The following is a 71,110-nucleotide window of genomic DNA, read 5'->3' on the forward strand; positions in this document are numbered from 1 at the left end:
GATAAATTAATTATATTTGGATCGGGTGTCACGTTCTGACACGGTATATTGGGATTGGGTGTCACGTTCCGACACGGTATATTTGGATCGGATGTCACGTTTCGGCACAATATATTTGGATCGGGTGCCATGTTCTGACACGATATATTTGAATTGGGTGTCATGTTCCGACAGAATATATTTGGATCGGGTGTCACGAGCCAACACGATATTATTAGATCCGGTTCCACGTTTCGGCACGGTAATATTAAAGGAAAATCGATTAAAATGACTTAATGCTACCCAATCTCAAATAACTCATTTCTCAAAAAAGCGTAGTGTGGAGGCCTGAGTCCTCATGTATACTTTGGATATTGTTGACTGATTACGTAACTATTTTATTGTGTTGTCACTTGATCTTGATCTTGTTGTTTGCCACATGTTAAGTGTTATAGTTGATTTCCTGCTTACTTTATGCATATTGATTTCTATTTTGAGTCGGCCGATGATACCTACTTAGTACATGTTGTCTTCTACTTACCCCTACTTGTATTTTTCTTTGTTTTATTTTGTGGAGTGCAACGAGTGTTCCATCGACATCGACTTCAACTCAACCTCAGCTCTAGCCAGTGTCCAGCACATCAGGTTCCAGGGTGAGCTATTCCTTCTAGCTCGTGTTGCATTCTCTCGGGCATGGCATGATGTCCTTAGTTTTCAGACACATTAAGTTATTTATTTATTCTTGTGTTTAATATTTTCAGACTTAGTATTTAGAATTAAATGTCCTTGAAGTGATGACTTTCAGGTTTTGAGAAAACGTATGCAATAGACTTTAGTGATTTTATTATTTCTTACTCTCATAAATTGAGTTTTCGCATTATTGTCATATTTTATAAGTTCGAGTTTATAAAACAGGCTAATAAGGAGAGGATTGTCGAAATCATTATATAAACAAACCACTAATTCATTCTACTATAACACCCCTTTCACAGATCCAAGACTTAACTGGAACATAAATCGAGAGCACAACAGGGATAAACCTGGGTCGATGTTGCATATTTTTCTCAAACTCTAGAGATACGATAAATTTATATTCCAGATAAGCTAAACAAAACATTTGGTAATGATTGAAATCTTTCTTGCCTAAAAACAGCGTCCATCAAATGACTAAAATACCCTTTAATAGAAATGTATTCCCAAAAGCCATACATGACATCGTAGACAATATGAGTGCTCTAGACTCTTATATAATATAATAGTATGGAATAGGGAGGTACAAGAACTTGCTAACACTCATGGGTAATAGAGCATTAATCAATCGTGTATAATATATATATAATTTATAATCACATAAATATTTAAATTTCAAATCAACACATAAGTTGATGACACTTGTAAATAAGAAGACGTAAATAACACGTGTAATTACCCCTCCATCCGTACTAGTACATCTGTCACTGCCAATAGGTAGGACAACTATGTTTGGCATCAAAAGAAGAACGTATCTTTGAGTCAGCCCACCTGAGAAATGGAGCTTTCAATTTTCCACATCAATACAATATATTTATAGCTCCGTTTGACCATGAATAATTTTTATTTTTTAAAAAATTATGTTTGAATATAAAATTGTTCGTGAAGTATAACTTTAACTGTCAAATATCACTTTTTTTTAAAAAAAAAAAAATTCATATTTTTTATGATCAAATGTTCGGCGTCATACATGTTACTATCAGAAAAGAATGATGAAAGTTAAAAGACAGCAGCAACGCGGCTACGGATCTCGAATTTTTTCTTTTGTTGTAAATAGCTATGTGGATAGGCATATTATATCATGCTGACAATTTGGTGGGAATTTCATGGCATGTAATATATAATATAATCCCACTACTTTTTTTTAACCCTTTGTATATTTTTAATAATTGTGATATCCGATTCACCTTATATATACATCGGTTATTTTCATAAATATACCATTTTTCGCCAACACAAACAAGTGTTTATATGGATGGGAAGCAATTAATCGATCGTCTTAATTATAATGTGTTTTTAGGTGTGTTCGATATAAAGAAAAATATTTTTCATAAAAACAACTGAGTTACTTTTTTTTGTGGGTGTGTTTGATTTATACGTAAGCAAAATATATTATTTTATAAGTATTTGTATATACAATCTGGACAAATATTTTGAGAGGATAGGGATGTGGTGTGGTGTGGGGATGTGGGCTATGTGGAGTCGTGGATGGGATGTATATGAGGTGTGTTCATTTGTGAAACTTGTTTCCCTACATTTGTTAGAAAAATTATTTTTCTTATTTTTTTAAAAAATATTTTTCAAATAATTTGACCAATCATACATAAGATTTAGACGTAAGTTGTCATTATAAATTGTATATTGATAAGATGATCTTAGAAAAAAGAAAATTTAGTTATCAATATATTATTAAATTTAATAATCACTAATTAATTAGCTTCATTTAGCCATTACTCATTCTCAATTTATGGATTCCATCATTCCATTAATTAATTTTCTCATATATCATTAATTAGTTGGCTGGTTAATTAATTAACCTTTATTTAGAAATTAACTTTATTTTAATTGTTCTCGATAGATTATTGTAGATCCATTTTGACATAACTTAATAATGCAGCAAATTATTCTGGAAATTTTTTAAAATAGAAAATAGGACAGACAAATTTTGTAGCTAAATATGAAAAGTCATCGCTAATTTTATTTAAAAATTAATTAGCTATAAATTATCAAAAAATATTATGTTAGCTACGAATAATATATCAAAAAAATTAGGCAGGAAATTCATAACTAATTCCTTCCCTTTTTTTTAAGTGACGTACAGTTGCATATCAGATCACTCCATGTCTAAATAAGTAAATATATCCCCCCCCCAAAAAGCAGGGAAGTAAAGAGTAATTAGTGTAAAGTAGTGTCTAAAAAGATGGGGGCATTTTTGCCAATCATACCAAAATCATGCAAATATAGAGACGGATTTAGAATTTGTAATTTAATTAGAGGTTCAAATTTAATTTGAGGTTTAAAATATTTTCATTGAGTCCACTTACCCTTTTAGTTATTGCGTTCGAAACTTAATATTTATATATATTTAACATATTTTTTTAATAAATATATAAAATTTGAGTTAAAATTATTGAATTAGACCGAACATATAGCATATATTATTGTATATCAGTCCATGCTTCGCCGGAAAATATTTAGATTATGTGTTGCACTAATCTAAATTGTAGGAAATGAAGGATATATTTTTAAATCTCTATAGGAAAAATATATCGAATATGTTGTTGTAGTAGTATCAATATGGAATGCCGGATGTGTTAGTTCAAATTGCACCAAATGAAACCAACATATCAGCATGGGTTGTAGTGTAGTGGTGGAATTGCTTCACGCTTAATCAGAAATCTCGAGTTTGAGCCCTGGGGCTTCGGACACAGGGCGGAAAATCAAAAAAAATAAAAAATGCAACATTGGTAAGTAATAAATTTGGATGGCCCATTATTAGACATATAAAATGAAATAAAAAAAGATAATAGGGTCAATAAAGAGGCAGTCAAAAAAATGATTGATGAGCACTTATTGGAAAAATGGACTATAAAGTTCTAAACATTGAATGCCAACAAAAACTTTTAATACAACACAACAAAATGATCTTTAAATTTTTTGTTAGTGAAAGTGAGGAAGAGAGTTACAATGGAGTAACATTACTGAAAATAAAGTATTTTTTAAATTATATTAAATGTAAGTGGAAATCAGGCTGGTCTAATTAGAGTTAAACTATGCGTTTATGTTAATTTTATTTGACAAAATAAGCAACATTTTCAATGAGAAACTCTTGATTAATTAACATAAACTGTGTTCATGATCTTAATCAAGTTTTCCTTCCCTTATAGTCAGCGCCGAAATCAGAAATTCTAATAAGGAGATTCAAAAACACAACACTAATAGTGTGAGTGTATGTATTATAAAATTTCGAGAATTCAATTGCACATTTAATATATTATAGAAGCATAACGATTATTGATAGAACCCCTCGTTTAACTAACTAAATCGAGTTTTGTCCATCACTTATTAGATTTCTTTGTCTCTTCTTTTTTTTGTCTAACCATCTGGTATTCGAAATCCACTGACCTGATTAATAAAAATTCACGCTACGTAAGGTTTATTCTCAAAGCTTGAACCCAGTCGAGACCTGAGACCTCTAATTAAGAGTAACGTAATCACATCCATCACACCACATTTGATGATACTCATTTGATTTCTTCGTGACTAGTTAAGTGTGAATTACGTGATGTACTTCAAACGTTATGAAAAGTTGGAAAACATAAAACATAACTGAAATTACTAAAGAAAAAAAGAAAGAAATAAAGGGAAATAAAGTTAGTACCATGTTTGTTTTTACCTTAAAAATGTACTTATGATCACCACAACTTTTTCTATAAATAAAAAAAAATCCCACTTTTTTTTCTGATATAAAATGTAATATCACAAGTGGAATGAGCATAGGATAACCATTGGATATTATTTGAATTGTGCTGTTCAGAATCTTGTACCAATTTTTTTTAAAAAAAATTCCCTTTTCCCTCTCCTTAAATATTTCAATATTTTCCCTCATTCCAAACACACTTCACTACTCTTCACTTGTATTTTGCCATTTTCTTTGTACTTGTTGGGAAAAAAAATGGTGAAATTTTCTAAACAATTTGAAGGGCAATTAGTTCCTGAATGGAAAGAAGCTTTTGTTGATTATTGGCAATTGAAAAAAGATCTCAAGAAAATTCATCTTCTTAACAATAATGGAAGTACTAACAATGTCAATAACAGGAACAAAGAGAGTTCTTTTTCGTGTACCTTTTATACGTCTCTTAGGAAATTCCCTTTGTTTGGACCTCAACGTCGCAAACATGGGGTCATTCAAGTACTTGATCACCCCCTTTCCTTTCGAACGTTTTCTTTTTTCTATTTCCTAAGCTGTTTCTTGATTTTTAACGTGGAACGTGTTGGATCTTGATCGTTATTAGGTTCATACGAAGCTTGGACAAACGTTGAGTAAAGGGGATTTGTATGAGACTGAATTGTTGGAGCATTTTGCTGATACTGAGGCTGCTGCTGAGTTTTTCGCGCTTTTGGACCTTCAACTTAACAAGGTGAACCAATTTTTTCGAACGAAAGAGAAGGAGTTTGTCGAAAGAGGAGAGTCATTGAAGAAGCAAATGGAGATTCTCATTCAGCTCAAAGCTGCATTGATCAAACAACAACATGATAAAGGAACTTCTTCAGGCCAAAACACCAAAGAGGATGAGTCAATCTCAGGCACCATTTCTTGTGGTAACAGAATTTCCCCTGTTTTCTCTCTGTTTCGTGTTTTTTTTTTTGATCTCCGTCTATGTTGCTCGAGCTATTCAAAAATATTGTTGCATGTATGTTGGATCCTTCCAAAACTATGCATGTTTTAAAGATCCGACATTGGTGTGGCAACGTTTTCTAAGGGTATGAGCAACATAGGTTTTCATTCTAGTCCTTCATTCTATTTACATCTTTTTTGTTTTTTCACTCGAGAATGAAACTTGCATTGGGGTCTAGATTAATCAAGATTCCTGTTGTGTAAGTCATATTAAAGGGGAACGAGTTTCCTACTAGGAATCATACTCAGGGATTGTACACGATACCTCTAGTTAAGTATGGTGAGATCTTATCCATCTCAATACAACACTCGGAATTCTGTTTACATTTTTTTAATTGAACAAAGGGAGTAACTAGTAAGTAATACTTGTTTTCTTTTTCTTTTTTCTTGAGATTTTTTTTCTTTGCATTCAAATATTCTCAGCATTTATTCATTCTTGCTAAGTTATTACATGATTGATTTCTCATATTTAGAGGAGATCGGAATCTAGAAATCAATTTCATGATATATACTATGCTATTCCTCCAAGTTGAAGCAAAATGTTATATTTTAAAGCAAACTTATCCCACGGAGTGTCTACAGACTTTTTATTAATAAAATAAAATCCTCAAAACGGAGAAGTACAAGCAAGGGGAGCAGCTTATAACCAATCGTAACAAAGCAAAATGTTTTAACTAAAACATATTTTTTTTTGGCAATAGATGAAGAGTCCAACAAAGACAGGACAGAACAAGAACAGGACATTGAGAACTCAATAGATCAAGTGATACTAGACTCTCCAAGATTAAGTGAACTAGGAAATTCAACTAATATCAAGAGAGAAGACAACAAATCGAAGAGTTCATCAGAACGAGTGATCAATTGCCAAGGGAAAAGCTTAAAGATTCACATTCCTCTAACGAATCCAACACGAACATTCTCAGCTATAACTTATTTGCTTAGGGATGATATGATCAATCAATCCTCCAAGAAATGTGGCCCTGATGGAAGAAAAAAATTGCACATCAATAGAACAAAACTAAAACACGCGGAGAAGATGATTAGGGGAGCCTTCATTGAGCTCTACAAGGGACTAGGATACCTTAAAACTTATCGGTATGTTCCTCAAAACTAACTAGTCGTTCGATTAATAATTAACTTTCTTTGTTACAAAACAATTTGACATGTTGAATCTTTACAGGAACTTGAACATGCTTGCTTTTGTAAAGATCTTAAAGAAATTTGACAAAGTAAGTAATTTTTTTCTTCTAGCCTAACTGTTTAGCTCTCCACACTTAACTTTTACTATGGCTAAGTTAACTTTTCATTGTGTTTTTTCTCATAGGTTACAAACAAACAAGTTCTTCCTATTTATTTAAGAGTTGTGGAGAGCTCCTACTTCAACAGCTCAGACAAGGTAAATGAAACAAAATCAAATAGCCAAAGAAGTGTTCAACTTTTCCATTGTAAAAAAAAGACTTTTTGAACATGAAAATGTAGCAGCATGACATTGTTTGTAGAAGTGTTGTTGGTACTAAATTCCAAATAGATATCCCATCAAAATAACATCATAAGATTATTCTTAGACACTACTAAGTGGTCATATCTTAAAGAGGAAAAAAAAAGTGCTATTACACAAAAGCAATAGCTTTATAGTATTTGATAAGATATTGTTGTCTCATACATTATACATTTGTTACATAGGCTTTGAAGTTGGCTGATGATGTTGAGGAGATTTTTATCAAACACTTTGCTGAAGATGATAAAAAAATGGCTATGAAGTACCTAAAGCCAACTCAGAAAAAAGAATCTCATGCAGTTACATTTTTCATTGGTGAGTTTCGTCGAAAAATCACACTGTATATACAAGGTCAATATTTTATTTTATATTCATATATAGTAAATAATGAACCTCTCAATGAAAATTACGTCTCCGTTACGGATTGGAAGTATCTAGAAGGAAACATCCAAGATAATATACATAAGTGGCTTCTTTTTTAAGTTACCACTTCTTTTATTGGATAGCCAGATAAAAGCAAAGAGTCATCAACATAAAAGGGCCATGTGCTGCAAAAGTTGGCTTTGAATCAGGCCATTAACCACCTGAAGAAAAAAAAAGTAGACTTAAGGGTCCACTTTTTTTCAGCAGTGGAGGACAAAGAAAGTCCATTTTAGGTCATTATCATGTTATTGACCAAAAAAAATGTTCAAACTTTGAAGAACCCTTTAAGTGTTCAAAAGACAATAGTGCTTAGTTTTTCTAAGGCTTATACCTCTCCTATGTTGCCTGGACTCTTAAAAATGCCGAAGGGTGTGTGTCGAATCCTCAAAAAAGTTACATATTTTTGGAGGATCTGATACTGGTGTGACAACAAGTTTGGAGAGTCTGAGCAACATGGGCCAAAATCAGGACTGTTTACATAAGTATATGAAATGTTAAAAGACCAACATAACATGAAACTAGTGACACTGGCCTAATGTTGAAAGAACAATGAAAAATGAAACACGATATATTAGATATATTTTCACATTAACAAGATGATGTTGATCTAATTTGAACTACTGAATATGTCTGATATTGGCTTTCCGAAAACAGGTTTATTTGCAGGATGTTTCCTAGCACTTTTAGTTGGATATGTGATCATGGCTCATATCACAGGACTGTATAGACCTAAGTCTGATACAATCTACATGGAAACTGTCTATCCTGTTCTCAGGCAAGTGTTCAATTATGGTTCAAACAATTCAAATGTTATTTAACTCGTAAAGTCATTGGAATTTCTTCGAAACATCTAATGGAAATTACACTAATGATTGTGCAGCATGTTCAGCTTAATGTTCTTGCACTTTTTCCTGTATGGATGCAACATATTTATGTGGCGAAAGACTCGTGTAAACTATAGCTTCATCTTTGAGCTAGCACAAACAAAGGAACTCAAGTACAGAGATGTGTTCCTTATATGTACTACGTCGATGACTGCTGTTGTCGGGGTCCTGTTTCTTCATCTAACACTTGTAGCAAAAGGGTATTCCTATAATCAAATTCAAGCAATCCCTGCCCTCCTATTATTGGTAATTTTCTTAATATTGACAAAAAAAAATCGATTTTTTTTCCTATTTCGACTCAATATATGTAAAAGTATAATCACAACTGTTTTTAACAGGTCTTCATTTCGCTGCTGGTGTGTCCATTCAACATCATATACAAATCTAGCCGTTATCGATTCATTTGTGCTATAAGGAACATCATGTTTTCACCTCTGTATAAGGTTGTCATGTTAGACTTCTTCATGGCTGATCAACTTTGTAGCCAGGTTAGCAAAGAAATCAGTAAATTAAATAGGCATCATACATTAAAAAAACGATCAAACTTGACCTCAGCTGACACGTACGTATTCCAATTTTGAGAGTGCACATCTAGACACCTCAATTTGGATTCAACCGTCAACTAAACACTCCAACTCGTCCCCACTATGTCTCAGGAACATCTGATGCTGATGTGGCACCTAGATGATCATTTTGTAAGTTAGAGCGTTCAACTGACACAATGAAGATGAGTTGAGGTGTCTAGATATGCATACTCAAAGTTAGAGTGTTTACTTGTCAGTTGTGTCAGTTGAGCCCAAGTTTGAATTTCTGTTTAAGTAAGCATTCTTCAGTACTATAACAGATCGAACGTTTTCTGATGTTAATTTTGTTGTTACCTCAACAGGTTCCAATGCTAAGAAACCTTGAGTATGTAGCATGTTACTATATAACTGGAAGTTACAAAAATCAAGATTATGGTTACTGTATGAGGACAAAATACTATAGAGACCTTGCTTATGCAGTTTCTTTCTTGCCATATTACTGGAGAGCTATGCAGGTTTTTGACAACTTCCCTTTTCAAGGTTTTAAATTTTGAACTGATTTAAATAGAAAGTGAATCGAATACGATATATTTTCAGTGTGCAAGAAGATGGTTCGACGAAGGACACAAAAGCCACCTAGTGAATTTAGGGAAATATGTGTCTGCAATGTTGGCTGCTGGTGCAAAAGTTGCATATGAAAAAGAAAAGAATATGGGATGGCTTTGTTTAGTTATAGTCATGTCAAGTGTTGCAACTGTGTACCAATTATACTGGGATTTTGTTAAAGATTGGGGCTTGCTTCAATGTCATTCCAAGAATCCATGGCTAAGGAATGAATTGATGCTACGACGAAAATTTATCTACTACATCTCCATGGTATTAACTCTTAATCCTCCCTCAAAACAAAAAACTATGTTGTTCAGACTTTCCTAAATGTTGTCGCACCTATGTCAGATCTTCAAAAAATACGCTACTTTTGGAGGATCAGGCATGTACTAGTCGCCATTTTTTGAAAAGTTCGAGCAACGTAGCACTCAAACCAAGTAGAAAAATCTTTTCTTGAAAATCTAAGAAATTTTTATGTTGTTGTTGTAGGGATTGAACCTTGTACTAAGGTTAGCATGGTTACAAACAGTACTTCATTACAATTTTGGAACTGTAGACTACAGGATAACAGGGCTATTTTTAGCAGCCCTTGAAGTCATTAGAAGAGGACACTGGAATTTTTACAGGTGATTTTGAATATCCCGATTATATTGTCAGTGTATATAAGTTAAAATCGTGTTTTTGCTTAATATGGACATTGTTTTCAATTCTGAAACAGATTGGAGAATGAGCATCTAAATAATGCAGGGAAATTTAGAGCTGTTAAGACAGTGCCACTTCCTTTTCAAGAAGTAGATGAACAAGATTGAATTATTCCAATTTGCAACTCTGAAATTGCAAAAAAAAGAGAGAATGTTATCTCATTGAACAAGTTGATAAATTGTCAAATTGTTCTCTATTCTCTCTCTTTCTTTTTTGGTATTTTGGTTGGGCCTATGTAATATGTTCTACTTTCCAGGAAATAATCCACACTTGTAAACTACAAAAATTCTTCTAATGTGAATGAAAATGACGCGCTATTTTTTGTGTCGATCTGAAATTATCTTATCTTGCATTAAAAGTAGTAGTTTTGTACCCAAGTTTTGTTTTCTTTCTTGTAATATATAACCAAGTAGAAATTAGTTCCCTCTCAATTCATATACATGGAAATTCAAATATATTTTAACTTTGGAAAGAGGATGGTATTTAAGAGATGAAGTGAGAAAAATCAAAATAAAATCTATTTTTCCTTTAAACTCCTTTTCTCAATTCTTGAACTAATTGTAATTTGTAAATCACTTCAGAAAAATTTAAGAAGTAAGAATTAAAGAAATAAAAAACTACATTAAAATGTTTTAAGGCGAAATTACATCCACTTCCCAATATACATATATTATAATACATCTTTTGGCTATACTATTTAAGTTAATTTTTATATTAATAATTAAAACTATATGTGAATACTAGAAACTAAATATTTAGTAAAAAAAAGAATTTTTTTAATTTTTGAAATGGAATTTTTAATGCGAATTTGAATTAATGGATGTCTAATTAAAATATATATATATAATAAAAAAAAATACATTATTTGCATAGAGCACCCTCTCCATAATTCCAATTCAAGCCGCAGCTTCAGCTTGTGTTTCTCTGTTCTTGATTCTTCCTTCAATGGCTATATCCATAACAGGAAACAGCAGAATCTTTCATAATTTCAATTCTTGTAGCTCTTTATCTGTTACCAGAATCAAAACCCATGTGCCCATTTGTTCTCTTCAGTTCCCTCCTTCCTTCAGACCTAATTCATATCATTACTGTATCAAATCCACAAGGTAAGCTTCTATTCATCATGTTTTTTCCTAATTTCATTCTTTTCTTTCATGGGGTTTGTCTTTTTTCTTTTCTTTTTTGATCCCCAGTTTGTTGTTTGGTATAAAGATCTCAACTTTACTGGTTATCTTTGGAAAAAAAAACTGAACTTTAATATGTAGAGTTGATGAGTGGTGGAAGTCAGCGTTACGTGATGTCTGTTGTTGATGGGAGCTAATAGGCATCACGTGAAAATAGTCGAGGTGAGCGCAATCTGGGACACCACAGTTATCAAGAAAAGAAAGAGTTGAGTAGTGGAAGAAATGGATTCACATGAAGTGGAATGGATATAGAGGATTCATATAGTCGACCTCAACTAGTTTGAGATTGAGGAGTATTATCTTTTTTTTATTTCCCAGTTTGTTGTTTGTTATAAAAATCTTAACTTTACTGGTTATCCTAAAAAATAAAACTGAACTTTAATATGTAGAATTGAGTAGTGGAAGTCGAAGTTACGTGGTACTTGTTGCTGGTGTTGAGGTGAGGACAATCTGGCCCAGACACCACTATCATCAAGAAAAAGAGAGTTGAGTAGTGGAAGAAACGCCTTCACATTCAGCGGAATGGATATAGAGGATTCATATAGTTGACATGAACTAGTTTGAAATTGAGGCATATTGTCTTGTTCTCTTTTTTGATTCCCCAGTTTGTTGTTTAGTAGAAAAATCTTAACTTTACTGGTTATCCAAAAAGAAACTGAACTTTAATATGTAGAGTTGAGTAGTAGAAGTCAGAGTTACGTGATGTCTGTTGTTGGTGGGAGCTAATAGGCATCACGTGGAAATAGTCGAGGTGAGCGCAATCTAGCCCGGACACCACAGTTATCAAGAAAAGAAAGAGTTGAGTAGTGGAAGAAATGGGTTCACATTAAGCGGAATGGATATAGAGGATTCATATAACCGACCTCAACTAGTATGACATTGAAGGGGAGCCTTGGAGTAACTGGTAAAGTTGCTGCCATGTGACCAGGAGGTTACAAGTTCAAGCCTTGGAAACAGCCTCTGGCAGAAATGCAAGGTAAGGCTGCACAGCCTTGTGGTCAGGCCCTTCCCCGGACCCTGCGCATAGCGGGAGCTTTAGTGTACCGGACTGCCCTTTTAACTAGTATGAGATTGAGGCGTATTAGTTGATATGGCTGTATTATGTAGAATGCAGTAAAATTGAGGATTGGAATGCAACAGGCCCTAATGGGGTGGAATGGATATAGATGATTTGTATAGACAACCCCAAGTGTAGCTGTAGTAGTAGTATTTGAAGCTTATCGGTTCGGGATTTTAGTCCTTTTGAGTTATTGTGTTCTAAAGTAATAGTTTGTACATATTAAATGAATTTCTCAAGACAAATACAGGGTTTGAACCAAAAATACTGGGGGTTCTACCAAATCCACTTCCTACACTCTAGCTCCACCCCTGGCTGTTGTACTATGTAAAACCTAGTTAAGCTGGGTTGTGTCGATGAAACGGGTCCAACTGGAGCTAAGTGTCTATGAGGATATGAATAGATGACCACAACTAGTTTGTGCTCAAGGCCTAGTAGCTTTTTTCATACTAGGTAGAGTGCATGAGGATTGGTCGGTCAAAACACAATGTTTATGTTTTATTTTTATGTAACAGGTCAAGTACTATTTATGGGAAGAGGAGAGCATCAGAACATTTGTTCCGGCTTCCAATTATTTCTTGTGTAGTGGAAGATAGTTCTGAAAGACATCCAGAATCTGTGAATTCGTCTGCTTCAAGTTATTCTTCAAAGGTACTTTTTTGCCGTTCATTGCATGCATTGTGAACTTTTGCCTAACGATTTTGGATATCTAGACCACCAGCTAGGGGAAATCAGTGTCACCGTGAGCCTCTAGTGTCTAGACACTTAGGTACACCTTAGTAGTTGAGCACCAATTAGTTAGATACAAAAGCACTTTGATGGGATTTGAAGTTGAGACATCTTTGTCTCTTCATCTCAACTGGTTAAAGCTATCCTTGGTTTATGACTGCACCTTGCAAAAGAGTAGTTTTGTCTCTCTGGTGGTTAGTTTTCTGTAATGTTAAGTTTCTCCTTCTTCTTTTACGAGATTTTTATGGAAAGATTGGCTCTTGATGGGTGGTTGTGAGTTATCACCTAGACTAGACACCCTTTTTTTTTTAGATTAGAGTAATTTAACTTCCGTTGTAAGATGTGATATTTACACCCCTTATTTGGTGAAGAATGACCAGCTGTAATTTGTAGTTACAAAAAAAAATAAGAATTTCTAATTGCACTTTGACTTCTCAAGTATCATTTTTTTCGGGCCGAAAGAGTGATGACAAAATCCCCTTTAGCTTCCTTCTCCTGAGGAATGAAGTCATAAACAATAATGAATTGCTTATTCTACAATACTACCATAATTCAATTGTGCTCTCACAACAGAATATGGAAATAGAGTAAGAACTCAGTCAGTTCAACTTGCATGTAAAAAGAGCACTAAACAATACCAAACATAAGGAAGATGATAAATGTAAATTGGACGACATAATGGGAGGAAAGCTACCTGCGCAAGAAAAGCAAAAAAAAATTAAAAAATAGAGATTGAATGGAGGCTTCATGTCTTATTATAGAGTACTAGAACTGTATAAGTGTGAAAGATTTTATAGTGGTAGAAAGAGTGTAGTCTTCCACTTATGTAGGGAGCAGAGTACAACAACATATCCGGCGGGGTATAGGGAGGGTAGAGTGTATGCAGACTTTAGCCCTACCTTAGAGGTAGAGAGTTGTTTCCAATAGTCCCTCAGCTCAAGAAAAACAGTCCGAATCAGTCTAGAAAAAGAAGTAATGGAAGTACAAGAAACAATAGATAGTAACAAAAAGAAGGAAAACTCACCGTCATTAATTGGGCCTTATTGACATTTCCCTCTCAGATTCCTCTCTTAATCTCTCTTTACATCATAGCGGCAAATCTTCCTAATAATCACTTCTGTGTTACTTGTATATCTCCATCACCCCCATAGAGCTTCCACAGTTCTCTGAATCCCAGTATGAAGTTTTCTTCCCCGTTGACAATTAGTCTCTTTTTTTTTTGGGGGGGGGGGGGGGGGGCCGAGGGGGTGGGGGGGATCAATCACATAAATTTCATAAAACACACCAAGTTGGTGTGAAATGTATGTAGTTCTCTTTCTTGGTTTCAGTTGCTTTCCTTTTCTCGTGCATGTAATGCTCGTCTCTGAATGAGAGTATCTTTTCTGAAAAATCAAAATAAGCTCCTTGAATCAATTACGAAATACATTTCGAGACCCTTTATTGTTATATAGGTCGGATTGGTATATGTTTAATCCATTCATGTTAAGTAGGTTTCAGTGATTTGATCCGAAACTAATTGATGTGTACATTCCAAGGTTCAAGTGCTCTATATTTGACATATGAAAACCAATTTCTTAATATCCGTTTCCTAGATTGTTGGGATAAAATTCACTGAAGGGTAAACATAGTTTTCTAGCTATATTTCAATTGGTAATGAAGGTGAAATATTTTGTGTCCATCTCTTTATGAGAATTTAACTTTTAAACACAAAGATGCAGAACAAATATGACCTTTACCCTGAAAGAAGCTCATTTCTTTCTTCTCTTCATATAGCTAAAATTTTAAATGTGAATTTATCAAATAAAGGGAACTATTTCTGTTGAGAAAAGGTTAAAAGCAAATTGTTGTGATCTCAGAATATGTTGATGCCGTTTCTATCCTTTTCTCTTTCTTCTTTACCTCTTGTCATTAGTATTGATGTGTTTATTAGCTTTTGATTTGCCCTATTCAGTTCCCTTTTTGGATTTCTTCTGTTAACATTTTCTTTGTGTATTCTTAATGAGCCGGTGTCTTCTTACAGGAAGCAGGCTTTGACCTGAAACTACCAAGAAGAAGTCTATTAGCAACTTTCACGTGTAATGCTTGTGGTGTTCGATCTCAAAGACTCATAAACAGATTAGCATATGAAAGAGGGACTGTGTTTATACAGGTACTTAAGGTTGAGCATATATAGGTGCTGTTAAAACTAATTTTCTTGTGAGAGAGCAAAGTCCAAATAATATCTCTTAATTATGTATGTTCACGAAGATATTTTAGGCTAGAAATGTTAGATGGATGATTTAGCCATTGAAGGTATTAAGGAGTAATCTTCTTAGTAGCACTTGTATTATACGGTGCTGTCATTTGCTCTCCTCAATTTGAACTATTTTTTCTAAAACATTTGGCTAAAACTATAAGTTATCAGGTAGTGGTCACCATATCTGAGCCGTTTAATTGTGAGGGACATATGGGATCTTTTAACTCTACCTTACTACATGAATAAAGATTTTTTTTAGCTCTTGCGCATTTGTTCATAAATGGGGTAACCAAACCTTTTGGACGGTTGCGACTTTCCTAAGTAGTATGATGTCAATATTGACCTGTTCTTAACATGAAAGATACAGAGGTTAACAACCACAATTCCTACATTCAGATATTTGCCATCTTGGTTGCACCAATTCTTCTAATACCTTACTGAAATCTAAAATTAAAACCTTCTGTCCAGCTTTTGAGTCTTTGGTATTTAAGTCAAGTAATGGTGTGACATAGCTGTCTTATTGCCTCTGTTTTCTTTAATTTTTTTATTATTAAAGAATATTTAAATCGGCTGGGTGTCAATTGTCAACTGAAGATTCTCATTTCAGTGTTCAGGCTGCTCTCAGTATCATAAATTAGTTGACAACCTTGGACTTGTGGTTGAGTACAACTTGAAGGACGAAAGTAGTATGGATCCAGATGCCGATGAAGATTGACTGAAGCTTATGCAATAGATACCTTTAGGCTCTAGCAAAAGAGTAATAGTATTGATAGTGCCATTTTGTAGGTGAAGGAAAATCAATTACATTCCATTTAAATGTCTGGATGAAAAGAATATCAATGAGATAACAACAATGACAATCATATTCCACATTATTTTTCCTCTAAACACATAAATAGTACCCATCTCATTTCAAAATTTTCTTTCTGGTAATGAAACATTTAGCTTTTCGTGTAACCTCTGTGGGAATCTCAGATTATGATGGCCAAAAGAATAGTCATCACCAAACCAGCATTCGTCCACATTCTAGATGTGCTTCCTTGAAGTAAAAAGGTTGCTCCATTCTGCAGTCAAGTGAGAGAAAGTAAATTTAGCATATTAGAGCTGTTCCTGTCCGGGTACTATGTTATTTTTGAAAAATTACAGTTACCAGATGGGGAAAAACAATGGAAACATTACCAAAATTTTTGAAAAATTACAGTTACCAGATGGGGAAAAACAATGGAAACATTACCAAATTCAGAGTAGGCGATGGCGCTGGTGTCACATCCACAGAATCTTGGACGGTTGGTGGTGCTGGAGGGCTTGGCACAGTTGGTGCAGGTGCTGGTGCGTGATGGTGCTTATGCTTGTGCTTCTTTCTTTTGTGCTTGCCATGAGCTGGTGCCGGTGAGGGTGCTAACTCTGGTGCTGCTACTGGTGTTACCACAGCTGGTGGAGGAGCTGGTGGTTGAGTGACTGGTGTTGGTGCTGTTGCTGGTGGCGCCTTAGGCGGAGACACTGGTGGTGGTATAGGTGCTGGTGCTGGGGCTATCTGAGGTGGTGGTACTGCTGGTGGAGAAGCAACTGGAGCAGGTGGTGGTGTTACTGGTGGTTGTGATGGACTTGAGACAGGTGGAGTTGGTGGAGGTTGTGGTGGTGGGGTTGTTGGAGCAGAGACGGGGGCAACTTTAGGTGGAGGTACTATTGGAGGTGCTGCTGAAGTTGCTGGTGGCTGTGATGGTGCAACAGGCGTAGTGGAAGGCGGGGGTGATGCTGCAACGGGTGTGGTAATAGGTGGAGGCGTTGTGGTCGGTGTAGATAGTGATGCAGCTGGTGCTTGTGCATTAGCCATCACTAGCCAAATGCAAAAACTTGAAAGGTAAACCAACTTAGAAGAAGCCATTTTGTGCAGGATTTTGATTGTCAAGGGCTGTCTACTTATATACATCAATAATATTATTTAACTTCTAAAAAAAGAAAAAAAGAGTTTGGTAGACATGTTTTTAGGGGAAACTTAGTTTTATGTGAATGCAACAGCAAGTCTCACCATTTGTCAAATTTGGCACCAAAAAATTGTGCTTAATGACTTTTATGTTTCTTCATCATAAGATTTACAATCCATTGGAAAATACAGTATTGGTCATCAATTGCTATCAATTACCATCTCAAGCATAAAAGGACCATTGTAGGTCATTTTTTTAAGTTAGCATATTATTTTCAACCTCTACGTTGTTATAAATGATCCAATTTGTGTAGTAGATAAACTTTGATGCACCAAATTTATGTAGTGAATAAACTTGGGATCTTCTCATAGTTCATTTAAGGGAACAACAACATATCCGGTGTAATCTGACAGGTGGAGTGTATGCAGACTCTACCCCTACCTCATAGAAATACAGGGGTTGTTTCTGAGTTCATTTAAGCGAAATTTACTTTATTATGAATTTTTCAGTAGGAAGCATTTTATCCTTTTTATTGAGTTACTCTACGCGAATCTGGATAGTTAAAACCATAAAATTCTTACTATGCATCATTGCAAAGAAACACAGTACAGGAAATCTTAGTAGATTATTTGGTTAACTATTTGAACTTTCACCTAGTTGATGAGGTTTTGATTCCCCACATTGTAATCTGTTACCCTATCAAAAACAAAAAAACAAATAAATACAGTACAAAAAGTTGAGTAGTAGAAGTTTTCTTCCCTTTTTTAGCAAGTTTTTTCTTCCAGGAAAAGCAAAGCAAAGTGTGATAATAACAAATGTCATAATGGTGATCAGTTTTGCATTTATTGTTGGGGGGAAATGATTTTTGGGATGCTTATTACTTGGCAATACAGCAAAGGCAAAGTGGTTAGATATTTAAATAATGTTAAATTTTACAAAATTATTGTTAATTGTGATTAATCTGTGGTGTTAATACACATGGCAAATTGAATAACTAAATAAACAGATGAAAACATATTTTTTTTATTTTCTACCCTTTTTTTGTGGGGGGGTGGGGGTCTGGGGTATTATGGTACTTGAGTTAAGGTTAACAAATACCACCAACCTTTCTTGATTTTGATTTGACACTTAAGCTATGCCTTGGTACCTAGTCCCAATCCCAAAAAATAATTTATCAAACATGTTGCTTTCTTTCTTTCATGTCATTCAAAATGTGGCAATTTTCAATCTATTAAGCTAGCTCTTTCAATGAACTTTCTATGTCCTTAGTTTTATAATTAGTTTGGATTTTCAGATTATCACAAGGAGTTGAAATTAATCAATCAAAATAAGCCATAAGATTTTCATTTCAAAACAAAAAATTGATTATCATTTATTGGTAACTTGGGTAGGCGAGGAGAAAATACCTAATGGTAAATAGTTGTCCATGTCCAATATTTATATCAAATCAATTTAGCTTGCCATGATTAAATAATTTAATAAAGTGAAAATATATATTAATTAGCCGTGGTTAATTGAAAAAACTTGTGTACAAATACTTGTCCTACTTCTATTATGAAAAGAAATGCCCAGTGTGAGAATGTATTCACCAATTATAAGGGTTAATTTCACAGATGGCTACAAGAGACATTTTCTTGCGTTAAATTTTAAATCCTTTAAGAGGATATATTGGACTTTATCCACCTTACACTAGCATCTTGATATCTGTTTCACTTTCCTTTTTCAAACTGCTTTGACATGCTTTACTTGTGCCGAAAATTTATCGAAAACAACCTCTCTATTGCGAGGTAAAATCCGTAAAGAAACTTGATGTATAAACCCTGCCAAAACAGAATCCAAGAGGAATAATTGCTAAAAGTTGACGTGTGAAAATAAGTCAAAATTATGCACCAAGCAGTACAAAGTTAGTTGCAACTGATTCTAATCTCGAAATGACAATAAATTTGCTGATTAATTCAGATGTTTAAAGAACATAAGCTGTTGACAAAATCATTAACTTGAATACCGCAAAAAAAGAGCGGGGGAAAAAGAGTTTTATCAATACAAGTCTGCAGAAATATGAAGTTCAGAAACAAAAAATCACAGGCAGAACATGATATGAAAGGCGTCCTGAATCTTGGTAAGGAATTTCGGATGGTGGTGTCTTGAAATGGGAAGACATGAAGGTGGTGGTGGTGGTGGTGGTGGTGAAGGAGAATCAGACTCCTTTTCTTTCTTCTTCCTTCTAAGTCGAAAGAACTGCTGCATAGCATCTGCACAGTCCGATGCCAGCACTCCGCGTCGGATTGTTATGTTTGGGTGGAAAGGATGAACTGGAGCAGGAGGCTTATCTGTTTGTTCCAAGCTCCTCTCTCCATCTCCATCGGGGAAAAGCCTGAAACATTATGAAAAACAAAGTCTTTATCTCAAAACCGAAAAGAAGTTTCTTGTGGAGCGAACTCCACGAACTACAGGGGTGTATGCAGAATTTTTCACAAGCAATGTCAATATTTGAAGAAATGAACAAATGAAAAAACTACTATAATGACAAGCAGCGTCATTTTTATACTTATATCCACTATTTTTGTTTTGAAAAAATCAACGAAGCGGCGTCATGAGACATCACTCGAGGCAAGGTGTATCTGCCCCTAGCGAGCTGTATGTATGACTAATCACGTACATATTGAGCAAAGGTAGCAAGATAGGAGATCCATTTTGTGATCACATAGAGATATCAATGTTTAACCTTGATTGATGCAAGGGAAGCAGCAGAAGAAAAAGAAATAAGAAATAATGAATGGCAAAAACATACAGGAGAGGAACCATAATAAGTACGCATGTCAACGGTTCAGAGCACTTTTGTAGCTAGAGGAAGATAAATTTAGTAGCTATTTGGCTGACGAATTTGGAACAAACAAACTATACAAGGCATCACGTTTTGAAGAACAAATTGCGGTGTGAATCAAAGAGAGAGTGGGTTCGTCTTCAGCATAGCTATGTAACGTGAGAATAAGGTAAAAGAGAAAACAAATACTCCCTTTGTTTCAATTTGATTGCCGGGTTTTGACTTGACACGGAAGTAAAAAAGATTTTTGAATCTTGTCGTTCTTTGTGGTCTTAAACTAAAGATATGTGGAATGTACCAAAATGTTTTTTAATCTTATGGTCTTAAACATACCAAGTGGAAAGTTGAAATTAAAGAATTGTCAAAAATGAAAAGAGCATTCTTTTTAAAACGGACTAAAAGGAAAGTAAAATAAACAATGTAAATGGAGGGAGTAATTAAGAAAGGAGGACCTATTTTTGGACAACAACGGAATAACTAGACCTTATGACTTTTGCTTCAACAAGGCACAACAGGTTGTTGAGACCAAATTATCTAAATTACATTCTCATCTACAGCATAACGTTCAACATCTGTTATTTATACTTTGCATTGAACAGAAACCTACAGAATTCATGAATCAAAAGATTCAGCAACAATGATTTAAGATGAACAGATACGAAAGTGTCACTATAATAGATGTGGATCAGTTTTTAAGTTCAAAATCAACAGAGCCCTTAGAAAGGACACAATAACTAGCAGACCCGTGTGCTCCAGAAAAAAGCTCGTTTGGATTAGCTAATGGTAAATAGCTTATAAGTTTTAAGTGTTGAAACTGATTTTACAAATAAGCAGTTACATATTTGGATATAAGTGCTAAAACTATTAGAAAGTAGTTGATGTATCGGGTAAAAAAAAATGTTGATAAGTTGTCCTTTTGTTAGAATGACTAATATACCGTTAAAAGTTTATCAAGAACTCATAAATTTTAAAGTATCCATGTTAAGAAAAGGAGTAACAACAAATACGAAGTGAAGAGTAAGTTAGGACTTTTGTTTTGTGAAAGATAGTTTTGAGAATTAGAAAAAAATATAAAGGATAAAATAGTAAAATACTTGGTCAAATCGAAAGTGCTTATAAGTTGAAAAGTCACAAGTTGGGGATGACCGGTTTAAGGTGTTCGACTAATTTTGGTTTATAAGTAGTTGGTGTTTACCAAACACGTAAATAAGTTAAAACGTGCTTATAAGACAATTTGACCAGCTTATAAGCTTATCCAAACACCATCTCAACTATCTATGTTGATGTTAGGCTGGTCGGAAATTGAAAGAATATCTTTATTGTACATTTTCAGCCAGACAGTGAAGTAAACTGATTTTATGGGAACTTGAGAGATGCTTAGCAGCTTGGCTTTGGACAGAAATAAAGAGGGAAATTTGAGGTATGCTTAACTGCATGACTTTGGGAGAGAGAAAAAGCTGTGAGGATAATACATCAAGAAGAAACATGGACTCACTCTGAAGTCTTTTTAGGACAAACATCCTAAGTTGGTGTTACAATTATTAACTTAAACACTAAAGAATAAAAAAGCTTACTTCCATATCCATACTTATCCCTTTTCCTTCATGAACGTGACTGACGCTCTAAGGAGTTTGCTTTTGGTTTGACAGATAAGGATATTTAGTTCAGTACAAAATAGCTAAATTATTGTAGATACTAGACCATGAAACTAGAAAACTATTGCAGCATGTGCCAACATAGAAAACTGTAAATATTCATCATATTAACTATGGTACTGCCATAAAAGAAACACAAAAAGTTTGCTGTTTAGTTTGAGCTCTTGACTAATATCTAATGTGAAATCCTAAGATTAAGAAATATGAATATCTTAAAGACTTGTAATTTGTGAAAGTTCAGAAAGTTAACACGTGAAACAACAAGAGATTTCTCGTACGATATCATCTCGAGTATGCATCCGTTTTCTGAAAGATCCCGCCTTTCTAACTTTGGTGGGTCTAATAAGATTTGTGTACTGCTGTGAGTTTCGGAGGAAAAGGTTCCTATGGTGTACTGCTAGTTCCAAACAGGAATCAATTTCAAAGATTTTTATATTAAAATCTAAGAACTACGTGTTCCGTCTCTTACTTTTCGATGAACTACCAGAGTAGATTATGAATCACTTACCAAAGAGTATGTAAGCAATCAAATGAACAAATATGCATGATCTTTCTTACCTAATCCAGCTGCCATCAGCCCCTAGGAGCTTATTTGGAGCTCCCCATACAACAGTGTCAATTCTAGCTTGAAGTATTGCTCCAGCACACATAGGACATGGCTCAAGTGTTACATAAAGTGTGGTATCCTGTATGGAAAAAAGTATCGGAAGTTATACCAAAAGAACGGATCCACAACCTTGCTGTAATAGCATTAGATTTATTGATCAAAGAAAAGTTTGACATTCAGGGAAAGAATATCCAGCTGTAGCACGTTTTTTCCTTTTCTGATTTACTTCATTTACCAGAGGCAGGTTCGTACGTCAATTAAATCATGTACTGCATCAAAAAATAAAGAAGCCAAAGCATGCAAAGAAGAAAAGAAAAAAGAGTATTATGATAACCTTAAGTTCAAATCCACTTATCATATTAAACTCATACTTTCCGGATGTACATCACATTTAACAAAGCATTATTAATTATTGAATATCTGGCTAATACAATTCTTTCCCCACCTTGCCAATGCTAGTTTCTTCAACAAGAAAAAAACAGAGTAAACAAGCGTTTGATCTAGCATATAGGAGAAAGAAGAGGTAGGGGTAGGTCGAAGAAGTATTGGGGAGAGGTGATTAGACAGGACATGACACAGTTACAGCTTACGGAGGACATGACCTTAGATAGGAGGGTGTGGAGGACCCACATTAGGGTAGAAGGCTAGTTAATGGTCTCGTTATTCTTCTCTATCCGTAGGCGTAGTAATGCATTACGATCTCTTGCGCTTTGATTTCTGATTTCTGTTATTTCTTTTATTATTTATTACTTTCTATGCTTTGATTACTCTATTTTATCTGTGACACTTTCATTATTTATTTATTCGTTATTTGTTATTTGTTATTTGTTATTTGTTATTTGTTATTTGTATTTATTTATTTGTATTTATTTGTTATCTATTCGTTATTTGTTTGTTGTTTTTCTCATAAAGCTTTTAATTTCCTATTCTTATCTAACATTTTTTTAAGCGTTTATGCTTTTACTGAGCCAAGGGTCTCCAGAAAACAGTCGTCCTACCTTGGTAGGAGTAAGGTCTGCGTACATTCTACTCTCTCCAGACCCCATGTTGTGGGATTTCACTGGGTTGTTGTTGTTGTTGTTGTTGTAACGTGGTGTTAAGGATAGTAGAGGTTGCTTCCAAATTAGGTAATTGGCTACTAAATAATAGCTGAACGCATTCATCTATCCGTTTAGCCATGTGAAATGAAATCATCTGAGATAAGTTGAAGGTTTGTTTCGACATGCAATTTGGGTTTTGAAGTTGTAATTTTTGCTCATAAACATAAAAAAGCCATAAGTAATGAAAATTATCAAAATTGCCCCAATTTTTTATACAATCTTATCAAATAAGCAAAAGTTCATAACAAAGTATAATACACTATCACAAAGTTATGCTAAAAAAATACAACATTTATTGATCGAATTTAGTTCAATAAAAAAGTAAAATTGAACATCAGTTGTAGTGCACTATATTTGTTGTGTCTTTTTTTGGTAATATCATTAGTAACTATATCATTAGTTCATATTCCATGAATATTTTTATCACTCCTTTGGTATTTTTGCAAACAATTACGTCAATATAAAATGATGGATTTTTTTTTATAAAATATAAACTTGTGGGTCAATTTTTGTATTTAAAAAAATGTGAAATCATAATATGAAATTCCCAAATCAAGCTTTTTGGAGAATTTGGGACTTCATCTCATGATTGAAATCATGAGATGAAATCGCATGTCCAAACGCTGATTTCATTTCATGATTTCAAATCATGAGATGAAATTGCATGTTCAAACGCCTACTTAGCTTCATAAACAAGTACAGAAAAAATTTGTAGTGCTTCTTCCTATTTCCCTACCTATAACAGTACATGTTATGTGACAAATCATATTCCATATAATAGAATTACCCCATGCTGTATAAAATTCACACTGTGCTAGTGCTAATTAAAGTCTCAAGTACAGTAGCCATAAAAATTAGGAGGCATCTTCACTTAATCTTTAGGAGAGTATAAAAGTATAAAGAACTACCGAAAGTCTCCATGTCCGAAGTGTGCTTGAAGCCTCACGTATGCACAGCATTTCTGCATGGGCAGTAGAGTCGCGTAGTTCTTCTACACTGAAACATGCATCTTTATGTGTAAACCAAAGTCTAAGGAGGAGGAAAAAAGGAAATAGGAAAAAGCATAAGCTACCATGACTTACAGGTTGTATCCACGAGCAACTATTCTTCCATCATGAACCAGCACAGCCCCAACAGGTACTTCCCAATTGTCAGCAGCCTTGTTGGCTTCCATTAGTGCTTCCCTCATAAATATTTCATCAATCTTCCGCTGATTGCTTTCAAGCTTGACTGCTTCTTCCCACTCTTCAAACCTGTCTTTTACAAATTGATGGGACCTCTGAAACTTTCCGTGTCTCATTTCAGCATCTTTAACCTTAGACCCTGATACCTCACCCGAGATGGTGGAAATTGCTTGGCCATTGCTACAGCTGGATGGAACAGCTTGTCCAACTTCTGCTATTTCTTCTACAACGGGTGATGTTCTCACCGGAATTGAAGAAATCGGAAGCCCCTCCTCTGGGACAGTTGCACCATAGATACCTCGCAAATTTTCCAAAGTAGTGTCTTCAGCAGAAGGCAATGGAATAGTTTTGGATGGTGAACTGCTCTGTAAAACAATTGGCGAAGATAATGTTTCCACCAATGTGTGCTTCATATGTTCCCTTGAGCTTGATGAGCTGGATGCTTCTCCAGGACTATGAGAGCGAACCATTTTCTGTCGATGCCAGTCCAAAGATGCAGATATTTGGTTCGACCTTCTGATGTGTTTTGCATTCTCACTATTATTATCCTCTGCACCAGAAAACCATGTTTCGCTACTTGTGGATTGATTAGATGAGCTCCTTCGAGCAGATTTAGAGGTCAAAGTATCGCGATCGGAACGAGACCATCGCAAATGAACAATATCTCCAATAATATTCCACAAGGACCTACCACTTCTCTTGAAAATAGTTGTTTTATCTTTGTCTGCATCCTCTGATACTTGTGTCTTGGGAGGCTCCTGGACAGAGGGATCAGTTACATCCCACATTTCATCTGAAGGTCCCTTAGCCACTGAAACCAAAGAGAATTGCCTTGATTCATGCTCATTTGATTGAGAATCACCATTACTATGTTGGCCTACAACTTTTTGAGTATGCTGCTCGCCCTCATTAATTAACTTTGTCTCAGAGGTATTTTTCTCCTTCAGAATCTCTGTGTTTGAAATCTCATGCCTGACCTTCTCTACAAATTCACCAACATACTGAGTCGAGGATTTCTGCAATCGATCAGCTGAACCAAGTGCATCTTCATGGGATGTGAAATTTGAAGACGGACCAAGAACCTCATTGCTTCTGGCTTCACCATGTGTTTTGTACTGAGGTTGTGGAGGCCTTTCTGAGGTAAGTTCGTGTTGTAGTGAATAACCTCTTTGTATGCCTGAATCAGAAACTTCTTGAGTGGAAAACCCAGTCTTTGACTCCATAATTGATAAGCGTCCTGATAATACTTGGGAAGATGCTTTCACCTCTCTTTTGTTTGCCTGTGTTACATCAACACTGCTAGTGTCACTAGAATGAGTAGTTGACGTACTCGATGTACCTAGTAGAGTTTTTTTCTCATGTGATTCCATTAATGATTTTGTGTTTCTTGTGTCTCTTATTCTATCTTGGGAGGAGTGCTCTTGGAATTCTACTGATGACTTGTTGAGAAGGTTTGTATAATCTTCCTGGTTCTTCATCCTTGTCTCTGGTTTCCTATGTGAAACATGAGTTCTTTTTTCGTCAGCTTTAGTTAATTGTTCAGCTTTTTCTCTCAACTCAACTAACTCAGTGATCTGACTAGATTGGTGGTGCTCATTTAAGATCTTCTTCCTGAGTTCAGTATCAGAGACTCCCTGAATGGCTGACTCCGTCCTAATGTCATTTTTCTGGATATTAGACTCTTGATTGAGCCTACGAGATCTTCTCCTATATTCATCTTCCCTTATAATGCTCCCAATTTTCTTACTATATTCTTCTCTAGCTTGCTGAATTTGACTCAGAGCCTCGTTGGAGGTTTCTTCTGTTTCATGATAAGATTTTCTTGTGCTATAATCAGTTTTAGATCTAAGGCCATGACTCTCAGATGTATCAACAAATTGTTTATACTTTACATTTGTATTAGATTGTCCTGCCTGTCCAGTTGTTTGCCCCTCGAACTTTGTAATAGAAGCTGCGTCATCATATTTCGTGGAGGAACCAGAAACCTGTTCAGAACTACTTCCATGAACCTGAGATATCCTCGAATGCTTCTGCATTGATTCCTTTCTTGAATCAATCTCCTCAACTGATATGTCAGTAAGCCTCTTCTCCGACTTCTTTCTCCAGTCACCAGTCGCACTATACAATCCCACTGCAGAATCGTCCTTCCGTGAAACAACCCCTTGTTTAGAAGTGTAATTCCGATCCCTTTCCTCCACTGTAACACCTTCACTCCTCAAATCTCCTCCATGCTTCCTTGACGATTCTTCTTCAAAGTGCTCATCCTCAATCTGCAGTTCACTTTCAAAATCAAGGTCACCTGTTGAAGAAGCAGAATAGTATGAAGAACAGCTAGAGCCATTTTTCCTCAGTCTCTGCCTGTGGTCCTCCCTTCTTGAAAAACTTTCCCTGCCTTCTTCTCTTGCTCTTTCATTGTGACTCGCCCTCAACAAGGAAGCTCGTTCTTCCTCCGTATGCCTTGTTCCTCGATTCTCTCTCCTTAACAATGTCTCCCTCTCTTCTTCTCTTGCCCGATCTCTCTGATTCTCCCTTAACAAGGAAGCTCTTTCTTCCTCCGTATGCCTTGTTACTCGATTCTCTCTCCTTAAACTCTCTTCTTCTCTTGCTCGATTTCGTTGACTCTCCCTCAATAAAGAAGCTCTTTCGTCCTCTTTATGGTTTGTCCTTTGCCTCTCTCTCCTTAACAATGATGGCCGGTCTTCTTCCCTTCTCTTCTCCTCCTTCCTCGACGGAATCACTTCATATTCATACTTATACTTCGACGTACACCCCATCGCACCCGATTCATCCCTTTTCTTGTTACCAACATAATTATTCACACCCCCATTTTTCCTTTTCTCCGCGTCTATCCTCTTAGACGACCTTCCATTCCTCTCCCTCACGCCAAACACCTCCTCATCCACATCCTCAGTCAACAAGCTAAGCATAACCTCAGCCTCATCGAAATCCGAAACACTACTTCCTTCACTCATTTCCTCAAACACCAAACACCTATATCTCCCCTTCCCCCATTTCCCTCCTCTTCTACTCACACCATTTCCCTTAAAAGAACAAACTTTTTCATAACTACACTCCCTATCAACATCATAAATTGGAAATCTTGAATAATATCTATCTAAACCACCCAAGATCAGTTTTTTACATTGAATTAAAGTGGATTGTCTCAACCCATATAAGGAATTAGGGCAAATGGGGACTCTATACAACATAGTACCATTTGAAGAACAAGAACAACATGATGGAGATGATAATGAGGAAGAATAAGCTAATGGGTGTCTACCAAATCTATCATTAGAACAATAAGAGTGATCATAATATGAAAATGAAGATGACCCTTTACACTTTACTGTAAGAGTTGAACTTACACAAGTGTTGTACATGGCTAGAGAGAACAAAAAGATTGTACCTTTGATGGAAAAATCTGTTCTTTTCAAGATTCTGTAGAATTTATTAGGAGAAAATCCAAGTGGGGATAGTGTTGGATCAGATTGGAGAAGAGAGAGAAATGATAAATTTTTGTTACCAGAAAAAATGGACTAAACCAGCACCGGGGTATGGAACGAAATTTTCTGTGGGGAGGGGTTTTGGGGTGGGGTGGGAGTTAGGTGGGGCTTAGGGGTTCCATAAGTTATTGCTAATTTTATTTCCTTGTGATATATGACATATTTAGATGTTAATTAATTAAAGTATGTATTTTTTGTTTTTTTACATTAAAAAATATATTATATTTGAGTATTTATTTCTTAGAGCAGTTCAATGTACTAAGTTATTGCTATATGCGGGGGTTAGGAAAACGATTGAAACCATAAGAATCTATTTACTCTATATATTTTTTACAGTTCAAAATTATGATCTCCTGGTAACACGGTAATAATGTTAAAAGTTACATCAAGGCTTTCCTTCAAAGTATTGATAGAATTATATCACCGTCAAATATGAAGTGATAATACAAATGTAACATAACACATGAATGATCAAATGATAGAATGGTTAAAAATTATGATAAATTTATTAATATTGACAAGAAAGGGATGTATTTTCGGTCATGTCTTTAAGAAGTAGCCCGTTCATCAAGTTTCAAATTCCACAATTGAAACTCCAGAAAATTATGTTTAAATTTTACTTGTGAAATTTAAAGTTCAATATGAAATTGCATGGGTAAAATTTAAAACTCTGTAACAGAGAGCATTTCTCAATTACAAAGGGTTGAAGTGGTTATTTTTAAAATTTTACCTTTTGAACTTCCTTTGTAGTGTGTAATCAAAATGAATGGGCTTTTTTCTATTAATGTTCGATGCAACCAACCCAATAAATTGGGCTTCTGTTCAATAAGCTCTAGCCCATTTCTCAGGTTTATTATTCTCTCTTATTCTCGGATACATCACTTTATTCGATGTATCGGTCAGATACATCACTTTACGTGATGTATCAGGCCGTTTTGGGATGTATCCAGATTTCACCAAATTTAAGAAATTTTTGTAATTTGGAAAAGAGTATGGATAGGACGTAATTAGCTTTTAACATTATAGGATTTGTGTAAGGGAAAATGACATGGAATAGCAAATATGGACTAGTTAATTAGCTAACATAGCTATTGTTTGAATTAATTTTGCCTTGTGGCAAACATCTAACTGTAATTATAATTTGAGTTTTGTATAATTTGCGTGATTATACAAATGTTGTGTGCGATTATACAAACACCGTGAGCGAATACAGTTTGAGTTTTGTATAATTTGCGCGATTTATACAAACGTTGTCTGCGAATCGAATTGTATAGCATAATATACAAACACTACAAATTGTATAACTAATTATACAAACGTTATGCATGAATTTTATAATGAAATATACAAACGCTATACAAAAACTACAAATTGTATAGCGAATTATACAAACGTATAAAAACGCTGCAGAAATTATACAAACGCTACTATAACTATAGCTATGAATTGTAATTAACAAACTATAACAATGGAGCATAATTAAGATATTTTTGAGTGATTATATGCGAATATAATCCTTCCCAATATATTTGAAATATTTAGCCCAATGAAATAGGCTGACCTCCAGTATCAAAGTGTTAGCCCAAAATTGGGTCTTTTGCTTTTCTTGCTTTATATATTTGTTAACATTCTTCTATATGGTAAAAGCAACCTGTTAAGGAGCGTTTTTTCCTTAAATAACCTTACATGACGCAAATTTAAATTAGTTGGAACCTTAATATGGGTATTGAATATCGAATAAGATATCAAAATAAATTAACATTCTTCGTATGGCCTCATTCATTGCATTTTATTCCACGTAAACTTTTATATATATATTCTCAACTAGTCTTACAAATACATGCAAGCATTTTGTTTATTTGTACAACAATGTTTGTGTCCTTAGCTTCATAGTGCCAACCGCCAATGCTTAACATAAGTTTTTACGTAGACAAATCACTTTATTTTGTTTAGCATATAAACGGCATTAACATAGACATCTAAGGTCTTTAAAAAAATAAAATTGAGGTCGATGATTAGGGTAGTAGGGTAGTAGGTACTCAAGTGTGTCTAGTTCCCTTTTCAGTTTTGTTGGTATATTACTAGATCTATTACTATCTTATTCTTCGATTTTAGTGTTACATGTTATTCTATATTTCCATTTGTTTCAGTTATCGTATTATTTGTTATTATCATTGTTCTTCTTCTTTGTATTCGCTTTACATATTTGTTGTTAGATATTATTTACTTGATCTGAGGATATATCGAAAACAATCTCTCTGTATTCACAAGGTAAGAGTAAGAGTGCACACACAACATTCTCGTTATCAAACTCCACTTATGAAATTACATTAATGATCAGTTGGTTATTATTAGTTGTAGATAATTTCATAATATAGGGAAAACCGGTGGGGTTTGGGGGGGGGGGGGGGACAATGTTTGCACCACATACAAAAAACAGGTTCCCATGGATTTGGAAACTTCCATGATATGCCACAAGTTCTCTTAAAATGTTTTGATTACTTTCACTTTTTAAAAGTGGATGAAACTCATATTTTCCTGTAAAAGTAGGAATTTCTATACACTGTTATAAAGTAAGCCTTTTATATTCTTTTGCAAAACAATATTGGATAAGGTGTTCTCTGTTATAAAATGAACTAATTTATCAAATTAATAACAAGAAGAGATAGTAAGAAAAAGAGAGAAAAGAGAGAGTTATTGTAGTATCTATATCTATTTTCTTACACACTGCAAATGGCTATTTATAGTCAAAATGCAGATGAAGATAAGGGTGAATAATTGAGGAATAAAAATGGGGGACAGGGTTAAGTGGAAATGAAAAAGTGGACACATCAACTTGTATAAAAGTAGACAGCCATTTCCATAACATTCCCCACAATTCTGGACTTCGAGTTTTTCGTCTATCATGTTATAACTTTTAGTAATTTTTGTTATTAATATACTGAAATAATTGAGATTCTCCGCTTTTTAATTAGAAATTTTGAATAAAGAAATACTTTGGTCGAAAGTGTTTTATATCTTTAGTGAGTCTACTCGCGATTCAGTTAATCGGGCTATTAAAATTTGAATATCCTATAATTGAATTGGAGGAGGAAAAACTAGAACTTCTGCTAAATTGTCCTTAATTGAAAATATTTAACATTTTATCCAGGTTACTTGACTTTTCTATTCAGAGATTTGACCCATTAATTAACTTCAATTCTAGAATTTCATTTTAAAAATTCCAACATGATGTGAACTCAAATCAAACACTTTCTAAGGAAGATTACAACTTGAAATTTCATAAGTACTAATTAAATTGAGTTGAAAAGCAGCAAGTCAATGTACAATTTCATATATAACATGTATAATTTTAATATGTATCCAATAATTCACCAAAATGAAACAACATATAAGTAGCAAGAGGTCTGACATAACTCAATAATTTTAATTCAAATCTCAATATTTATGATATAAAAAATTTATTTAATATGTATAAATTGTATATCTGAATCCAATATATTGTTTGTGCTAATATCTAAAATCATTAACTTTAATATTCTAGATCTGCCTCTATTGCTCAGATGTCTTCTAAAATACGTAGATTATGCTACTAAACTTTTATGCAAAAGAGCACGACCAATATATAGCTCAAATTTATTCCTTTAATAAAAAAATAATAATAATCTTTTTTTTGTAAATTGTATATGATAATGAGATGAAATTTCTTAAGTAATTTTGCATGAGAAGAATTATACCAAGTCAAACATGGAATGATGGAAGGAAAAAACTTAAAACTTGGGCAAAGAATCATTCAAATTAAAGTAGATTTTATTTTTGTCAAAATTTGTACCAAATGAAAGTCAAAGGAATAAAATAAATAATATTTTGATCAACAGTCAACTCAAAAAAAAATTAAAAATCTGAACCTTGTATGAGACTTAACCTACAAATAATTTGTAAAAGTAAAACTTAATTAGAACTTGCCATGAAAATAAGAGTTGATACTATATATATATATGTAAAGGATACTCAAAATTTCAAAATCTATGTAATCGGAGGGCAAATTCATGATTTTAAATTTATAGATTTAAGATTCTAGGACAGGATAACGATTGTATTTAAGATAAATAATTTATACATATCAACTGGGTTTAATTTTTTTAAATATAATACAGAGTTTAGTTCAACTCATAACTTATATGGTGTAGATTGTAGATGATCGATCAATTTATGCAAATATCTCTTTTTAGGCCATGACTAGATTTTGTCCTCATTTTAAAAAATTGTGTAAAATATATCCCTTGAGACTAACAAAACATTATACTATCATCTAACGTATTTAATGTTTTTAAAATATTATGGATCGTGTTCTAATTTTTTCTAATAGGATATCTGGTAAAGATCTATTATAAATTTCAATAGAAACTTTTAAAAAAAAATCTGCTCTTCTATGTACTTCACCATGTATTTATTTCACAAGCCTACAAAAAATAAGAAAACAAAACTTGAAAAACATAATAGAACATAATAAACAAAATAGATCTTATTTTCGGTCAGTTTTATTACTCGAACTCTTAAAATATGTTGACATATATATATATATATATATATGTATATCAATTATCGAATCCTTCAAAAATAATCTATTTTCGAAGAATCCAACATAAGGAAAAAAAATCTGGCAACATAGCGAATTAGTATTCATTATATGTCATAAAACAAGGTTTAAAGTACAACATTTCGTACAAATTTGACAGATAAAGCCCATTTTAGCATATCTAATCTTTTATTTTATTTTTTAAATACGTTTTTCATTTTCTTTACTTATAATAAAATATATGATATATGATGATTGAAATGATTAAAAAAAAAAGTAAAAGTTTGACTAAGTAAACGTGTTTTTTGTGCTGACAATAATGGGACAAATTAATATTAACATATTATGCTAAAAGCAAAAAAGCCATCACTTGTGGCGTAACGCATCAATAACTCACTCACATGGACCACATTGGCACATCACCATATCTAGGGTTGTACAAAGCAAACAGATAAATTACACTAAATTAATAAATTGAATTAAATCAAAAAAAAATTAACTAATAATTTGGTTTGACTTGGTTTGATATTTGAAAAAAAATCCGATCATTATAGGGTTGGTTTGTTTTTAACTAAAAAAATTCAAACCGAACCCAAACCAACCCGATTATAGATATACTACTTTTAAATTATGTTATACATAAAAATATTTATTAAAATGTAATTTATAAATATTTTTAAAAAAAAATTCATAATTTTTATTTTCTTTCTTACATTTAGATTTGGACTTGAAAAGCTCATTTAAATAATATACGAAAAAAGTCCATCTTATAAAGTTATATTATAAAGTTAAAACTTTATTAGATACTATGAAAAATTTGAGAAATCCAAAAAAAACCGAAAAAATTGATATCGAAAAACCCCGACTTTTATTGGTTTGATTTAATTTATAGATTTAATAATCCGACACAAATGGTTTGGTTTGGTTTGTAAAAAATCTGAACCAATCTGGTCCATGTACACCCCTAATCATAACTATATTACTTTTTATTTTTAATTAAAAATTTTGAGTTTGGATTTTGAATATGAAACTAAAGAGAATTACATAATGAAATGAGAATAATATATATGTTAATATGATCATGATCAAATGATAAATATTATATACTTGATATATATATTTTATATTTATTGTTTTGACGTAAATATTGGGTGGAGCAAGTGTTTTCTCAAAGAATCTTCCATGTGTGAACTCTTACAGGTTTATTTCTAATGAGTTTTTATTATTATTATTTATTTCTAAAGAGTTTAATTTCCAAATTCTACTACTGGACTTTATTACAATTTACAAAAAGAAAAACTAATACTAGCACTTAACTTAATTAATTATATATTCTAGAAGTAACAAATTACACGAATATCGTCAAGATTTTCTAGTTCATATGCGTATAATGTGGCTTTTAATTTAATGAGTTCAAATCTTCCACAAGATTATTATTTATTTTTATTTTTTAAAAAAAAAGAACAACGACAGAGGATCAATTTTTTTAAAAAAAATTAAAAAGAGAGTGTCAAGAATATTAGAACAAAAAAAATTTAACTAATTATTTAATGACAATTGAGTGTCTGAATCTTAAAAGAAAAAGTATCATCAACACGGATTGTGATGAGATGGTTTGGAACCCCTTTGCTTTTAATCATATATAACTCTCAAATTCTAAATTCTGAAAGAAAAAAAAACACGTCGAAAATATTACCCATATAAATAAATTCTATAATAGAAACATGAATTTAAATTTAATCAAACTTTAAATAAAAAAATATCATTAGAAAACATAAAGCAGATAAAGTTGACTGAATCATGACAAATTCAAATGTATACTTGGTTATTTTTGGACCATTGCAATAAAATAATAAACTTCATCTCCTTTTTGTTTTTTAATTATTTCTTTTTGAATTCTATATTGCTCAATAATGATATCAGTAAATAAACTACAATTTTTCCTTCAATCATTCAATCTAATATTTTAACTATATATACAACAGCTAGCCATTGTTGCCTGGCTAAAGATTCTATCGTTATTTTCCATAATGCAAACAACCACATTAGTCGTGAATTTCTATATATTATAATGTCACCAACCTTTATGTTCAATACACATATATTATTTTATTCAGAGACGAATTTACAATATATGATATAAAAATTCAGTCATTTTAATTCATATAAATAATATATTCAATCTGTTTCACGAAAAATATTATGCATAAATCTGAACTATCAGTTGGATTAGCCAAATGGGCGATAGAAGTTAGTTGGTGTCGTTTTAGCTCTTGTCATAATTATGAAGGAAAATAACAAAATACATGTTGATCATTTACTAAGTTATTCATATTTATTAAATATTTTTTGATAATTGAGCAGTATTAAGAAGAAATAGTTCTTTAACTTGTAAATATCAATTAAAAGTTGGTTCTAAAATTAATTAAATCATGCACTTTTGATTTTATTAGTGAATTAATTAACATAAATATCAATTAAAAGTTGGTTCTAAAATTAGTATTTACCAAAAAAAAAATGTAATGTTTATAAATACAATAATAATATATTAAGTGTAATGGCACAGTTAAGGTTTAAAAAGAATAACATTAGCTACTAAAAACAAAGGTTTTTTCCACCCGAATCAATGAAGAATTTGTATTATAAAACATGATTTTTCCATTCTATTTATACTGAATCAGCTCACCGAGAAAATACATGGTGGAAAACTGATTCCTATTGAAATATTGGAATAACCTCTGAACATTTTCTTTTTTTTCTCACTGATTCAATCAAAAAATTTGTGAAAAATAGCTACTAAACATTTTTCAATGAGAAATTTTAATGCGAAAACATTGATTTTTGTAGTAGTATAGGATGTACACATATTTTACCTCTATACCTTTGTGGGGATAGAGAGCAGTGACGAAAGTAGAATTATCACTAAGGGGTGCAAAATATGAAGAAGTCAATACACAAAAAAGTTAAAGGAACTCAATATATATACATAATGTAATTTTCCGTAAAAAAAAATTCAGATAACTCCTATAGCTTTATATGACTCCACCCCTAATAAAGAAATTATTTTCGACATACCTTCGACTTCGCCCGTGAGAGGCACTACGGTGTAATTATAGTTTAAAGTTAGAAAGATCATGAAGTTTAATTATCTCATACATTTAATTCAAGAAGTTTTAATTAATTTATTCATCTTTGTGCAATGCACTTTCAAAAGTTTGGTACAATATAACTTGACAACACATTAAATGAGTGCATACATGTTTCTTTAATTAACATATATGTTAGGCATGATGTTTGCAAGGTATATTTTTTAATAACTTTCGTTGCATTTATCATTTTCTTAATTTTTGAATTATCAAAGAAGTAAAATCAATTAATAGAAAACTTCTATTATAATATATACAATTAAACAGTCCTTTTATCTTGTATGACTTTGATACTAACGAAAGATTTCATTGTCGGCCATTTTTTTAATGACTCATTAGATCATTTTGAGAACTAAAGCTTTTTATTTTACGAAAGACTTATTCTGTAATTTTTTTATGGGTATTTTGGAACATTTGGTAGGTACAATTATTTAGTTAAGAGGTAACTTTAAATAACTAATTTAATTAAGGGGCTAAATTGATAATTTATTTAACAATATATACCAATTATTAAAGAAAAAAATTAGAATTTATTGGTTTTGATATATAATTATATTTTAATTAGAAAAGTAAAGAGAAGAGGAAGGTGCGGCGTAAACAAGAAAACAAACGTAGAAATTGAAAAAAAAATACGGAGAAAGAAAGAAAAGAAAGGGGAAAAGAAAAATAAAGGAAAAGAGAAAAATAGGGATATTCATTCCAAAGCGTCAAGGTAATTATTCTCATCCTTTCCATTAAATTTTTATGTGATTATGAACATAATTTTAGGGTATATTGGTGGAGAAATAACACTGAAATAAGAAAATATGACCCTAGATTCTTCACATAAAATCTTGATTTGGGGGTCGAATAACAATCCGTTTTAACTGAAATTTGACATGTGAGTTTATTTTATCATGAGTGAACATAATCGAAAAGAAAATTTCAGATTTGACTTCAATGACTCGAGATGACTTTTTGACCCAATTTTTTATCTGAAAATAAATATAGCTATATGAGTGTCATTGGATTCGTATTCTTATGAAGATTATGTATTTGAATATATTTTGATCGTTCAGAAGCGTTACGAAAGGCTCAAGTTTTAAAGTGATTATTTAATTTAATTAAGGTTTAACCCTGGTTATGAAATTTAGAAAATATAAGTGTTGACATATTAAGTGGCATCAAGATTAGGAACGTGTTTATCGAATTGGGTGAGTTATTGGGTCTAGGTTAAACATATATATAATATTGATGTTTACGGATTAGTTTACTTATAAATATTATATATTTGATAGATTGAAATTGGTGTGAGGCATTGAAGAAAGGAAAGACATTGGTGGATTAGCTTGCTTACTTCGGTTAAGGTAGGTTATAGTTTTTATTCTATATCATAGATAGACTCTTAATAGTGAATAATATTCATTGAGTAGTGTGTGGAGTTTACTACACATTTAATTGTTGTGGTTTGGATGGTTGATATATTGTTGTGATTGGTCTGAAATTTCGAGGCCTTGAAATCCATAATCTTGAATTTGCCCTATCAAAAATGGTGTCTTGAATAGAGAAAGCTTGATGAAATATTATTAATGAAGTGAAATATAATAATAAAGAATGATAAAGTAATTATATCTGAATCGGGTGTCACGAGCCGACACGGTATATTTGGGTCGGGTGTCACATTCCGACATGGTATATTTGAATTGGGTGTCACGTTTCGACACAGTAATATTAAAGGAAAACAACTTATTAAAATGACTTAATGCTACTCAATCTCCAATAACTCATTTCCCAAAAGAACGTGATGTGGAGGCCTGAGTCCTCATGTATGATCTTAATATTGTCAACTAGTTATGTAATTGTTCATTTTGTTGTCGCTTGACATTGATCTTGTTGATTGCCACCTGTTAAGTGGTATGGTTGATTTTCCGTTATTACTTCATGCATATTGATTTCTATTTTGAGTCGGCCGATGATACCTACTCAGTACATGTTGTCTTGTACTGACCCCTACTTGTATTTTTACTTGTTTTATTTTGTGGAGTGTAATGAGTGTTCCACCGACTTCGACTCGATCTCAGCTCTAATTAGTCTCCAGTTCATCGGATTGTAGGGTAAGCTATCCTTCTAGCTGGCGATGGAATCTCTTGTCATGGCATGGTGTCCTTAGTTTTTGGACACGTTATGTTATTTATTTATTTGGTGTTTGATAATTCGAGACTTAGTTTTAGAATTTAGATGACTTTCAGGTTTTGGAAAAATGTATTTAATTGAACTTCCGCGTTATTGTCATATTAATTAGTTGGAGTTTGTTTCGTTGGTTCTCCCACCTAGAAGGTTAAGAGTGGGTGTCACTTACGACCCATTTTGGATCGTGATAATTTTTTTCCAACTCGATGTTCGGAGCCTGTATTGGAGTCTTGACTAAATTCGGACTGCGCACTGCAGGGCATATTCAAGGGTGGCGCCCAACATAATTTTCTCCATATCCAGGGCTTGAATGCGAGACATTTGGTTAATGATTAAACTGTCTCATCACTTCACCACAATCCATATTGATTTCATTGTCGACAATTATTATTTTTCCATTTTACCTTTTATACTAAATACTTGTTCTCAATTAGACTTAAAGATTATGCATAAATTAATACTCCCTTCATTTTTTTTAATTATCAAATTTTGACTTAGCACACCTATTAAGAAAATAATGATTAATAAAAAGTCTGGTAAAAAATATTTTGCAGTAATAAAATTTATACAATATAAATTTAAATTAATCAAATCTCAATATAAATATATATATCAGATATCAAAAATTAAAAGTTTAAAGTCGGAAAGTTTGCTAGGAGTGCAACATTACTTTATATCTGTGTCGATCTTAATTTAGAGTACTTTTAATTTTGTGGATGATGTGGCCAAAGCATATATCATTTTCTTGAAAGCTTAATATATATGAAAAGTAAAAATATACCAAGATACCACTAGTAATATGCCACATATATCAATTATTTATTGACACTTTTCTTCCTTCAAAAGAAAAGACATCAATCTAAAGAAAGGTTTGGACAACAATTTCAAAAGGGAATTAAAGTTTACAAGATAGTATGTGACGACATCGATTTAAAATCATCATCTGCTTTTATTATTATTTTATTTATTGTTGACATTTTATTTAATATGTTTTCTTGAGTCGAGGGTCTATCGTAAACAACTTCTCTTTCTTGGTAAGATAGAAATAAAAACAATAAAGTCTAATCTGATTCAGTTCAGAAAGACTAACACCAAATACAACCTTAAGTCATATCTAACAAGACTGTTCTTACCCGTTGGAGATTGAGAACAACGATGTAGGTTAGTTTAGCTCTGACATGGCGAGACTGGAAGCATGCATGCCAATGACCGATCAAGATAAGCCATATCACCAGCCGTTCTAGACATTCTGGCAATTTCACATAGTCGATTCCATGATTATAAGTTTATTCCATATCAGATCAGACTTGAATAGAGTTACATATATTCTCATAATGAGAAGGGGTCATTTCGGCCTATCTAAATAGATACTATGTTTACATATGGATTCCTACATTGTTACATTTTATTTAGGATTAGGAATATGCGTAATTGGACCTACTTTTTACACATCTCTATTGGGACCCTATTCACCTCTTTGAGTGAATTGAGAAATAGGTTTGAGTGTCCATCTTTTTGATATATATCAGGCATTGCATTCTCCAGATAATTCAAATCAAAGTAATTGAATGTTCAACTCGGACCTATTTGACATGACCGATCAATACATCCACCTTTGTCATATATTTCATACATCACACTAGATAGATATTATATTCATGGAATACGATTTACTTGAAAAATTTTGAATCAATAATTCCTCAAAAGTGATTGCTATATATATATATATATATATATAGCCATCTATCAGACATCATGAAAGTCAACTTAAGCGTTAAGAGGGAAGAAAATAAGTCACAAAATTTGTCTAACATCTACCTAAAACTTGATGACTCATTGACCAAGATGTAGGATTAAGGGAAATTAAACATTATAGTCCCTCAACTTAGATAAGTTGTTATTTTGGTCCTTGTAATTTTGGTTAAGCACATTCAACCTTCAAGTAATTGATATGTAAAATTTTAATTCCTCTACTTGTGAATCTTCACAAATTTAGCAAATAATTATATGTTAAATCATTCAATTATCCATGTGTGTTATGTTATATTTGTAGTGTTAATTCATATTTGAGTATATTATAATTATAAAAATAGTCTAAATATCACAAATAAAGGGATCAATAACCCCATTTCAATTAGTTAAATATTAAATATATTCTTCGCCAAATATTATAATAAAGATCAAAATTAGAATTTATCATTAATAGACGATTTAATAATATAGTTATCCTTAGTAGTAGTTAATTATCTAGAATTTATAGTCAAACATGGTAAACGGACGTCTAATGAGAAATGTGTTATCCTACCCTACATATGAAAATAAAATTAACAACTATTTTTATGTATTAATCTCTCTTCTAGACGCACTGGTGATTATAATTTATTATAAATTAGTGGATGATATTTCTTTTTATCCTTAAAGGCAATTTTAATTCTTCGAGCCAAGAGATATAGAAAGGACATATTGATTGTTCCTAAAACTACTTAATAGACGTATGGGGTGTGTTCGGGATCGGAAGAAAATATTTTTTAGGAGAATAAATGTGCTTTTTGTGTGTGTATGTTATATACGTATACGAAAAGTATTATTTTAGAATTATTAATATATAACCTAGATAAATATATAAGTGAGGGCGGTAGAGGGGAGGTATATTAGCTTTGGTAAAAAAATTTATTTGATATAATTTTTTAATTTATATATAATTAAATACAAGTATAAGTTATACACCATACTTAATATTATCATGCATATGTATAATTAATATGTAGCAAACTATGATATTAACAATACAAAGATTTTTAATACATGCATAAACATGATTAAAGATAAAATTTTCTTCGAAAAATGTACAAAACTAAAACATGTTGAGAGTATTTTTTATAAATAAATTAAAATTTTATTTTTAAGTTTATCATAAGAGGAGTCAGATGATTTTAATTTATAATTCTCTATAAGTTTATTTTTAATCTTATATTTTTTACAAGATATATAAATAAATATATATAAACTAATGAAAAAACTAAATAAGTTTAAATTGATCAATTTTTCACGTTTAAGGTGGCTTTTGGTTTTATTTATTATTATAATTGAGAAATGCATAGAATGAATTCTCCACATTAATGCTGATGAGTTGATTTCTGTCATAATTTTTTGTCCATTCACTTCATTTGTACATTGAACCTTATCCGGCAATATATAATTGAGGGGCGGAGCTAAGTAGAAGGAAGGGGATTTAGAATTTAATTGAAAAAAATATCAAATATATATGAATAAAAAATATATATAGTAAAAATTAAATTCTCTCGACTTATTTGTCTGTTTAATTTTTTTATATTTTGAAATCATATACAAATTTTGATTCCACCATAATAGTTATAGTTGGATTCATTAGAAAGACACAAGGTGGTTGGGCAGAAAATTTACCCTTTTTCATCTTCTCTCTCATTAATACTTTTTTTTTTTTTGAAAATATTAATTCTGTAATCTGTATATATGCTATTTTTTTTTTGGTTGGAATATCTATTTGACAATAATATATTAACACTTCTAACAAAAAATATTCATGCAAAAAAAATAGATAAAATAGTGTTTACTGATCATTCTTTTGTCTCGTTTTTTTTTTAAAAAATAGATAATATCACGGGTTTCAAATTATATAGGTAAAGGTTTGTGACAATATTCTAAATTTTATAATAATGACCTTTTTTTTAGTTATATAGATTGAAAAGTGATTGTTCGTAAAGTTTACTACAAAATAGAACAAACAAAAGTTACTAGAATAAAGGCTTAACTCATGTTGGGTATTATTTTACTCCTCATTATATTCGTAAAAATCTTAAAATTATAATACTCACTTTTTACCTCTCTTCCAAAATTTTGACTCAAACGACTTTCGCGATCTACGAATTTAGATTTAATTGGATCCTAAAAAAGATATTGGATATCAAATTGGAAATATTGTCAAAACAGTACAAATATTTCTTGATTGTAATTAACGTGCGGAGAAAATATAAGTCAATTTACGGTTAGTTACACACTTGCAACAATTCCATGTTTTTTTAACACAAAATTAAAACATCAAGAAAAGTAAATATATTTTGCTCATATATATATATATATATATATATATATATATATATATATTATAAAGTAAGAATTGGTATTATATTGAACGAATTGAATGTGCGTCCTTATTGACCAACAAATGGTTAATATGAAATATAAAAAATGACAAAATGGAAATAACACATGTAACAAACTTATTGAAAGGGGAATATTCCAAAAAAGTAGAGAACAAAACAAATTAAAGAAGAGTTAATGATAAAATACACGTATACCATCACATATTTTTTTTAGTTTCGTATCTTTACTATCAACTGTTTCAATTTTTTTAATATTTACTAGCTATCATCATTTCTATATGAATTAAAATACATCTCAAGTTAATTAGAGAAACTACCAGGTTCTCTTATCATACATGAACTATCACCATCTACTCAATTTGGTGTGTTTTAATACGTAAATATTGATATATAGTTCAAATAGAAAGATGAAATAAATGATGATATATAGTTCAAATAAAAAAAGAAATAATTAATAATTGGGATTTCAAATTTGTGAAAAATTTAATGATTCAGACATATTTTTAATCATTATCATATTAAAGAACTTGAGCTCCGAAGACTTGTGACTATGACTGAAACTACATAATAGTATATCGTATACGTACTCATAAACCAATAAGAGGCTGCGATGAGATGAACAATTTTTTTATGTTCTTTATTGATTAAATCTCGAATTTAAATCTTTAAAATGAAAAGAATCATAGTATGAAGCATTGCTAATTAGGGCTGTTCACAGTTTTAGTTAAAATCAAAATCAAACTGAAAATTTAACCAAACCGAATAAAAAAACCGACATTCGGTTTGGTTTGGTTTTAAATTTGAATAACCGATAATATTTGGTTTGGTTATGGTTATAGAAAAAAATAACCGAATAAATAACCGAACCAAATCGATAATTATATACATAAAATTTATAATTATTTATATGTATAATATTAGTTTTTCATAAATAATTAAAGATATTTTATACCTTTTAACTATTAATCTACTTATTTTTAAGGCCAACAATCCAAACCCAACTCTCAAGCTCAATTATAAATTCTAATAAACACTAAACAGCGGTCCAAGTCCAACAATCCAAGCCCATTAGCCCAACTCTCAAGCCCAATTCTAAATCCTAAATTTCTAATAAGCACTAAGCACTTGAGCAGCTGGCAACAACATAAAGTAAAAGTTAAAACTTTAAAACCCTAGTATCTGTTTTTCTTTTACATTTTTGTTCCTCTCAAGTTGGTTTCTCACAAAGTCATAGACTAACAGTGAAGGCTCAAGAGCAACCTCAACTCCTCAACCCCAAGTACAAGATTGTCAAATTTTGAGAAGGTTTGTAAGGAGTTTTTCAATTTTTAAATTGATTTTAAGTTTTTTTTCCTGAATGTTTAAGTTGATTCCATTTCTGTTTCGAACCTCTGTGAGCCGTGGGAAAAAACGAGCTTCGTAAGAATCTGAAGAATGTAGAGAGAGAATATTTGAATTGTCTCGGCTAGTCATAAATTGAATAACCGAATCTAACCGAATCAAACCGAACCAAATCGACAATAACCAAACCCGTGGTTATTATTTTACTTGGTTTGGTTATGGTTTAGACATTTAATAATCAATTAAATTGATTTGATTATAATTTTAATCAATAATCGATCCAAACCGAACCATGAACACCCCTACTACTAATTTGCTAACATCTTTAATGTAACACACCTTATACAACAAGAATATGAACTAATCGAGGCCAATAAGCAGAGAAGTAAAGTATATTCATAATTAATAAATCTATATCGACCATATATTTAATCAACAATATAAAGAACTATAAAATGACTAGTTTTAACGATTAGAAGCAAAAAAAGAAGGAAAATGAAGAAAGTTATGGAATTAATCGAAAAATATCAATATTTTACATGTGTAAGATTTAATTTTTCATTATATACTTTCCAAATCTGAACAAATTAATCATATGCTATATTTTATACTTGTACAAAACACTCGGGACTGTTTCTAGAAAGTTGACCAAAATATACCTAAATTAGTTGGAAAAATAATTAAAGCAGTAGATATTAATATTACAAAATTCCATTATAATTCCTTTTTTTTTCTGCCCAAAATTCTCTTTTCTTGTGAAACAAGAAATATTAAATATTTTCCTTAAAATAAGATTTTAATAGATCAATTTACTACCATCAAATGTTAATTGAAATAGAAGCTTCTACTAAATAAGACTTTTAATAACAAAATCAGTTCGTTTTTTCTTTCTTTTTCTTCCCATAATTTTATTTTCTTGTAAAAGTAGAAAAAATAATAATAATTATTTTTCTTCATAAAATGAGATTTAAAGATCAATTTACTACCATTAAATATTGAATAGAAGCTTCTATGAAATAAGATTTTTTTTACTACTTTTCCACCACAAGTCAAAACTAAAAAAAAAAATCAGTTATTTTTATTTCAGACTTTCTTCCAACAAATTAAATCAAGCTCAATAAGGTTATAAATTAAAGTCTCCACTCTCTTACACATGAAAAAGGAAATATTTAGTTTTTAAAGCAATATACATTTTTTATCTATTTATTTATTTATTATTTAAAAACTTTAAATATCATTTATGCATGTGAACTTACGTAAGAGCTGATGTTAAGAGATTAGTATTAAAACACACGTTGCAATCTCAGCAACACGTTGGCATATTTTTTGGCCTTTTGATACGGTAATTTCTCTCTTTTTCTCTTTTATTTTTTTAAAAAATTAAAATTAGAATTACTGTTGGCATTAATTATTTTTTTTTAATCTGTTCATCTGAGAATCAAAAAAATATACAGAAAAAAAATGCTTAGTTGTTTCTTTAACCTCTCTAAACCAACATGTCAAAAAACAGATAGGAAGAAGACCAACCCAAAAAACAGACAAATGGAAGAATTTTTCCTATTAAATTCTTTCAAAAAAGATTCTTTTTTCTTTTTCCTAGTATGAATTCTTGGAAAGATGAAAACTTTACTGGGAAATTACTATTTCCTTAATGGGGTTTTGTCTTTTTTTTTTTTAATTTTTTTTGGTGTAAAAAATAGTTTTTTTTTAATTTTTGAATTTCTAATCAAGAATTCTTTTTGCGCGTGTAGAATCAAAATATTTGTCAAGTCAATAGATATTAAAGAGGAAATGTGAGAGAGAGAGAGATCCCAAGTCAATGTTCAAAGGTTTTGTGCCAAATGGGAGAAAAATCAAACATTAGAACAATTTATTTATTTTTTCTACCAAATTGAAATTTCTTTGAAGTCTGCTGTACACCCTATTGGGTAAATTACACAATATATATATATAGAGAGAGATGTAGCAGCTGTCATACTCTCTCTCTTCTTCATTAAATTTATTTCACTTTGATTCTTTTGATTTGTTCAAGCTGAAGTTGAAGAATACTGGGACATATTTTGCATTAATTGCTGATAAAGATTAGGACTTTGTAGCTAAAATCTTGAGGTGAAGACTTGTTTTTTGAGTTTTTTTGTCAATCTTGGAACTAACTTCCTAACCCCAGTACTATTTCCTCTAGCTTTTGTCTATTGGGTCAGTTACCCAATTTCTTTGTGTTGGTTCATCTTTTCTCTCTGGGGTTTTGGAAATTTTAGCTGGGGTTCAATTATTGAAAAGTAATTTGTCATAAAGTTCTGATCTTTGGTGTTTCTGGGCATTTTCAGAAGGTGAATCTTGGAAAAAACTGCATTACTACCCCTTTGGGACTTTGTTTTTTTCCAGTACTGAAAAGAACAGTAGTAGTTTTTTTTGGTATTGGAATGAGGACAGGGAGAAGGAAGAAGCTACATTTTAGCACTATCTACTCATTTAAATGTGGGAAAGCATCAGTTTTGAGTGATGATCATTCACAAATTGGAGGGCCTGGATTTTCTCGAGTGGTATTTTGCAATGAACCTGATAGTTTTGAGTCTGGAATTAGGGAATATGCAGGGAATTATGTCAGCACAACAAAATATACTGCTGCAACTTTCTTGCCAAAATCCTTGTTTGAGCAGTTTAGAAGAGTAGCTAATTTCTACTTTCTTGTTACTGGAATCTTGGCTTTTACACCATTGGCTCCATACACTGCTTTAAGTGCCATTCTTCCTCTTATACTTGTTATTGGGGCAACTATGGTCAAAGAGGGTATTGAAGACTGGCGTAGAAAGCAGCAGGTATTCTCTTTTTTCTTTTTTCATTTTGAAATTTAAATTAAAGCAGATCTTACTGGTAAAAAAAAGAGTTTTTTTTCTAAAAACTATGGTCTTCTTATCTTGGAAAACGTTTTTGATGATGTTGTGGCTACATAAAATCAATGATGTAATGATTTTGTTACTGGACTATGTCTATCAATAATTTGAAGGGTTCTTGGGATCTAACTGGTTATAATGTGAAAGTTCTGTTTGTGTGTAGGGTAATTTTTGAGACTTTCCCAAGATACCAAAGTTACCATTTTGAATTGAAAGTAATATTCTCTAAAATAGTCTGATTTTCAATCTTTTTTCAATTTGGGACCAGCTTCATTCTTTCCCATTTGATACTGTGGCATAATCTGGTTTTCTCATGTATGGTACAGATTCTCTGGTAGGAGTCTCTTTTTATATATAGATAGATAGCAGTAGTTTATACATTTACTTTTGCTTCTTGTCATTGTCCTGCCTTGTGCGTGCACACAGTTTGTCATCCGTCTTCTCGTTTTCTTCTTTTCAGGATATTGAGGTGAACGGTAGGAAGGTTAAAGTACACCAAGGAGATGGAGTTTTTAATCTTACTGAATGGAAAAATTTGAAAGTTGGTGATATAGTTAAGGTGGAGAAGGATCAATTCTTTCCGGCAGACCTTCTTTTACTTTCGTCTTGTTTTGATGATGCGGTTTGCTATGTTGAGACCATGAACCTTGATGGAGAGACTAATCTGAAGCTTAAACAGGCATTGGAGGTTACTTCATCCTTGAATGAAGATTCACACTTTAAAGGCTTTAAAGCCTTAGTTAAATGTGAAGATCCTAATGCTAATTTGTATACTTTTGTTGGAAGTATGGAATACGAAGAACAACAGAGTCCTCTTTCTCCCCAGCAATTACTCCTCAGAGACTCTAAATTGCGCAACACAGAATATATATACGGGGCCGTTATCTTTACCGGTCATGACACAAAGGTCATGCAGAATGCAACAGATCCCCCTTCTAAAAGAAGCAAAATTGAGAGGAAGATGGATAGAATCATTTACTTCTTATTTGCTGTTCTATTCACAATTGGTTTTGTTGGATCAGTCTACTTTGGAATCGTGACTAAACAGGATCTAGATGGCGGACATAACAGGTGGTATCTGCAACCTGAAAATTCAGACATTTTCTTTGATCCCAGAAGAGCTCCTGCTGCTGCCATGTTCCATTTTATGACGGCTGTGATGCTGTATAGCTACTTGATTCCTATCTCCTTATATGTGTCTATCGAAATTGTTAAAGTTCTTCAGAGTATCTTCATTAATAAGGATATTAATATGTACTATGAAGAAACTGATAAACCAGCACATGCCCGCACCTCAAATCTTACTGAGGAACTCGGCCAGGTTGACACAATACTTTCTGATAAAACTGGCACACTGACTTGTAATTCAATGGAGTTTGTCAAGTGCTCCGTGGCTGGTACTGCTTATGGACGTGGTATTACAGAAGTGGAAAAGGCTATGGCTAAGAGAAATGGATCTCCACTGATGGCTATAAATAAGGATCACACTGAGAATGGTGTTGTTAGTCCTAGGAAGTCCACTATTAAAGGTTTCAATTTTGAAGACGAGAGAATCATGAATGCGAGTTGGCTTTTTGAGCCTCATTCAGATGTAATACAGAAGTTCTTCCGTTTGTTAGCAGTCTGTCATACAGTCATACCAGAAGTAAATGAGGTTACAGGCAAGGTTTCATATGAAGCTGAGTCTCCAGATGAAGCAGCCTTTGTGATTGCTGCTAGAGAAGTTGGTTTTGAATTCTTTAAAAGGACACAAACAAATGTGTCGGTACATGAATTGGATTTGGAATCTGGCAAGAGAATTGAGAGGTTAGTTAATTTGCAACATGTTCTTCATTATATGTTTTCAGCATTTTTAGTTTTCTGAAAGTATAGTATCTCCGATATTTGGCTGGCTCTTGCTCAAGTGCATCATTAGTAGATTATCCATAAAGACCAGTGGATAGACAATGCAGCCTAGTACCAGTGACATTTCTTATTTATATTCAAAAAGATTCTTAATCTCTATGAAAACTTAAGGCAATGAATGCTTATTATGTTTTTCAGATATTTGACGCAGTGCTATAAACATGAGCATTTTTTGTTGAGAGTAATCTTAGAGATCTTTGTTTGCAGGTCATACAAGATTTTGAACGTTTTGGAGTTTAACAGTACAAGAAAAAGGATGTCTGTCATAGTAAAGGATGAAGATGGAAAGATCTTGTTACTCTCCAAAGGTGCTGACAGTATCATGTTTGAAAGACTCGGAAAAAATGGAAGAAAGTTTGAACAAGAAACAAGGGAACATGTGAATGAGTACGCTGATGCAGGTTTGAGGACCTTGATACTGGCTTATCGTGAGCTCAGTGAAGAAGAATACAAAACTTTCAATGAAAAATTTCTAGAGGCAAAAAATTCAGTCAGTGAAGACCGTGAAGCAATCATTGATGAAGTAACAGATAAGATAGAAAAGGACTTGATTCTTCTTGGTGCTACTGCTGTGGAGGACAAGCTTCAACCAGGGGTAAGTTTTATGAACTCAGAGAACTATTTCCAAGCATTGTTGATTGATTGATATGTGTTGATATATCTGTTTCCACAGACGTCATTTGGATGTGTATTGACTTTTCTGTTTCTATTCATGCTATAGGTTCCTGATTGCATCGACAAACTTGCTCAAGCAGGCATAAAAATTTGGGTTTTGACTGGGGATAAGATGGAAACAGCCATTAATATCGGGTATAGTAATTGATTATGAGTTTTTGCAGTTTTTATTTGATGCAAGCTTTGCTTGTCCAAACACATTCTGAACAAAATGTCTCCTGCAGTTATGCTTGTAGTTTGCTTAGACAAGGAATGAAGCAAATTATCATAACGCTGGAAAGCCCTGATATTATAGCTGTAGAGAAAGCTGGAGAAAAGAATGCAATTGCCAGGGTAAATACATCTGTTTAATATGTGCCACATCAATTTCCATATCTGCAAGTGTGAATCATTTTGAAATGGAACAAAAGAAATTCTGTTATGCCTTATAAGCAGTTAACTTATGGTTATGTTCCATTGCGTCTCAACAATGTGCTTTTTGAAGCTGAAAATGGCCACTGTTTTTGCGAATGATCGATGACATTGCTCTTTCACTCCCTCTGTGCACCTATGAGTTTGACATGCATGTTCCCTCTAAACGCAATTCAATATCCATGAACAAAATCAATTAAAAACCACATAAAGAATGAAAAAAAGAGAAAAGTTAAGAGCAATCCCTCCTATAATCTCCTTGAGAACCTTCTTTGTTTGTATTGCTTGTTGAAGTAGCAGTGACAGGGACATAATTAAATATGTGGAAACAATTCTTTAAATTTTAAAGTTTCATATTCATGAAGTTGTGTTTTATTTTTTTGTTTTAATTACAGGCTTCAAAGGGAAGTGTTTCACGGCAACTTGCTGAAGGGAAGGCTCTACTTACTGCTTCAAGCACAGAGGCATTTGCTTTGATCATTGATGGAAAATCTCTTACCTATGCCCTAGATGATGAAGTAAAAGATATGTTCTTAGACCTTGCAGTCAGATGTGCCTCTGTTATATGCTGCCGTTCATCACCAAAACAGAAGGCACTTGTAAGTTGAAAATTGATTTCACAATCCAGACTCTATGTTTTCAAGTCCACTCTGGTGCTTTAGGTTGACTATTTCTTGGAATATATAGGTAACAAGACTTGTCAAAAACGGGACTGGAAAGATAACATTGGCAGTCGGAGATGGAGCTAATGATGTAGGAATGCTTCAAGAAGCTGATATCGGAGTTGGAATCAGTGGTGTCGAAGGAATGCAGGTTCAAGAGCTTATACTTATTCTCTCTTAATACTTATTCACATTAATACTTTTCCTCCACCTACCCCAACTAATTGTTCTTCATAATCTTGTTTTTACTCATTAGGCTGTTATGTCAAGTGATGTTGCAATTGCTCAGTTCCGATTTTTGGAGCGCTTGCTTTTAGTGCATGGACATTGGTGTTATAGAAGAATCTCTACAATGGTAATCTATTTTCTGCGAATTTTACTCTTTAAATTTTTCCTGTCATCATGAGTTAGATGAGATAAAAATGTGTTTTCAAATAATAAATCTATTGCCTTATGGAACTATTTCTAGACAAAAAGATATATTATTTGTGGAGCAGTTTGATAACTGGCTTTTTATATTTGTTTCCCTGCAGATATGCTACTTCTTCTACAAAAACATCGTATTTGGTGTGACTGTGTTCTTATACGAGGCATATACATCATTTTCTGGACAACCAGCATACAATGAATGGTTTCTGTCAACTTACAATGTCTTCTTCACATCACTCCCAGTGATTGCTTTGGGAGTTTTTGATCAAGATGTATCTGCCAGATTGTGTCTTAAGGTATGTTACACTTGATGCAGTATTCATTTTCGCTTAACATATATGTGCTTATTACTACTAACAACAACATATCCAGTGTAATCCCACAAGTGGGTTGGGGAAGGTAGGATGTACAGAGACCTTACCTACCTTTATGGGGTGAAGGCTTTTTCCAATATGCCCTCAGCTCAAAACAAATGTAATCAAAGCATGATAGAAAGAAAAAAATCGACAGTAAAATAGCAAGATAAACAGAATAAATGAAACAAATGATAGTAAAATTTAGGAGAATAAGATACTATACATATACTAACTAATACTACAACACTTAGCTACCTATTACCCTGCTACCGTTACCCTCGTCTTCCAAATCTTCCTATTTAGGGTCATGTCCTCAGTAAGCTTAAGATGTGTCATATCCTATCTAATCACCTCCCCTCAGTCTTCTTTGGCCTACCTCTACCTCTCCCATAGCTTATTATAGCCAACCTCTCACACCTCAGAGGTGCATCTGTGCTCCTCCTCTTCACGTGCCCAAGCCATCTCAGCACATGTACTTATTACTAGTGTTTGCCAAAAATTACACACTATTTACTATCATCAGCTGTTTTTGTATCTGTTACAGCTTTTTGGACATAACATGGAATTAAGTACTTTTTCTTAGTTTCTAATTATATTTTATGGTATTATGTGGCAGTTCCCTTTACTATACCAAGAAGGTATCCAGAATCTCCTTTTCAGATGGCGTCGTATAATTGGCTGGATGGTCAATGGCGTTTGCAGCGCAGTGATAATCTTCTTCTTCTGCATAACAGCACTAGATCCTCAAGCCTTTAAAAAAGACGGTAAAGTTGCTGAATTCGCTGTTGTTGGAGCAACCATGTACACATGTGTTGTTTGGGTTGTCAACTGCCAGATGGCTCTTGCTATCAGTTATTTTACCTTAATCCAGCATATGGTCATCTGGGGTGGAATTGCTCTCTGGTACATTTTCCTGCTGATTTATGGAACCATGTCTACAACATTTTCCGCTACCGCATACCAAATCTTCGTGGAAGCGTTAGCCCCAGCCCCATTCTACTGGATCATGACGATATTGGTGGTCATTTCAGCTCTTATTCCATACTTAGCATACAATGCTATTCAAACGCGGTTCTTCCCAATGTACCACGGGATGATTCAATGGATAAGATACGAGGGAAGGGCTGATGACCCAGAGTTCTGCCACGTGGTAAGACAGAGGTCAATAAGGCCCACAACTGTAGGTTTCACTGCTCGTTCATTGGCGAGAAGGAATCCTTTGGAAGACGAGAAAGAGAACAACAATAGCCACAGATAACATCTGAATAGGTATTCTCAGCAAGAAAGAACTTTTGGACCTACAAAAAAACCACCGTCAAGCAGGAACTTGCTCATTGTACATGTTTTCCGAGCTGGTCCTGTACATGATTACTGACATTGAAGACACAACGTCGAGGTCCAATTGGTGCAAAGCTATACTACTTGTATACCATGTCTTGAATGAGCAAAGATGTCTCATGAGTTTGTAAATTTTGTCAACTGGTAACATATTTGTAATTCTTTCATTCTATATCTTGTAAAATTGTTTAAGTTTTTGTTGTTGAATACTAGAAGCAGAATAGCAGATAAGCAACTTTTAATAAGAAAGAGTATTGGATTTGTTTTGAGCTATAAGACCCAATATTCTCTTTCAAGTTATAATTATGTGTACATTTTCTTTAGCAATAAAGAATGAGCATTTCTAGTTGATAAGGACATTTTGCATCTTCTGGCAGATGTCCTTTATACATATTAATTAATAGACAAAATGGACAGTTTGGTATACTAAGCTCTCGCCAATGTGCAGGGTCCGGGATTTGTCACTAGTATGCTAGTCAATCAGCTTCTCCAAGAAAGACTAAAATGTGATCAAACAAACAAATATTATTTACGTTAAAGAAGTCATATCAAACGAAGATGACATGACAAAACATTCTATATATACTCGAAAACCAAGTCAAACTTACACAAGAGACTAATACTATCAAACGCGAATTCAGGATTTAGAATAGGTAAGTTTTGAGTGAGTGTCTATTAGGCTACTTCTTTTCACATTCACACAATTTGGTTACTTTTCTTTAATAAGCATTGATTGGTAACCTTGAATAAATAGTAAGTAACCTACAACAATATGTTAAATTGTCCAATGGTTTAAATTCTTTTTACACTCGTGTCAGAGTATCAAACTTAAATTCATTAGAACAAAGAGTATCCCAAGAAGTCTTAACAGATAGGATATTAGTTATTTCATAAACTTTTGTTAAAAGAGCATATGATAGTGTCACTGCAACTTGAAAGATCCAAAAACTTGTATCGAGTATGAAAAACATCATAATCAATTGTTTGTTTATGTATACATGTTGTGATTCTCTGTGTCTCTAACACATCCTCTTCATCCCCACCCCAAAAGCTTCCAAAAGCAAATTCACCCTTTTGAGAAAACTCTTCTAAAACCTTTTCAACTTCCTCCAAACAACACAAACTCTCAAGATGAACCCTCAAAGATCCTCCATGATCTTTCAAGATTTCATCTTCATGTCTGTTGATCTCCATCTCCATAATAGTTTTCTTGTTCTTTCTTCGATATCTCAGTTTCTTTATACATTCTTTTGTTTTCTTTAACAGCTTGCATGGAAGGTTAAGCAAGAACAAGATGATGATTTGGAGGATCAAGCATTGACAGCAGCAACATATGACTATGCAATCGGCCGCGAAAATGTTTTTGTCTTCCATTTTTTGTGCAAGATTGAAGGAGAGAAAGGGTGATGGTAATGAAGAAGGTTATGAAGAGAAGTCATTTCTTGTCAAGGAATAGGTTGCTTTATCTTTATAGAAGAGTATATTGATGTTTGAAGCATTGAGAAATTAAATATTGGCTGCAAAGCTAAAGAAAGATGGAACTGATAGCCTAAAACAAAATGTCTAAGGAAGCATAAGCTGTCATGTTCTAGTGACTTGTATTTTACATCTTCATGGATAGCTAAGAGAACTTCGCTTATGTGAACTTGCTCATATTACTCGTCTCAAGCTAGGATAACGGAGAAATATAGCGTTAAACGAGTCAATTTGTGATGTATCCTCACATGTGACACAATATTGGACTACGACGTGCTTAAATGAAGCGACATACATAGTGACAATTCATATAGCCGACCACAACTTGCTTAGGATTGAAGCATAGTTTGTTTGTTTATGTATAGCTAGCAGAAGAGTTCACTCAACAGGCTTGATTATTGAGGTCTGTCTGAGACTTTTTTGCACTTGCCTTCCAAAGGAAGACATGATCTTCTCAATCTTGCTTTTCTTTATTCCTTGTGTAAATGGATGTAAAGACTTTACAAGCAAAACTTCAAAACTCGGCCTTTCTATTTACATTTTTTATGATGGTAGCGTAGGACCAACTTGTGCACACTTCGACTATTCCACGAGGTACATACATTCTCTTTTAAGCAAATATTTCCAAATTAGTGGATGCTGCCAAAGGGAGTGACCATGCCATACACAAAAAGAAAGAGACTCTCTTTTAAGCAAATATTTCCAAATTAGTGGATGCTGCCAAAGGGAGTGACCATGCCATACACAAAAAGAAAGAGACTCGGAGAATGACGAGCAAATAGAGCTTTTGCACATTTTCGCTAATCCATGAACATGATCTATACATCTCAATCGAAAGAGAATCAAGAGAAAAAGAAAGAATCGGAATTGTTGATTCATTGGTGTAGAAATCTTGATGAATACTAAGCTTCCTCTCACAAAAGCTTTATCCTCAAGGACCTATACGTTCCATCAAAGTTTACATTTCCACCATTTGAGAACAAATAAGTTGAATAACCATTGAAAGAACAAAAATATTGGAGATGACAAAAAAATTCATGTTACTTACAGGAAAAATTGCTACTAAAATAGCAGGGCCTATATGTAAGCAGCAAAAAAGGAATCTACTTACAAAACATAACCAAAATCACCTCGGAGAGGCAAACGCGTACCTCTCAACGTAGGTGCTTTTGATCTATGAACAGATACATATACACTTGCTTTAACAAGACCTTTAGTTGTGTACTATACCCTATCTTCAGCCGACTCTCCACTATGCTGTGTACCTTGACTAAAAAAATCAGAACTAAAATCTGGACTACCAAATGCCATCCTTCGGAACAATCTTATTTCTGCAGATTGTTCTGCAGAATTATATATTGTACTTTCACCAACTTTCATCCCATTGGTCAGATCAGATGCAGACATGTTATCAAAAGCTCTCATGATCTGCAAAGAATAAGAATGGTCAGAATGTAAAGTTCCTTGGTGACAAGTCTTAACGGTGCTTCAGGCGTAGGATTTTAGTGAAATGAAGAATCAGTTACCTGTCCCATCCCTGGTCTCTTTGCAGCTGAGTGGCGCACACAAGCTGCAGCTGCCTCAATCAGTTGAAACATCTCAGGGATAACATAATTCCTCTCGAGGCGTGGATCTGCCAGCTGATCAAATTCAAATTTCTCAAGGGCATGAGTAAGCAACGGTCGAGCCTGGAAGAGAAAAAAAAGATCAAGTTGCAGCATGACCCACCAAGTTTTACATTGATACGACTTCAAAACAGTGTTGGGCTGATTCAATGTGAGTTGTAGTGATAAGTAATAGAATCTAGTTCTATTCGAAAGAATAAACATTCTCAGGAGCCAAACAGAAATAGAAAACGTTTTTAGTGGAAGCCTTCCTGCTCAGAGTAATCAGAAGGAGTAATCATTTTCCATATAAGAAACGGTTATTATATGGACTCAACTGAACCCTTACAAGACAGAAAACTTCCAAACATGAAACACCAAATCTGTGCAATTAGTACACAATTTCCTTTCACCCGCTCAGTCATGCAAGCTGCAGATAAGTTGGAATATAGTCGAAAAACTTAATATCCTACAACATCAAATCTATCTCCATCCTTTCCTTGCTTTCCCCTATTTCACTTAAGGATATAAGAGAAGTACCATTCTTCGAAAACAAGAAGAGCAGAGTTTTCAGTGAACCTGTTTGTTTGTTCTTCTCCAGGATATCTGATTTGTGCCCTAACAACCCTTAAATAAAATCTTTTATACCATCAAATTCTGATAAGCCTCAAATTAAGGATCAAAATGGAACGATATCTTTGCCAGAACATTAGAAGGGACTACATGGGGATTTTAACAAATCTTAGAAATTTGATGAACACAGGATGCCAACGGTTATCTTTAATTAATGTCCTGAAAAAATCATCACGATTCCCTAGGTGTGTCCACTTCCAATTGTCCTCTTAACTTTCACAATCTTACAAACAAAAAGAGAACAACAACTCTAATCCATTGAAATGGCAGATGAGTAGTAAGCATCTATATGGTAGGTCGAGCAATAAACGAATTCTGTTGCAAATACTCTATTCCTAAAGTCAACAAGGACAAACACACTTTCCAGAGGCTAAAATTTTGGTAATTTCTCACCCTAAGGTTTCCAGGATAGAGGTCTGAATTTCTTTTAAAAAGATTTATAGCTGAGAAACCTCCCAGCATACTGATGTGCTAGAACAAAAAAGCTAAAAGAAAGGAACTTTCAAAGAAGTGCGACTAGATGCCTGCTGTAGAGTAGAACTGTAGCACCAATGGCGGTTTCTTCAAACCTCATTCACCAAGATTTTGTGCAGTGTGGAAAATGACAGGACGAATCAGCAAATCCTATGTAACATGAAATGTAGAGGTTGTCCTAGTAAAATGGACTAAACACAGTACTTGTACTCAGCCCATGCATATATGTTAACTTGTAAGTAAGACAAATAACCAGTGCATAATCATCACATAACGTGGAGAGTGGCTGATGAAAGAGATCTCATGCCACTTTGGACTCGGAGAAAGAAGAGATTGGTTTGACTATAAACATACCCATTCAACTAGACTCTCGTCCCCTAAAGGCTGAGATGTATCAACAGGCTTCCGTCCAGTAATTAGCTCCAGAAGCACAACCCCAAAAGAATATATATCGGATTTTTCAGTTAGCTTGCCACTTGAAGCATATTCAGGAGCCATGTATCTGAAACAATACAAGGTATTAATAGACACATAAAGAGGAGGAATATAATGCATTGTCTCCTATAGTCCACTTGGTGTTTAAGTTGGTGATGGAACATACCCAAATGTTCCCACAACACGTGTTGTAACATGAGTTTTTGTATCCTGAGCTAATTTAGCTAATCCGAAATCAGAAACCTGTGAAAAATAAATAGAATTATAAGGCAGTTTGCAAGTCAAAACAAAGAATGTCAATAATGGAGTTTGAGGATGTCGACATACCCGAGCCTCAAAGTTAATATCCAAAAGAATGTTTGATGACTTAATGTCTCTGTGGATAATACGAGGATTGCCTGTCATCACCAGGAAAAATGAGTGAAACAAAAGAAGAGTGATAATTATCAAATCCAGAGTTAAAGAGTGATAAGTAGAATAAGTGTACCATGTAGATATTACAGGAAACAAGAACAAGGGGCGCGTATATTACAGATCATACCAATATCTTAACTTCCCATGCTTGAGTTTTCTTCTCTCTTCTATTTATTCTTCTAACAGTATAAATATAAGCATTTGCTACTGTTTAATAGTCTAATAGATTCAGCTTCATCACAAGGAGGAACTACTGTCACTTCGTCACAAGAAAATTGCCAACAACAAGGTCCTGTGACTTCTGTTAAGCTGAAAATATTTATATACATCTTCTCTCCCCCTTCCTCTCCCCCCTTACTTCTTTTTTTTGTTCTCTTTAGGCAAATAGGATGAGAAAGTTGATAGTGGAGTATCTTATATCCTTGTTCAATGTATTCTTTTTTATAAGTATTGTTCAATGTTTTTTTGTAATTGATGTAGAAAGAGAAGGGTTCAATAAAAAATATTAACAGTGATAATCAGGTACAGTCGTACAGATTATCTGATGTGCAATTTTCGCAGTTCTTTAGTCATATTTTATTCACCCAGAGAAGAAACAAAGTGCAGATAATCAATCATAACTATAAAGAATTAAAGAAGTGAAGAAAGTTACAATCTTCATGCAGATAAGCTATTCCACGAGCTGCACCAACAGCAATCTTAACACGTGTTGTCCAATCCATAACAGGCATTCCTTCCGCTGTAAATTGCAAGTATCAAGATCTAGTTTTAGTGACCAAATGCCAACAATGAGTTCTTAAAAATAAAAGATTTGTATTTACCATGAAGATGGAAGTAAAGGGAGTTATTTGGGACATATTCATAAACAAGGAGCCTTCTATTCTCAGAAATGCAATAGCCTACAAGGGAAACCAAATGGCGATGGTGTATTCGACTAATGATTTCAACTTCAGCTCTGAACTCCCGGTCCCCCTGGCGCCCACCAATATCTAGTTGCTTTACTGCTACATCCCTCCCATCTTGTAGACATCCTTTGTATACAGAACCAAATCCACCAGCCCCCAACAAATTCTCAGTCGAGAAGTCACCAGTAGCCTTAACTAATTCTTCATAGGTAAACCATATCTTTGGATTTCCAAATCCACCGGATCCTCCAGGAGAATTTAGGGATTTGTTGCCAGTTCCATTTCCGGTTTGAGGTGTTGATTCCTGTATCTTCAATAAGATGGAATCTGTACACAATTTGCGCATCTTCTCAGATTGCATTCGAAATTTATGAAACACAAATATTACATTGATGTTGCTTCAAAAAGATCTGAAACATATACTGACATGATAATGCATGATATACTAGTTTCTGAAAAGTTACCAGAATTTGGGGTGGAGCCCAGAGAGCTTGGCATGACATTCCCGCCATTGGGATGAAAAGCCTTTTTCTTTCGCTTCCATACGCACCAACCCACTACTCCAACAATACTAAGCAATAAAACAGCAACAATGACGCCAATGGCAATTGTACCTCCAGTTCCTATGCCGCTACTACTCGAACTGTTTGAGCTACCTGCTGCATCGTCACTGGATCTATTGGTAGTGGTTCCACCTGAAGGAACTGGTGGTGAGGGAGGTGTATTTTTAGGAGGTTCAAAGGATGGTGTAGGGGATGAACCTCGTGGTGGCGTAAATGCTGGAGATGGAGGTGAATTTGTAGGAGGGTCAGAGGCTGGGGTAGGAGGTGAGCCTTTTGGTGGCACAGACGCTGGTGATGGAGGTGAGTTCACGGGTGGTGGAGGGGATGAACCTTTCGGAGGTTCAGGAGATTTTGGTGGTGGAGTAGGATCCGGATTCTGGGCAGATGGTGGAGGTGAAAAAGGTGGAGGATCAACTTTGGGAGGTGGTGAAGGTGAACTTGGAGGAGTGGTTGGTTGTGGTGGAGGTGAGCTAGGAGGAGGATCATCTTTTGGAGGCGGTGGAGGTGAACTTGTAGGAGGAGTTGGTTGTGGGGGACGTAAGACAGGTGGAGGCTCAACTTTTGGAGGTGGTGACGAACTAACTGGTGGGCTAGATGTAGGAGGAGGAGAAGATTGAGGTGGTGGTGAACTGGAAGGCGGAGGAGAAGATATAGGCGGCGGTGAACTAGCAGGTGGGATAGGTGGAGGACTAACAGTTGGAGGAGCAGATTCTGTGGGCGGGGAAGCCATTGGAGGAGGCGATGTCACGTTACTTGGAGGAGGTGATGTCACGTTACTTGGAGGAGGCGATTGTGGTAGTGGTGGTGAGGCCGGGGGAGGAGCAGATTGCGGGGGTAATGTTGGAGGAAGAGAAGACACAGGTGATGCTGTCGCATTAGGCTGAGATGCAGGGGCCGGAGAAGAAAGCTGAGGAGGTGGACTCAAGAAAATTGGTGGGACAGGAAATGGTGCAACACTTGGAGGTGGAGAAACTACTACTGACATTTCACCACCACCAAAACTAGCTAAATTTACACCATTTCTTCAATAGTGTCAAAATCTCCAAACATCAATCAAAATTACCAGTATTTCAAGAATTCTACCCAAAGGAGGGCACAACTTGCTGTAACTGAATTTCCCCAAAAGAGGTACGCAACATCCAATAAATTGCTAAAATTGGTATCCCAGAAGATCTGAATTCGTAAACCAATTCACTCCCAAGTGAGAAAAATCAATTCACTTCCTTTCCAAGCTAAACACCTAGCAATTTCAGACAAAAACAACAAAAGATTCAAGCTTTCCACAGTTCAACTCAGTAAACTCGTCAAATAACGAAACAACAAAAAGGTTCAACCTTTCAAGAAACTCATTCAGAATTCACCAACCACTGTAAAGTAAAATAAAAAAAGGTACCCAAAATGCAATGAATAGGTTCTTGCTATGTTAAATTTAATATTCCGGAAGATCAAAATTCGTAAACCAATTCACTCCAAATTGAGATAAAGCAATTCACTTCCCTTCCAAGCTAAACACCTTGGAATTTCAGGAAAAAGACAATAACAAAAGATTCAAGCTTTCCACAAATTCAACTCAATAAACTCATCGAATAACAAAACAACAAAAGGGTTCAATCTTTCTAGAAACTCATGCAGAATTCACCAACCACTATAAAGTAAAACAAGAAAAAAGAATCCAAAATGCAACGAATTGCTTCTTCCTATGTTAACATTAGTATCCCAGAAAATCAAAAGTCTAAACCAATTCACTCCCAAGTGAGATAAAGCAATTCACTGCCTCTCCAAGCTAAACACCTAGGAATTTTAGAAGAAAACAAAAAAGATTCAAGATTCCAACTAATTCAACTCAGTAAACTCATCGAATAACAAAACAACAAAAAGGTCCAATCTTTCAAGAAACTCATTCAGAATTCAACAACCACTGTAAAGTAAAAAAGAAAAAGGATTCAAAATGCAATGAATTGCTCCTTCCTCTGTCAAAATTAGTATCCTGGAAGATTGAAAGTCGTAAACCAATTCATTCGCAAGTGAGATTAAGCAATTCATTACCTCTCCAAACTATATACCTAGGAATTTCAGAAAAACAACAACAAAAGATTCAAACTTTCCACAAATTCAACTCAGTAAACTCGTCGAATAACAAAACAACAAAAAGGTTCAATCTTTCAAGAAACTCATTCAGAATTCACCAACCACTATAAACTAAAACGAAAAAGTAATCCAAAATGCACTGAATTATTTCTTCCTATGTTAAAATCAGTATCCCGGAAGATCAAAAGTCGCAAACCAATTCACTCCCAAGTAAGATAAAGCAATTCACCACCTCTCCAAGCTAAACATCTAGGAATTTCAGAAAAAACAACAACAAAAGATTCAAACTTCCCTCGAGTTCAGCTCAGTAAACTTGTTGGACAACAAAACAAACAAAAAGGTTCAATCTTTGTCAAGAAACTCATTCAGAATTCACCAAAAACTGTAAAACAATAAAATTAAAAGAATCCCAAAATTAGCAGAAATCCATTACACACATTCCCAAATCCCTATGATAATCAAATCAAGAAACTGAAATCACTGATAACCCTTATAGAAGAAAAAGAACATACTCAAATCACCAAATGTAGAATCAAAGATATACCAAGATCATCTCATAGATACAAAATCACAAAAACCCCAGATACCCAAATCAAGAAAATAAATAAAAATAATTCCCATTGTTATCGTTCACACCTAAAAATTCAATCTTTCGAACCAAAACCCCATAAATCCAATTGTGAACATACCAATCAGATAAACCAAAGATTATAAAAATTCAATCTTTTTTTCAGTGGCACTGGCAAATGATCAAATATAAGAACCAGGAACCAAGAACCAATCTTCAAAATCAAAAATCAAAAAAGAAATAAAGCTTATACTTATATTTGTTTGTTTAGCCAAGAGGGTAAACATGGAAACTGGGTCTGCAAAATCCAATCTTTCTAGTGCACCCAAAGTGAAAGGGACAACCTTTTTTTTTTTTTTTTTTAATTGAGAAGACAAACTTTCACACGTTGAAAATTGGATTTGTGTTTTTCTTATATACTCCCTCTGTAGAACAATATTTATCCATTATATATAATTTTTAAGAAATTATAAATAAAAAGATATAATATGAAAATAATTATTAATTAATAATAAAAATAAATTAAAAATTAAATATAAATTATTTTTTAATTTTATAAATTAAATAAATATTATGAGATATTTATTTTTAATATAGTAAACAAGTAGATACAAGGTATATTGTAAGGTATATTGTAGAGAATATAATGTTTTACTATATTTATTGTCAAAAAGTCATCATTGTTATGATTATTAAATTGGTTTGCTTTGCTTTCTAAACGTCTACATCAAATGCATAATATAATAAAATAAATAAATTTTAAAGCTAAGATTGCGCAACGTTGCATCTATTGCATAGAGAGTCAGCACCTATAAATCAAAAACGCCTCCTTGCCTTGGCTTTTTCTCAAGCCATGTATTTTTTCCTTTTATGTATATGGATTGCATCGATATTTATTATTTTTTATTAATATATGTATCGAGTAAATTTATGTGCTAATTTTTTTAGTTATAGTGGTATTTGTGTCGATTCACATGCATCTCTCATCAAAAAGGTATCAGATAAATCTATTTTTTTTATAAAGGTGATGTTTGGACAGGATTGAGCGCATCTTAATTTTGTTTCATTAGGTATTTGGCCTACCATCCGGACAAGAGTCGAGTAGGATTAGACATGACATGACGTAGTTTTAGTTAGTGTATAATTGAGGAACATGATTTTAGATAAAAGGGTGTGGATGATATAAATTATGATAGAAGGTTAATAGGTGTTGTTTTATTATTCGTTCATATAAGTAGTCGTAGTATTGTTCCGAAAGTTTTTTGTCCTTCGATTTCTCTTAAGTATTATGTTGATTTCTTGTATTTCAATTATCGTATTATTTTGTTGTAGTTTCTATTGTGTTATTAGCTGTTGTTTCGTTTACTTCTGTAACTTCTTTTACCAGATTGCTTTAGACTTTTTTTCCCCTTGAATCAATGGTCTATTGAAAACAAGTTCTTTACCTCTTAAAGATAAAATTTGTATACACTCTATCCTTTTCAAATATCATTTTATTGGATTGTACTGAATATATTATAATATTAATGTAGATTATATATAATCTTGTGAATATATTTTCTACTATTTATTACCACAAAATCCACATCCATCTCAAGTACTCTAATAACTAAGTGGAGTTAATTGCTTTTGTACCCCCACTTCAAAATAATCAACAATTAATTTTCACTTACTTCTTCATAAACTCAAACTCTCAACCTCAAATTATGATTGACCATATACTTTACCAACTAAATACATTTTCTCTCATATGATTTAATAATGTTAATACGGTATAACTACCCTCACTTATTTTGAGATCAACTCTCACGGTTTACCAAGTCAAAATAAATAAATATAAATAAAAAGAAAATCCCCCTTTGACCTTTTCAACGTGTAGATGTTGAGTTCGATATGAACACATTAAGAAGATAAAAATAAACTAAAATAATTACATACAAGTAATAATTAAAGTTTTCAAAATGTTTCTTGTATACCGCACAGAGCCAACTAATGCTGCTAATATTTGATTGATCACATCGCAGGACAGAGCAATTCAATGCACAAAACATCTCATATTCACGTAGATAAAGAGAGTCTCACTCTAAAAAAGTGTGACGTAGACAATCTAATATCTTAATAAGATATTAATGAATGTTTCCACGATCAAATTCGTAACCTATAAATCACACAGGAAGACATATAATGATTTCAATTATTAATTTTTTAGGTACCACTGTGTTGATATTGTTCAAGAATAATGATCAAACATTAATATTTAGCTTACCTTAGCTTATAAGCTTAGCTAAGCAAACACTAATTTGTCAAAAAAAATAATCTTTAATCAATATGAGCCCACATCAATCATCAACTGATGATTCCTAAAACTATTATGTAGTTATAACCAAGATAATTACTCATTAAAGATGATCACATGTGCTTGCATTTTTAAGCCTGCTTTGTAAAATCTAGTAATTGACAGTTAAATGCTAGTTATAATTGAAAAATTTAAAAAGAAAATTAACTTAAATAGTTGTCCACTAAAAATATAGTTAATAAATATATAATATATATGTATTTTAGGTAGGAGATATAAAATATTCTTGATTAAGCGTTCAAATGTGTGAATTTTCCAACAACAACAAAAAAAAAACACTTCACATATATTATTGGAAATGCATAACAGAGTTCAATTACAACGATTAAATTGATTATCTTCATGCATAAGAATCCTAGATTATCTAGTAAAAAAGACTGAAAAATCATCTAAACCTCCCCTATTTATTTTCTATTACAATCCCTAAATTATTATATAATGATTTTTGAAACTTTTCATATATTGAAAAGAAATTAAAAAAATCTTTCTCCAACCTAAATTAGTTGACAATCTGATCATAAAAATCAAATACTTAATTAATAGTTGTCTGAATTCTCATTTTTTGACCCAAAATTTTCAAAAGATATAGGATCAATATGAACTATTCTTAATTCGAAGAAATATATGCCTCATGGTGAATAAAATACATAGACAAAAAAAGAAAAGATTTAATACATCGATAACTTCTTAAATTTATCAATAAATTTTATTTAGATGCTTAAAATTATGACTTGTTAGAATTGAGCACCTGAACATATGATCATGTGGTCCAATCACCAATGATACATTTTTTAATTCATATTCTGATTATTATTATTTTTTATTTTTTTTTGCATGTTTTCAAATGCTTATTACATAGATAAGTTAACCATTTAAAATATATCACCTTCTTTAGTTATATGAATTAGTCTTAATAAGTTGTAAAGCCTCAAACATGTTATTAAGAATGATATATATATAATTAAAGAACATGACATATTTTAAGTGGTTAATTTATTTGTGTAACGAGTATTTGAAATCACACACAAAAATTCTTAAAATTTAAAACTAAAGTGTTTAATAGGAAACATGTGTTCAATTGAAACAAATTGTAGTTTAGGTGTCTAAATAAAATTTGCTCGCGAGTATGAAGGGTTGTCAATGTATAAAGCCAAAAAGAAAATATGAGAAAACTATTGAAACAAAATAATCAAGGTTAGAAAATTGCAAAGTATCAATTACAATTTTTTTTTTGTTAAAATATGAGAAAAAAATTTGAGCCAATGAGTGGACCTTCTTTTAAAAATAAATTGAAAATGAAAGAGATGAAAGCTCCCTGTACTTCCATATACAAACAAAGCAAAATATAAATTCTCTAGTTGGTTGATATTGAATTATTCTATTTTATTCATTGACTTTGACTGGAATTTTCTTTATTTAATTTATCAAAAATCATTTTTTTATAAAAATATATATTAACGCGTTATTTAAATTCTAGTTTTTGTTAGCATTTATGTTGGTTTTTATTCTCCAATTTCCCTAAATGACAAATCCTCATGGGATTCTCAAAATCCATTAGTAAATAATTAAATCCATAGTATAACAGTGACATTAACGTTATTTAATTTATTGTAAAATTTAAGATTAACTTATTACAACTTGTGTTTATTTACAAAATCTTTTTGTTCTATATGTGGCTGTGCAGGTGCATGACGGTCAAAGTCCAACTTTTATATGCACAAAGTACAATCCTAATTAGTATTTTAATGATACCTTGATTAAGCTGAACATGTCATTTTCATCATATTAAACTTTTATAAACATCTTTTTTTGAGTTCTAAAACTTTAAAAGTGACTATGTAATTCAACTACTTATGTGAGGGGATCAAAATTACCATTTTAATTCATGTGAGTTGCTTGTTAAACTTAACACATTTTCTTTTATTAGCACCGTTAGTAAGGTTTAGGACTAAAACTATCACATTTTTTTTATACATTAAGGACTATTTCAATTATCTGGTATGTATGAAGGACTAAAATCGTTATATTATTTTTTCATACAATGAAGACTATTTCACTTACGTTGTATAATATGAAGAACCAAAATTTTCACTTTTTTCAAACATTAAGGATTCATTTCAGCTACCTGGTATATATGAGAGACTAAAATAGTCCAACACCTATACATCTAGCATCAATCATTTTCTTGAGTTCGGCTCGAGCTTAGTAACTTTAATTAAAACTTTATATTTATATTTAAAACTTTATTAATTATACATAAATTAAATTTCTAAGCTATCCTAAAATTTAACCTCTAATTTTCAAAGGTATGGGGATCATGTATTTATGTTAGATTGTTAGTGGTTGAGTTGGTGGAACAAAAGATAGTCTAATTGCAGGCAGACAATGGTACGTTTTGCCCACTTTCTTTTACGCACTTTGTAAGGATTATATTTTTTCTGTACTTTCTTGAATATTTTGTCATCATATGGCAAGCGAATTTAGAATTTAAACGTTTTCTAGATTCTTAATTGAGAAAATTAATTCTTAAATATTTATATAATTTTTCTTATAATACTTGTTTTTTGCAAAAAATATATGTAAAATTAATTCGATTTCAAAGCAATAGGTTATATACGTTACTAATGATTGGATCTGCCACTAACATTGACAGACGAGTTATTTTAGTACATATGTTATGACATGTACACAATGTCAACTTTTGTAGTATTATTATTATTATTTTGGCAGAGGAGGGGAAAGAAGAAAAATAAAATAGATTGAACATAATTTGGAGTATTGTATTAGTGACAAAATAAGAATTAGACTATTTTGCCAGTTTTTCGTGTGTGTTAGTCCACAGATTTTTTAGGTGTCGGGCTTCGGGTCGAATTTTCTTGGATTCTAATATAGTAGCATCCGTAAGGACCTGAGGAACGACTCCAGTAGCCCCGGCAGCGCTTTACAGGGGTTCTGGAGTATTATATTGGTGACAAAATAGGAATTAGGCTATTTTGTCAATTTTTCGTGTGTGTTAGCCCACAGATTTTTTAGGTGTCGAGGGTCCGGGTCGAATTTTCTTAGATTCTTCCATAGTAGCGTCCGTAACGACCTAGGGAATGACTCCAGTAGACCTGGCGGCACTTTAAAAGGGTTTAGGAGCATTTTATTGGCAACGCAATAGGAATTACGCTATTTTGCCAATATTTCGTCTATGTTAGCCTACAGATTTTTTACATAACGAGGGTCCGGATCGAATTTTCTTGGATTCTTCCATAGTAGCGTCTGTAACGATCTGGGGAATGACTCCAGTAGCCCCGACATCGCTTTAGAGGGGTTTAGGAGCATTTTATTGGCAACGAAATAGGAATTAAGCGATTTTGCCAGTTTTTCGTGTGTGTTAGCCCAGAGATTTTTTAGGTGCCGGTGGTATGGGTCGAATTTCCATGGATTCTTCCATAGTAGCGTTCGTAACGACCTGGGTAACGACTCCAGTAGCCCCGGCAACACTTTAGAGGGGTTTAGAAGCATTTTATTGGCAACGAAATAGGAATTAGGCAATTTTGCCAGTTTTTCATGTGTGTTAGTCCACAGATTTTTTAGGTGCCAGGGTTCTAGGTTGAATTTTCTTAAATTCTTCCATAGTAGTGTCCGTAACGACTTAGGGAACGACTCCAGTAACCCCGGCGACGCTTTAGAAGGGTTTAAGAGCATTTTATTGGCAACGGAATAGGAATTAGGCGATTTTGCCAGTTTTTTGTTTGTGTTAACCCAAGAAATTTTTAGGTGCCGGGGGTCCGGGTCGAATTTTCTTGGATTCTTCCATATTAGCGTCCGTACGGACCTAGGGAATGATTCCAGTAGCCCCGACGGCGCTTTAGAGTGGTTTAAGAGCATTTTATTGGCGACGCAATAGGAATTAGGCAATTTTGCCAGTTTTTCGTGTGTGTTAGCCCACAGATTTTTTAGGTGCCGGGGGTTTGGGTTGAATTTTCTTGGATTATTTTATAATAACGTCCGTAACGACCTAGGAAACGACTCCAGTAGCCCCGATGACACTTTAGAGGGGTTTAAGATCATTTTATTGGCGACGCAATAGGAATTAGGCGATTTTGCCAGTTTTTCTTCTGTGTTAGCCCACAGAATTTTTATGTGCCGGGGGTCCGAGTCGAATTTCCTTGGATTCTTCCATAATAGCATCCGTAACGACCTACGGAATGACTCTAGTAACCCCGGAGGCGCATTAGAGGGGTTTAGGAGCATTTTATTGACAACGAAATAGGAATTAGGCGATTTTGCTAGTTTTTCGTGTGTGTTAGCCCACAGATTTTTTAGGTGCCAGGGGTTCGGGTCAAATTTTCTTAGATTCTTCCATAGTAGAGTCCGTAACGACTTAGGGAAAGACTCCAGTAGCCTCGACGATGCTTTAGAGGGGTTTAGGAGCATTTTATTAGCGACCCAATAGAATTAGGCAATTTTGCCAATTTTTTGTGTGTGTTAGCCCATGGATTTTTTAGGGGTCGAGCATACGGGTCGAATTATTTTTGATTCTTATATAGTAGCATCCGTAACGACCTAGGGAACAACTCCAGTAGCCCCGGAGGTGCATTAGAGGGATTTAAGACCATTTTATTGGTGCTGCAACAAGAATTAGGCAATTTTGCCACTTTTTCGTGTGTGTTAGCCCACAAATTTTTTAGGTGCCGAGGGTTCAGGTCGAATGTTCTTGAATTATTTTATAGTAGCGTCTATAACGACCTGGGGAACGACTCCAGTAGCCCCGACGACGCTTTAGAAGGGTTTATAAGCATTTTATTAGCGACCCAATAGGAATTTGGCGATTTTGCCAGTTTTTCATCTGTTAGCCCACAAATTTTTTAGGTGCCGGGGGTCCGTGTCGAATTTTCATGGATTCTTCCATAGTAGCGTCTGTAAAGACCTAGGAAAAGACTCCAGTAGCTCCGGTGGTGGTTTAGAGGGGTTTAGAAGCATTTTATTGGCGATGCAATACGAATTAGACGATTTTGCCAGTTTTTCGTGTGTGTTAGCCTACGAATTTTTTAGGTGCCGGGGGTTCGGGTCGAATTTTCTTGGATTCTTCCATATAAGCGTCTGTAACGATTTAGGGAACGATTGCAGTAGCCACAGCGGCGCTTTAGAGGGGTTTAGGAGTATTTTATTGGCGACGCAATAGGAATTAGGCAATTTTGCCAGTTTTTTGTGTGTGTTAGCACACAGATTTTTTAGGTGCCGGGGGTTTGGGTTGAATTTTCTTGGATTCTTTCATAGTAGCATTCGTAATGACCTGGGGAACGACTCCAGTAGCCCCGGCGGAGCTTTAGAAGGGTTTAAGAGCATTTTATTGGAGACGCAATAGAAATTAAGAGATTTTGCCAGTTTTTCGTATGTGTTAGCCCACGTATATTTTAGGTGCCTAGGGTCCGGGTCGAAGTTTCTTGGATTCTTCCGTAGTAGCGTTCGTAACGACTTGGGGAATGACTCCAGTAGCCCCAGAGGTTCTTTAGAGGGGTTTAGTAGCATTTTATTGGCAATGAAATAGGAATTAGGCGATTTTGCCAGTTTTTCATGTGTGTTAGCCCACAGAATGTTTAGTTGTTGTCGGGGCTCCAGGTCAAATTTTCTTGGATTCTTCCATAGTAGCATTCGTAACGACCTAGGGAACGACTATAGTAGCCCCGATGGCGCTTTTGAGGGGTTTTAGAGTATTTTATTGGCGACGCAATAGTAATTAGGCAATTTTGCCAGTTTTTCGCGTGTGTTAGCCCATAAAAGTTTTAGGTGCCGGAGGTTTGGGTCGAATTTTCTTGGATTCATCCATAGTAGTATCCGTAACGAACTAAGAAACGACTCCAGTAGCCCCGACGACGCTTTAGAGGGGTTTAGGAGTATTTTATTGGTGACGCAATACGAATTAGGCAATTTTGCTAGTTTTTCGTGTGTGTTAGCCTATAGATTTTTTAGGTGTCGGGGGTTCGGGTCGAATTTTCTTGGATTCCTCCATAGTAGCGTCATTAACGACCTAGGGAACGTCTCTAGTAGTCTCGGCAGCACTTTGGAGGATTTAGCAAAATTTTATTGGCGACGCAATAGGAATTAGGCGATTTTGCTACTTTTTCATGTGTGTTAGCCCACAGATTTTTTAGGTGCCGGGGGTTCGGGTCAAATTTTCTTGGATTCTTCCATAGTAGCATTTGTAACGACCTAGGGAACGATTCCAGTAGCCCCGAAGGTGCTTTAGAAGGGTTTAGGAGTATTTTATTGGCGACGCAATAGGAATTAGGCAATTTTGCTAGTTGTTTTTGTGTGTTAGCCCATGGATTTTTTAGGTGCCGGGGGTCTGGGTCGAATTTTCTTGGATTCTTCTATAGTAGCGTCCGTAACGACCTAGGGAATGACTCCAGAAGCCCCGTCGACGCTTTAGATGGGTTTAAAAGCATTTTATTGGCGATGCAATAAGAATTAGGCAATTTTGCCAGTTTTTCGTGTGTGTTAGCCCACAGATTTTTTAGGTACCGGGGGTCCGGGTAAAATTTTCTTGGATTCTTCTATAGTTGCGTCTGTAACAACCTAGGGAACGATTCCAGTAGCCTTGGAGGCACTTTAGAAGGATTTAGGAGCATTTTATTACCGACGCAATAGAAATTAGGCGATTTTGCAAGTTTTTTCGTGTGTGTTAGCCCACAGATATTTTAGGTGTCGGAGGTCTGGGTCGAATTTTCATGGATTCATCCATAGTAGCATTTGTAACAACCTTGGGAACGACTCCAATAGCCCCAGCGGAGCTTTAGAAGGGTTTAGGAGCATTTTATTGGCGACGCAATAGGAATTAGGGGATTTTGCCAGTTTTTCATGTGTGTTAGCCCACAGATTTTTTAGGTGCTAGGGGTACGGGTTAAATTTTCTTGGATTCTTCCATAGTTGCATCCGTAACGACCTAGGGAACGACTCCAGTAGCCCAGGCCGCACTTTGGAAGGATTTAGGAGCATTTTATTGGCGACATAATAAGAATTAAGCGATTTTGCCAGTTTTTCATGTATGTTACCCCACAGATTTTTTAGGTGCCGGGGGTCCGGGTCGAATTTTCTTGACTTCTACCATAGTAGCATCCGTAACGACCTGGGGAACGAATCCAGTAGCCCTGGCGGCGCTTTAGAAGGGTTTAGGAGCATTTTATTGGCGACGCAAAAGGAATTATGCAATTTTGCAAGTTTTTCGTGTGTGTTAACCTTCAAATTTTTTAGGTAACGGGGGTTCGAGTCGAATTTTGTTGGATTCTACCATAGTATCATCCGTAACGACCTAGGGAACGACTCCAGTACCCCGACGATGATTTAGAAGGGTTTAGGAGAATTTTATTAGCGACGCAATAGGAATTCTGCGATTTTGCAAGTTTTTCGTGTGTGTTAGCCCATAGAATTTTTAGGTGGCGGGGGTCCTGGTTGATTTTTCTTGGAATCTTCCATAGTAGCATCCGTAATGACCTAGGGAACGACTCCAA

General features: G+C 33.6%; 7 protein-coding genes across 11 annotated transcripts; 3 read left to right on the forward strand and 4 right to left on the reverse strand.

Annotated features, from left to right (window-relative positions):
- The first annotated feature begins 4,644 nt into the window (after nt 1-4,644).
- LOC129880008 (phosphate transporter PHO1 homolog 1) lies at nt 4,645-10,405 on the forward strand. The gene is made up of 13 exons (XM_055953810.1): nt 4,645-4,921; nt 5,025-5,331; nt 6,109-6,502; nt 6,588-6,636; nt 6,732-6,803; nt 7,091-7,220; nt 7,983-8,103; nt 8,209-8,458; nt 8,551-8,700; nt 9,099-9,251; nt 9,334-9,612; nt 9,832-9,968; nt 10,061-10,405. Exons 1-13 carry the CDS (start codon nt 4,685-4,687, stop codon nt 10,149-10,151), a joined length of 2,370 nt encoding a protein of 789 aa, XP_055809785.1. The 5' UTR covers nt 4,645-4,684; the 3' UTR covers nt 10,152-10,405.
- Nucleotides 10,406-10,922: 517 nt separating this feature from the next.
- Nucleotides 10,923-16,146, forward strand: LOC129880010 (uncharacterized protein C24H6.02c). Its single transcript, XM_055953812.1, has 4 exons — nt 10,923-11,150; nt 12,801-12,936; nt 15,035-15,163; nt 15,858-16,146. The coding sequence occupies exons 1-4, from the start codon at nt 10,990-10,992 to the stop codon at nt 15,963-15,965; spliced, it is 534 nt and encodes a 177-aa protein (XP_055809787.1). The 5' UTR covers nt 10,923-10,989; the 3' UTR covers nt 15,966-16,146.
- Nucleotides 16,038-17,186, reverse strand: LOC129880009 (lysine-rich arabinogalactan protein 19). Its single transcript, XM_055953811.1, has 2 exons — nt 16,485-17,186; nt 16,038-16,314 (listed from the first exon to the last, which is right to left on the reverse strand). Exons 1-2 carry the CDS (start codon nt 17,178-17,180, stop codon nt 16,222-16,224), a joined length of 789 nt encoding a protein of 262 aa, XP_055809786.1. The 5' UTR covers nt 17,181-17,186; the 3' UTR covers nt 16,038-16,221.
- A 1,917-nt stretch (nt 17,187-19,103) lies between these two features.
- On the reverse strand, nt 19,104-28,114 carry LOC129880011 (tRNA(adenine(34)) deaminase, chloroplastic). Of its 2 annotated transcripts, XM_055953814.1 has the most exons (4): nt 24,444-28,109; nt 24,270-24,357; nt 22,213-22,340; nt 19,104-19,549 (listed from the first exon to the last, which is right to left on the reverse strand). In XM_055953814.1, exons 1-4 carry the CDS (start codon nt 27,923-27,925, stop codon nt 19,255-19,257), a joined length of 3,993 nt encoding a protein of 1,330 aa, XP_055809789.1. In that variant the 5' UTR covers nt 27,926-28,109; the 3' UTR covers nt 19,104-19,254. The 2 variants fall into 2 exon arrangements, 1 of the variants encoding a protein (XP_055809789.1); XR_008765323.1 differs by lacking the exon at nt 24,270-24,357 and having other exon boundaries at nt 19,413-19,549; nt 24,444-28,114.
- A 17,128-nt stretch (nt 28,115-45,242) lies between these two features.
- LOC129880012 (putative phospholipid-transporting ATPase 9) lies at nt 45,243-52,361 on the forward strand. Its single transcript, XM_055953815.1, has 11 exons — nt 45,243-45,534; nt 45,753-46,244; nt 46,780-48,125; nt 48,432-48,819; nt 48,946-49,034; nt 49,124-49,232; nt 49,706-49,909; nt 49,998-50,123; nt 50,229-50,327; nt 50,506-50,697; nt 51,374-52,361. The coding sequence occupies exons 2-11, from the start codon at nt 45,849-45,851 to the stop codon at nt 52,013-52,015; spliced, it is 3,591 nt and encodes a 1,196-aa protein (XP_055809790.1). The 5' UTR covers nt 45,243-45,534; nt 45,753-45,848; the 3' UTR covers nt 52,016-52,361.
- A 635-nt stretch (nt 52,362-52,996) lies between these two features.
- Nucleotides 52,997-53,673, reverse strand: LOC129880014 (uncharacterized). The gene is given in 2 exon segments (XM_055953820.1): nt 52,997-53,052; nt 53,055-53,673. Coding segments are annotated over 2 exon segments (450 nt in total). The 5' UTR covers nt 53,470-53,673; the 3' UTR covers nt 52,997-53,017.
- A 764-nt stretch (nt 53,674-54,437) lies between these two features.
- On the reverse strand, nt 54,438-61,598 carry LOC129880013 (proline-rich receptor-like protein kinase PERK9). 4 transcript variants are annotated; one of them, XM_055953818.1, is made up of 9 exons: nt 61,509-61,598; nt 58,501-59,839; nt 57,953-58,363; nt 57,784-57,870; nt 57,045-57,115; nt 56,884-56,960; nt 56,637-56,784; nt 55,098-55,259; nt 54,438-54,999 (listed from the first exon to the last, which is right to left on the reverse strand). In XM_055953818.1, the coding sequence occupies exons 2-9, from the start codon at nt 59,582-59,584 to the stop codon at nt 54,796-54,798; spliced, it is 2,244 nt and encodes a 747-aa protein (XP_055809793.1). In that variant the 5' UTR covers nt 59,585-59,839; nt 61,509-61,598; the 3' UTR covers nt 54,438-54,795. The 4 variants fall into 4 exon arrangements, with proteins under 4 accessions (XP_055809793.1, XP_055809794.1, XP_055809792.1 ...); XM_055953819.1 differs by lacking the exon at nt 61,509-61,598 and adding an exon at nt 61,324-61,479; XM_055953817.1 differs by lacking the exon at nt 61,509-61,598 and adding an exon at nt 61,377-61,474.
- Nucleotides 61,599-71,110: the final 9,512 nt, after the last annotated feature.

The sequence above is a fragment of the Solanum dulcamara genome, chromosome 2 (genome assembly GCF_947179165.1).
Source record: "Solanum dulcamara chromosome 2, daSolDulc1.2, whole genome shotgun sequence".
Taxonomy (NCBI): Eukaryota; Viridiplantae; Streptophyta; class Magnoliopsida; order Solanales; family Solanaceae; genus Solanum; species Solanum dulcamara.

Coding starts and splice junctions, on each gene's coding strand:
- LOC129880012 (XM_055953815.1), top strand. CDS start 45,849: ATGAGGACAGGGAGAAGGAAGAAGCTACATTTTAGCACTATCTACTCA. Junction 48,820..48,945: donor AGGACAAGCTTCAACCAGGG/GTAAGTTTTATG, acceptor TTCATGCTATAG/GTTCCTGATTGCATCGACAA. Junction 49,233..49,705: donor AAAAGAATGCAATTGCCAGG/GTAAATACATCT, acceptor TTTTAATTACAG/GCTTCAAAGGGAAGTGTTTC.
- LOC129880009 (XM_055953811.1), bottom strand. CDS start 17,180: ATGTATATAAGTAGACAGCCCTTGACAATCAAAATCCTGCACAAAATG. Junction 16,315..16,484: donor CATCGCCTACTCTGAATTTG/GTAATGTTTCCA, acceptor ACTTGACTGCAG/AATGGAGCAACCTTTTTACT.
- LOC129880011 (XM_055953814.1), bottom strand. CDS start 27,925: ATGTACAACACTTGTGTAAGTTCAACTCTTACAGTAAAGTGTAAAGGG. Junction 24,358..24,443: donor GTTGCTCGTGGATACAACCT/GTAAGTCATGGT, acceptor TGCATGTTTCAG/TGTAGAAGAACTACGCGACT. Junction 19,550..22,212: donor GCTGATGGCAGCTGGATTAG/GTAAGAAAGATC, acceptor ATAATGTTTCAG/GCTTTTCCCCGATGGAGATG.
- LOC129880008 (XM_055953810.1), top strand. CDS start 4,685: ATGGTGAAATTTTCTAAACAATTTGAAGGGCAATTAGTTCCTGAATGG. Junction 6,637..6,731: donor TCTTAAAGAAATTTGACAAA/GTAAGTAATTTT, acceptor TTTTTCTCATAG/GTTACAAACAAACAAGTTCT. Junction 8,701..9,098: donor CTGATCAACTTTGTAGCCAG/GTTAGCAAAGAA, acceptor TTACCTCAACAG/GTTCCAATGCTAAGAAACCT.
- LOC129880010 (XM_055953812.1), top strand. CDS start 10,990: ATGGCTATATCCATAACAGGAAACAGCAGAATCTTTCATAATTTCAAT. Junction 11,151..12,800: donor TACTGTATCAAATCCACAAG/GTAAGCTTCTAT, acceptor TTTATGTAACAG/GTCAAGTACTATTTATGGGA. Junction 12,937..15,034: donor CTTCAAGTTATTCTTCAAAG/GTACTTTTTTGC, acceptor GTCTTCTTACAG/GAAGCAGGCTTTGACCTGAA.
- LOC129880013 (XM_055953818.1), bottom strand. CDS start 59,584: ATGTCAGTAGTAGTTTCTCCACCTCCAAGTGTTGCACCATTTCCTGTC. Junction 57,116..57,783: donor AGCTTATCTGCATGAAGATT/GTAACTTTCTTC, acceptor TGGTGATGACAG/GCAATCCTCGTATTATCCAC. Junction 55,260..56,636: donor ACGAGAGTCTAGTTGAATGG/GTATGTTTATAG, acceptor TTTCTCTTCCAG/GCTCGACCGTTGCTTACTCA.